At 38.6% G+C, this 69,781-nt stretch overlaps 5 protein-coding genes, 2 long non-coding RNA genes and 1 pseudogene across 7 annotated transcripts; 6 read left to right on the top strand and 2 right to left on the bottom strand.

Moving 5' to 3' along the window:
- Window positions 1-9,211: 9,211 nt before the first annotated feature.
- On the bottom strand, window positions 9,212-12,868 carry LOC119888893. The gene is made up of 6 exons (XM_038699678.1): window positions 12,727-12,868; window positions 12,230-12,565; window positions 11,771-12,112; window positions 11,192-11,308; window positions 10,780-10,844; window positions 9,212-10,030 (listed from the first exon to the last, which is right to left on the bottom strand). The coding sequence occupies exons 1-6, from the start codon at window positions 12,767-12,769 to the stop codon at window positions 9,887-9,889; spliced, it is 1,047 nt and encodes a 348-aa protein (XP_038555606.1). The 5' UTR covers window positions 12,770-12,868; the 3' UTR covers window positions 9,212-9,886.
- A 4,963-nt stretch (window positions 12,869-17,831) lies between these two features.
- On the top strand, window positions 17,832-20,122 carry LOC119888892. Its single transcript, XM_038699677.1, has 6 exons — window positions 17,832-17,897; window positions 18,025-18,351; window positions 18,563-18,922; window positions 19,049-19,180; window positions 19,347-19,405; window positions 19,496-20,122. The coding sequence occupies exons 1-6, from the start codon at window positions 17,855-17,857 to the stop codon at window positions 19,625-19,627; spliced, it is 1,053 nt and encodes a 350-aa protein (XP_038555605.1). The 5' UTR covers window positions 17,832-17,854; the 3' UTR covers window positions 19,628-20,122.
- Window positions 20,123-22,998: 2,876 nt separating this feature from the next.
- Window positions 22,999-27,633, bottom strand: LOC119888891 (carcinoembryonic antigen-related cell adhesion molecule 1-like). The gene is made up of 6 exons (XM_038699676.1): window positions 27,554-27,633; window positions 27,021-27,365; window positions 26,566-26,910; window positions 26,139-26,273; window positions 25,871-25,935; window positions 22,999-23,517 (listed from the first exon to the last, which is right to left on the bottom strand). Exons 1-6 carry the CDS (start codon window positions 27,627-27,629, stop codon window positions 23,368-23,370), a joined length of 1,116 nt encoding a protein of 371 aa, XP_038555604.1. The 5' UTR covers window positions 27,630-27,633; the 3' UTR covers window positions 22,999-23,367.
- A 6,949-nt stretch (window positions 27,634-34,582) lies between these two features.
- LOC119888436 lies at window positions 34,583-36,339 on the top strand. The gene is made up of 4 exons (XM_038698992.1): window positions 34,583-34,856; window positions 35,069-35,224; window positions 35,345-35,391; window positions 35,474-36,339. The coding sequence occupies exons 1-4, from the start codon at window positions 34,583-34,585 to the stop codon at window positions 35,603-35,605; spliced, it is 609 nt and encodes a 202-aa protein (XP_038554920.1). The 3' UTR covers window positions 35,606-36,339.
- An 8,055-nt stretch (window positions 36,340-44,394) lies between these two features.
- Window positions 44,395-50,206, top strand: LOC119888897 (signal-regulatory protein beta-2-like). Its single transcript, XM_038699681.1, has 5 exons — window positions 44,395-48,232; window positions 48,311-48,670; window positions 48,904-49,029; window positions 49,123-49,169; window positions 49,254-50,206. The coding sequence occupies exons 1-5, from the start codon at window positions 47,887-47,889 to the stop codon at window positions 49,383-49,385; spliced, it is 1,011 nt and encodes a 336-aa protein (XP_038555609.1). The 5' UTR covers window positions 44,395-47,886; the 3' UTR covers window positions 49,386-50,206.
- Window positions 50,207-54,645: 4,439 nt separating this feature from the next.
- Window positions 54,646-57,161, top strand: LOC119888899. Its single transcript, XR_005441971.1, has 3 exons — window positions 54,646-55,517; window positions 55,673-55,753; window positions 56,318-57,161. It is a non-coding gene; the product is annotated as an uncharacterized LOC119888899 (long non-coding RNA).
- Window positions 57,162-64,689: 7,528 nt separating this feature from the next.
- On the top strand, window positions 64,690-67,189 carry LOC119888898. Its single transcript, XR_005441970.1, has 3 exons — window positions 64,690-64,880; window positions 65,116-65,475; window positions 65,680-67,189. It is a non-coding gene; the product is annotated as an uncharacterized LOC119888898 (long non-coding RNA).
- Window positions 67,190-68,612: 1,423 nt separating this feature from the next.
- The window catches only part of LOC119888435, a 5,554-nt pseudogene continuing 4,385 nt past the window's right edge, over window positions 68,613-69,781 (top strand).

Below are 69,781 nucleotides of genomic sequence, written 5' to 3'. Positions count from 1 at the left end.
GCAGCGGCTGGGGGGAGCTCTCTTCCCAACTGATCGCAACCCCAGGCTGTTGAGTTGCAAAATCAACTGGGCTGTGCGGAGATCACGCAGGTCTTCAATCTCTTCATGACCATGAGGTTGTGAGTAGAAAAGAACCCTCATGCCCTTCTCCCGCAACAATTGCAATAAGATGCATCTGCTGAGCGTGTGGGGGCCTAGCGAGTAGTACGGGAGTAGTACGTGAACGCAAGGCCGCAGGGCGAACCCTTAAGCCTCACCCTTAAGCCTCAATCCAGTAGTTAGCTCTTTGATGAGAGAAGTTAACTTAGCTCTTTGAGGAATGTAATTAACAAGTTTTACTCAAAAAACGGTTTCCACATTCTCAAAAGCCTTACTGTAGTGTACACAAGCAGCATATGTAAAACAATGGCGTCTTGAACACCAGACGGGGGATTGTGGCAGCGTCAGCAGGCCTCTCTCCCTCCATAACGGTCACTTGGCCAGTCACTCACTTCCCCAGCCGCAGGTTGGCTGGCGGGAGGCTGGACTCGTCCGGGCAGGACATGGGTCACCTTTCCCAGGTGCAAAAATAATTTTCTAAAAGTGGCGACTCCATCCGCGGAGGTGGGGAATTCAGTGAGCAGTTTGCTAAAGAAAAAAAGATGCAATTTATATGGCACGCACTATTGGTCGCCTACGTGCACAATAAAATTTCAGTGGGCAAGTGCGCGCGTGTGATTGGAGGAGGTAGTACCCATAGATTCCAGTAGAGGGCTCTGCCTGTGTGAGATAGAACAGAGACTTCTGCAGTTGCCACCACACAAGAATATACATTACATGAACACAGTTTTTTTTAAGTTTACAGTACTTTTGTAACTTCTAACACAGATACCGTAAAGGTACAGAAGAAGGTCCTTTCCCTAAAAGGACAGCATCTGCACTGGTTAATCTGTTGGACAAGAAGTCAGAGTTGTCCCTAAATCTGCAGCACCAGAGTTGAGGAGAAGCTGAAAAAGTATCTGGAGGCTGCCCCACATTTCTCAGAAGACTCCTTTTAATGGTAGCAAATTAGCTAAATGTTACCCTGGTACTAGTGCTGCAGTGGAAAGAGTATCCTCTACTGCTGGGTATATAGTGACAGTGCAGCTGAGCAATCTTACTCGAGCACATGTAGCTCAGCTTCTTTCTCTACCAAAGAACCTATACAATTTAAAAAATAATAAAAAATGTATTTAACCTTTATTAGCCAGGCAGGACACTTAAGAACAACTTCTTTTTTACAAGGACAGCCTGGCAATAGTGGATTAGCTTTATGAGGGGATGGGATGCTAATTTAGACAGACAAAACATTCAGGACTGAGGGACAGGGCAATGACGTACAGGGGAGAGGTTAAAAAATTTACAGGTACAGTGGGGTGCAAACAATACACTGTAGACACATGAAAATGAATAACATTAGAAGAAAGAACGGTAGTAGCGTACTATAAATCCAGATTGCATGAGCACAGCCCTCTAAGGCTATCGCTACTGGGTTTACCCCTACACGCGCCTGTGTGGCACTGAGGAAAGTTGTCTAAACTTTAAGATCACCCTTGTCACCACCCTTAAATAGTGGTCATACAGATGCTACTTTTCTAAAGTGGAGGCATGTCAGCAGTAAGGAGAGAAAACCTCTGTTCTGGACAAAATGAGACTCAGGTTGGCCAAGAAACAAAATCAGAGACTGCTGTGCCCAAATGTTTACAGTATGTTGTTTCATGTTATTTTTAAATGTTACCATATTTGAATATATGTTTAATTATCTGTGATTATCTTTAATTATCCACTCAGCGACCTCCTGTCCTTCGCACTGACCACTCCAGCGCCGTGCTCCCTCTCTGGGAGACCTACTATAGGCTGTGTTTGCTAGTCTGGTGCGCTGCGATGGTCGATGATCGTTCCCTTTGGCTGGATGAAGCCAGAAGCACCCGAAACCAACTCTGATCATTGGCAGCTCCATTTTCAGTTAGCGAAGCCAGCGGCCATAGTTAAGTGCATCCCTGGGGCCAGAGCAGGCGACATTGAGTCTTATTTGAAACTGCTGGCTAAGGATAAACGTAAATACAGTAAGACTGTTATTCACGTCGGCGGTAATGACTCCCGGCTACACCAATCGGAGGTCACTAAGATTAATGTTGATTCGGTGTGTACATATGCAAAAACAATGTCGGACACCGTAGTTTTCTCTGGACCCCTGCCAAATCTGACCAGTGACGACATGTATAGCCGCATGTCGTCATTCCGCCGCTGGTTGTCGAGGTGGTGTCCAGCAAACGATGTGGGCTTTGTAGATCATTGGCAGACCTTCTGGGGAAGACTTGGTCTGATCCAGAGAGACGGCATCCATCCCACTTGGGAAGGAGCAGCTCTCATTTTTAGAAATCTGGCCAAGTTTATTAGTGGACCAAATCCATGACAACCCAGAGTTGAGACCAGGAGACAGAGTCGCAGTCTAACACAATTCTCTGCCCTTCTAATTCAGCAGTTATCCACCCAAAACCCTACGCAGAGTCGCAGTCTAACACACTTCTCTGCTCCTCCATTTCAGGAGTTACTTCGTGAAAATCCTATAGTGACGGTGTCTGCCCCCTGACCATTGAAGTTATTTAAAAAGGTAAACAGAAGAGGAGCTGTACATAAAAACCTCATAAAAATTAAAACCACAAGAGCAATAGTGCAAACTAATAGGAAAATTAAATGTGGACTCTTAAACATCAGATCTCTCTCTTCTAAAGGTGTACTAGTAAATGAACTAATATCAGATTATGATATTGATTTATTTTGTCTTACTGAAACTTGGCTGGGTGATGGAGAATATGTTAGCCTCACCAGCAACAAGAGAGTTTTAACCAGTTTTATCCCATCGACTTGTCTGAGCTTTTAAAAACAGATGAGTGTCCTCCAGCCCACTTGATGTAATACCTACAAAGTTTCTACTGAAGAGATATAGATAGATTCTGTTGGGCCCCATTTGATCTCTGTTTTCAACAGCTCCCTATCTACTGGTTGTGTCCCTGATTATTTTAAAACGGCTTGCGTGAACCCACTTTTAAAGTGGGAGGGAGGTTTAGATCCCTCCCCTTCCACATAATTTTAGACCAATTTCAAAATTGCCTTTTATTGCAAAGATTCTAAAAAGAATTGTGTCCAAACAGCTGCTCACTGTACTGGAAAATAACAAAATATTTGTAAAGTTTCAGTCTGGTTTTAGGAAGTACCACAGCACTGAGACTGCCCTGCTTAAAGTCACCAATGACCTTTTAATGTCTGCTGATGAAGGCATGTGCTCAGTCCTGGGGATCTCTGGTACTGCCCTAGAATGGTTTTCATCCTACCTGTCAAATATGAAGTTTTGCGTGGACCCATTTTGTTTTCCTTGTATCTGCTTCCCCTTGTACATATTATCCATAAACATGGCATTTGTCTTCATATTTATGCTGATGACACACAAATATACTTGTCCGTCAGATCCACAGACCCTGGAATGCTGAGTTCACTTAACAACTGCCTTTGTGAAGTAAAAAAATGGATGTCAAATAATTTCCTCCAGTAAATCACATTAAGCCTGTGGCAAAGAACCTTGGTGTTTGGTTTGATAGTAATTTAAATTTTGAGCAGCACACCACAAAGCTTGTTCAATCATGTTTTTATCAACTTACAAATATAGCAAAAATTCGATCTATGTTAACTTTTTAAGGACACACGTCGACACAGGTAAAGTTAATTACCTGTCCAGCAGAAAACAGACAACTTTAGCTCCGCTTTGAAAACATCTGTCCCACATTAACTTTATGGCCTTCCATGATTTCTGCCGTCAGCTGTCTGTTCCGACTCCGTCTGGGTGCCAGCTCTCGTGCTAAATAACACATGTGCTCCTTCAGTTGTCCAAATGTCACTTCTCTTCTTACTTCTAATAAACCAGAAGACAACTCGGAGACTGTATATTATTATTATTATTATTATTATTATTATTATTATTCATTATTATTCCCTCTTCTTCTTCTTTGTATGCATTCAATGTATTGATGGGTGTCTAGATTACCGGAATAATACAAGCAGAAGAAGAACGCCGTGATGACGAAACGCGCTCTGTAGCGTTGTTTGTTTTTTGACAGCTAAGGTAGAAACATGACAACAAAATACAGCGACCTCCACAGCAGGGGGTGCCCGCGGTTATGTAGATATAAATGTCTCATTCTAAGGTAATAAAAACATAATGGTTCATTATATAAGGTCTTTACACACCCCTGAAAACATAGTTATGGATCTTATATTGAATTTCTGTCAGTAGAGCATCAGAAATATTACACACTGGACCTTTAAAGTTATCAGACCGTTTAAGTTGTGCAACTTTGAATTCAGGGATAACTAAGTCTCTTATAAGCTTATTTCCATCAAATTAACGTTGACCTCACTCCTCCCAACGACAACGAGTTGGAGGCCAGCTGAGTTATGCCAGCTGTAATACAGAGGATATAAATCAACGAACTGAGCCAGGGTTTACTGCCTATCACTGCAAGAGTTTCTTCATCACCAGCTAAAGCAGGCGGACCCCCGGAATGATCCCTGGCAGAGCCGAGCCGTACGGCGTACCAGCAGCCAGCGTGGGGCCGTCTACTTACAGGGCGTCTGACAAACTCATCAAGCAGTAAGACAAAACAAACCCTGTCTTCTAGCTTTCAAACCTTTTAGCTTTAGCTTTAATCCTTTAGCCTAAACTCCTAGCCAAATTTAACTTAGTTATGATCAGAACTTGCGTCCATTTATCTCTTATTCCCTTAGAATCAGATTCTTTCCCACAATAGACCAACTAAATTCACATTGAACTCCATTATTCTCATTGATTGCATTTTGTTTGTTTAATCATTATTGTTGTATGTCTTCGATATACTTAACCTCACTTTGTATTCACTTTAGTTAGTTAATAAATTTCACCTTAATGTTCTGTATAGCTATTGCCTGTGGTATTGGCATTAGGTCTGAATTGAAATGGTTTTAAGTTAGTAGAAGAGATGTGCTGAGATTGAAAGACATGAAATGACCCACAGCTTGTTATTCATCCATCCATCCATCCATCCATCGTCAACCTCTTATCCTGCTTACAGGGTCGCGGGAGGCTGGAGCTAATCCCAGCTGACATCGGGCGAAAGGCAGGGTACACCCTGGACAGGTCGTCAGTCCATCGCAGGGCCACACATAGACAGACAACCACTCACACTCAAAACCACACCTAAGGACAATTTTGGAGACACCAATTAACCTAGCCTGCATGTCTTTGGAGGGTGGGAGGAAGCCGGAGCACCCGGAGAGAACCCACATGGACACGGGGAGAACATGCAAACTCCACACAGAAAAGCCGGGGCAACCAGGGTTTGAACCCACACCGCTGTGGTCTGTAGTCTGGTAACTTTAACGTTTGTGTGATCTGCGCAGGAGAGGACTGGTAATCTCAGAAATCAGGAATAGCTTTATTGCCAAATGTGTTACACATACAAGGAATTTGCTTTGGTGATGAGATGCTACACGTAGACAAACATACAGTTGACATAAATGAATGTAGAACTATAAATATGAATTTGACAATGCAAGTTATATAAGAATAATAAAAGAATAATGCAACTATTTGCAGAGAAAGAAAAATGTGGCAGATATCTACATGTGCATTATTCTGGGTTTGTGTTGTGCATACGTATTATTGTGTACATAAATATATATTTGACAATATAAAAATATACAACAACAAAGATTTACAATTAACAGCAAATATGTGCAATGTGCCAGGTTTGTGCATGATATGAAATGAAATATTTTCATTTGTATTATTTGAAAGGGGGGGAGGTGTCAGTGGGGGGCCCAGGCCTTGTTCATGAGGCTAGCCACAGGTAGTACATCCTCTGCTGGGCCTTCTTTTTGAGGGAGGTGATTTTCAGCTCCCACTTGAGATCCTGGGAGATGATGGTGCCCAGGAAGCAGAAGGAGTCCACAGTGGTGATGGGGGAGGGTGGGGCTGGGCTCTTCCAGAATGTTATGGCTGCACCAGGTCACCAGAGGGTCGATCTCCCGCCTGTAGGCAGACTCATCCCCACCTGAGATGAGCCCAGTGAGGGTGGTGTCGTCCGCAAACTTCAGTAGCTTGACGGACTGATGACTGTAGGTGTAGCTGTTGGTATAAAAGAACAAGAGCAGAGGGGAAAGAACGCAGCCTTGAGGGGAACCGGTGCTGAGGGTCCTGGAACCAGAGAAATGTTTTCCCAGCCTCACATGCTGCTGGAGTCAGGCACGTTCAGCTGGGAGAGCTTGTCCTGCAGCAGGGCCGGGGTGATCGTGTTGAAGGCAGAGCTGAAATCCACAAACAGGATCCTGGCGTAGGTTCCTGGGGAGTCCAGGTGCTGGAGGAGGATGTAGTGAAGGGCTATGTTTACAACCTCGTCTACAGACCTGTTGGGCTCTGTAGGGGAGTGGTGGACTGGGGCTGAAGCTGAGCGGAGGTGTCACGGGGGATGGCATCCGATTGACTCTCAAAGCGGCAGTAGAACTGGTTCAGCTCATTTGCTGGGCGAGAGTCTTTGATGGAGTGGGGGACTTTGGGTTTGTAGTTTGTGATCTGTCTGAAACCTCTCCAGTTAGAAGTGGCATCGTTTGCAGAGAACTGGTCCTTTAGCCTCTCTGAGTACAGTCATTTAGCTTCTCGCACATCCTTGCTAAACCTGTACTTTAGCGCCCTCCGTCCCCGCCCCTGAAAGCCTCCTCCTTTTCCAACTTTAGTTGTGTGAGTTTGGCTGTAAACCAGGGTTTGTCATTGTTATAACTCATCCTGGTGTGTGTTGGTCTACAGGCATCTTCACAGAAGCTGATGTAGTCACAGCCTCTGTAAACTTATCCAGATTGTTGGCAGCAGCCCTAAAAACATCTGTCAGTGCAGTCCAAACACGCCTGAAGATCCTCAACTGGACAAAATGCACCGGTCCCATACACTGGATTGATCAGCTATGATAGTGATAGGTGAATCAAATATTATTAGAAAATTCAAGGTTTCTTCAGTGTTATAATCATTTCATCACATGTTGATGTTACACCTCTAACATTAGTACTGTGTAGCAGAGAGTACATGTTTGTTGTCCTTTCTCACATGTGGCCGTGCGAAGCAGATATGTGGTACATATAACCTACTTATGGTAAGTTATATGTACCTCCCTTAACACAGGGAGGGGAATAACAGCAAATTCATCGGCTGTTTCCTGAAAATAAACATTGTTAGAAAGGGACCACTTTGTGTTGTGTTGGACGGCAGGTGTTCAGTGGGCGTGATATCAACTGCGCTAAAGGGCTATAGGAGGTCCTTTGCTATACAGAAATGACCCAAATTCAAACAGTGTATTGCACACACAAATACTGAAAGACTGAGCAGGAGAAAAAGAGGTGAGGGTTTATTTTTATAGTTTGGGGGTCTACAGACACACTGGGGACACATTATGTTGAAAAGACACGAAAAAGTGCATTTGGCACAATATGGGACCTGACCATGTTACATTTTATCGCACATGCATCTGGTTTAAGAAAAAACTGCACTTACACACAAGAGTGCTGATTTGGATCAGTACTCAGCTTTGGCCAGCATCCTGAGTGTGAGTACTAGTAAGTCCATACTGCGGTAGGCCTAAGTTAATGCCTTAAGAACTGACCATTCAATATATTTTCATTGTTATTATGTTAAAATTATTTGGAATCAAATTGTGTCAACAAACAAAATGTGGATTTGCTGTGATGCCGTTGGTTATTCTGCAGATTCCCAAACTTGCGAAGGCAGGTCCAACATTTAAATAATTCAAAACATTTCAGATCTGTTATGTGTAGTTAACTTATACCATATTTCATCAGTTTTATGTGAACATTAGGGATGGGACGCTTGATACTGATGTGTCGATGCTGTGTCAAGATCCCGAAGCACACATCTGCCTGCCTCTAACTCCCAGAAAGCTTAAATGTCAAGCAAACACATGCCAACTTCGAGGGTTTTACTGAGGGAAGAAAGATTTCGAGAGATAACAACATATAGAGTGATTGACAGTGCGATAGTTTGGCTAGATATTAGTACATTAATTGATAGGCCAATGAAAGCCAACTATTTGGAACAGATATAGTAGGCCTAACATATTAATATTAATAGCTTGGATAAATAGGCCGATAGCCTAGTGATAGAGATGGTGATCGAGACAGATAGCTCTAGACAGGCTAGGTGTGTATATAGATAGATAATAAAAAGTTTAGATTAGGATGGAGAATCCACGTAAGAGATCCCAATCTCTGGTGTGGGAACACATATCATGCACAGTGCAACTGCTGATGCCACTGTAGAGGTAAAAAATATTTGACAGATGCATTTGTTTTATATTTGCAAGGACACGTGATCCTTTGATTTATTGGCAGGAGTGACGTGCTGTGGATCCACACCTGTATATGATGGCAAAAAAATACTTAGGCCTATGTATGCCAGCAACAAGTGTTCCATGTGAACAAATTTTTTCCAAGGATGTCATTTATGAAAAGACAAAAATGTGTCAGCCCCAAAACCGCAGAATATTTCTGAATAAAATTCTCGACTAAAAAAGTGAGACATTGTTCCACACTTTACTCAGTTAAGTATTTTTAACATGAGTAATTGAATGAATAATAATGAATGCTGGTTATCATTCATTATTATTACAGTAGGGCCTATATTTTTCCTGCTATTTATCCTGACACCTCTGTTAATAAGCTACTTTATAATACTGTAGATATCCAAATTTATTATCATTTATTATTATATTCTCTGATTCACTTGTATACTTTATTATATTCTCTACTCACTTCAGCTTCAACTATTCTTTCCACTCCTTTTTTGCATTGCGCTAAATTGCTCTGTAACAACGAATTTCCCTTCGGGGATCAATAAAGTATTCTGTTTCTAAAATATGAATACGGTGTGGCAATGGTGTAGCGGATAAGACGCATTCCTTTGGTGAGAGAGACCCGGCTTCGATTCCCACTGTGACACATCCACCAATGTAAAAGCCCCTAGTTGCTCCAGAGGCGCCTCCTACAGCCTTTATATAGTACCTCCTACAGCCTTTATATAGTAATTGTAAGTTGCTTTGGATAAAAGCATCAACTAAATGACTGATTAGGCCTACTTATGAAACAACACACAAATGTGTTTTATTTAAACACACTTTTATTGCAATCCCCATCTGCCATCTCTGACAATCTGAATGCGTTTGTGTGTTTGTTGTGTGGTGATTTCTCCGAAATCCTGCTGGTCATGTATTGATAAGACGTTTAGAGTTGGCTGGTCAGTCATTGTTTCAATGTCAATATCAAAAGTGACCAGTAGATAGAGATCGAAGTGTTTCGAAGTGTTTCGAATCCTCGACACAATTCTGACATTATTGCTTTGAACGTTTCAATGTTTCACAAAGCCTTGCTTTGCCCATCAGCAATCATGTGAGAAGACAATATAAATGTACGTTTTGAAGCAAAATTATGCAATAATTGGTATTTGTTGCGTTATGGTGTCACAAGTTTAAAAGCACAATTCACTTACACGCCCGTTATGATTTCATTATGTGTGATCAAAAAGTAGCAGGTCAACAACTTTGATAACACAGCCAAACATCAAGCAAGTACTACAACACAAGACATAACAAGCCATCTAACATTATTTACTAGTCCAACAGCATAAAGGCTTGGCATCTGTCCTTTCAGTATTTTTTTTGCTCAAGCCAAAGTGTAAAAGCCAATCCTATATGTACTCTTTTCTTGCTCGGTCACTCTCTCTTTTTCTCACCAGTTACATCAAGATCCAGTGTGGAGCGCAAAGGCCGTGCTCTGCCTATAGGTAGGGGTGTTGTTGATTGTGGTAATCTGTTCTAACAACAGAGTACACACACTCTTGTGGCAAATCTCCCTTTTTTCTCCCTCTTTTCAGTTTCCTTGTGGAGAAATCCAGTGCTGCATAGTTCACTGCTTCACCATCCTGCATAATAATGCGAAATATTATGGAGATTAGGGCTATAACATCAAGACCATTTTACAGTGACTTTACAGTGAGCTTAATACACTTACTCTTATGTAATTTAAAACATAATTGTAATATTTTTTAATAAATGTATGATGTTTCAGTAAGTATTATAGTTATACCTCACAACTTTTTTCTGCATTTATCTGTTTAAATTTAGCAACAAATATTGTTTTTTAGCTACTCAACAGTTAGATTATTATAATTTTCCTGCACAATTTGATTATAATACTATCTGTGTGTCCTGTTGAGAGGATCTCATAAAGAAAAAATGTTACAACAAATTTACATAGCATAAGGCTGCGTTGTGTTCCGGCTGCAACCACAATTATAATTTAGTTGAGAGTTGTTTGCCAACATTTTACATGTTTTACAGCATAAATGCAATTTTGCAAGTGATTTATATGCGGAAACATATGCTTATTGGCTTTGAATATGACAACCTTTTACTACTTCAACACCTCTGTTGACACTTATTTTATGTCAGTATATAGCTGTTGTCATCAATGTGTACTTTTGTTTGTTTTGTCTGTCGATATTGTGATTGTGAACTGTTATCTGCAGCTCAGTATCTATACTATCGTGAATTCAGCTACATTAAATTACAGTACAGGTGATCACAGAGAACTGGAGGAGAGGATGCTGTGTACATTGGCAGTATGATTAAGTCGAATTTAATGAACATAATTTATTTAAAGCATATTTACCAAATCAGTTGTTTGGTCCACAGTTGACTTGTCATGTCCAAGAAGATGGGTGCCATTCATTGCTCCTGTTAATGAAAGCAAAGCAATCAGATTGTTAGTTTTGTCATCATCTCATTAAAATACAGGGGTGGAGAGACATGAAATTTATTTATTTATGACCTGAATCATGTCACCATGTAATCTTGACATTAATATAAATATTATTTGCAGTTGATTTGGTTGAAACAGGATATTGTTCTCTGTGGGAAATATTGTATTTTCTTTAACAAAATTCTTATTAGATTATGAAAATGAGTAGTTAGTTTATAAAATATGATTTTATATGATGGCGTAACATGTCGGTAGCAGTAATCAATGTTGGATCCTATTAGCATAAATTATGAATACAAAAACCCATGGATGATCAACCTACCTTTGCAATGTTCGCAAACTCTCCTTCGATTTATGTAGAAAATAAGAACGACAATTACAGTCACACAGCAGGCCAACAGCACTCCAAGTACAAGGCTGATCTGGTCTAATTCTGGTGCTGGAATTAGAAAAATGTTCAGAGACTCTCAATACCTTATTTGTATTTTAATGTTACATTTAAGTCAAAAGTATTGATGTTCTTTTATTGTGTTTTTGGGCAAACATTTGACAAATAACTTTCTTTGTTAATAGCATGCTGTTTCTATTGATTTCCTTCCTACAACCTCTGATGCATTTTTTTAACAATTTCACACTTTTAAATTTCAGCGTTTAACCTTTTATATAACCTTGAATAACATATATAAACAGCATATGTCAAAAAAAACATTTAAGGTCTCAAAGGCAAACTTAGTCAATGGAATACATTTGACAAGATGATGTTGATGTTTTCATCACAAAAGGAACTCTAAACTTCAGAGAAATCAACAGACTAATAATCAAATCACCCTTAACCTATTATATTCTGCTACATAATGAACATATATGAATTTATAATTTAAATACTACTGTAAATACATACTTGTGTCCACTTTGGTTCCTTCACCAAACAGCATCTCTCCACATGTGACTACAGCACAGTAGTAAGTCCCAGTATCAGAGGAATTCCTTATAGTTTTGGAGAGATTGTAGGCACAGCTCCTTTTCTGTTGTTCACCATTCCTGCTCTTATGACTGTAAATGATGCCTGGATGGGATTCTCCTGATCCAGCTCTGAACCAGTACACACTGTGTGAACCTGGACACTGATCTGTGTTCCCTTTGTTCTGAGAGAGAAGTGAACACTGGAGAGTCACTGAGCCTCCCAACTGGACCGATGCTGTCTTCGGACTTTGTTTCAAGTAAACAGTCTGCTGATTGTTATCTGTGTGATTAATTAAAAGGCGAGAAAATTAATTCAATCTGAATTTAAAAAATCTGAATGACTAACGAGATATGTGATTATTGACAGAGACAAAACATCTGGAAAGTAATATTTTACCATTTACTGCCAAGAAGAATCCACCCAAAAAATCTTGTGACAACTCTGTTCCACCTTGACAGAAGTATATTGCTTCATCCTCTTTGGTAACATTTCTGATGCTAAAAAAATACTGACCATCGACTTTGAAACGTGGGTTTTTAAATAGTCCAAGGCAGTTTATGTTGCCATAAACTCCTGTAGCAACAGTTTGGACCATATATCCAAGAGACTGCTTATACCAGTGAAAGAATTTAATTTCCGCAATAGAAACTGGACATTGCATAGTAACACTTCCACCAACTTCAACCACAGTCATATTGATGGGACGAGGAACATCTGCCGGTTGAATCAGAGCTGAAAAAAAAAGACAAACAAAAACAGAAAAACAATAAAAAAATATCTGCACTTTTAAATAATTATTTAGGGGGCTTTTCTATCTTTTTTTTCACATATAATTGATATAAACAATAATGTGCAGTAATATTTTTTTACACACTAGTTCAAATTGCACTTACACACTGTGCAAAGAAGAATCACAGGAGTCAGTCTTCCAATCATTGTGATATAGCACCCTTGTCTTGCACAACTGATGTCTGACCCAAATGGAAGGTTTCATGTTAAGTTGATCACGGTTTACGAAGTGGAAATCATAGTGATTGGCTGATAAGTAGAAAATGTACTTCCCCTAAATTTAGCAAACACATATTTCCATTTGCAATGCAACCGAGATATAAAGTATATACAGGTTTGAAAGCCTTCTTACAACTTGTAAAGTTGTTTTATTTAAACAAATGCAAATCCAATGCTTCAAACGAGGGCTATAGGAATTTAAAACAGTATCAATGAACCCACTGTTTACTAAATCAAAGGCTTCAGAGACAGTGGATATTTATGGGACAATTGCAGTGATAAACTGACTGATGTGTGACACACATTAAATTTAAAATATACTTTATTGAATAAAGACATAAATGTATGATCAGAATTGCATGTTGACATTAGTACGGTAGGGGCAGTGTCATTTTTTCTGATGTTACTTTTACGTCCAATGGTTTGTGTAGGCCTATTGTAAAAAGGTGTTGGTGTAGTTATCTGTGTAATTATTCAAATACCAAAATGTATCTATGTATTTAATTAACAGGTACTGTGTTTTACAGTGGTGAGCTGACTGAGCAGGTGGTTTATCCATTACAGCATCTCTGAAGTCCTGTCTGCACAGACAGTTAAGCACTTTGCTTTTTATGTAACCTCAGCTAATGAGATAGATTGAAAGTTTTATTCCTCCTCCTCTAGTGCAGCTGTTTCTGCTGCCTCCAGTCTTTGGGCTATGCTGCTAAACACATCCTCAGTCACTATCTATTGAATGCAATGATGAAATAGATACATTTCTGATCAACAATTGTTTTTTACCAAAATGTTGTAATTTTTCCATAAAAGCTGAAAACTAGACATAATTTATAAATAAATAAAAAGTAAAAAAATAAATAAAGTCCAGAACATAAAGGAACCGCTGGTGGTCATTACTAAAAATTTTATTTTAGATTTTATTGATCTTAGTATCTTTATTAAACAATGTATCACTTGACAATGTGACAGTATGAAAAGGGTCACTAATAGTGATAAACCTACAGAGAATAATAACCTGTATCCGCAGCTCCCCTCAGCCTCATAGTTCACTTTACTGTTTTGGTTTACTCTCACACCTCCCATAGCCTCATTTATGACCACAGCAGGCAGCTGATGTCAGCAAAAAAGATCTACAAACCCACTTTGCACAACATCAAACAGCAGACATAGTTAACGACTAGCTGAGGAACATCCTGGAGCATTTAGCAGCTAAATTGCCAGATTCTTCCCTCGGGAGTTGGTACAACCAATACCCAGAGCTAAAGAGAGTGAAACATGACTCCAAATAAATGATTATGCTTCTATTTTGTTATCACAGTTAAAATCTTCATAAGATTTATGGAAATTGAACTATTCACAGTCAATTTAACTGGTCTAAACACATATGCTGTTATGATGTAGGCCTAATTGTACCCAAATGTGTTGGCTTACAGCTTGTTAAGTAGAGACAATGCATTTTATGCTTATACTATAAGTTGATTTTAAATACTGAACCTAGGGGAAGCCTGAGTACAACATGATGTCTCCTCTCTTTTCCCCACTCCCCATAAATCATCAAAGGGCTACGGGATATTCTGACGGTTAATGTTAGATTTATTCACAAATGGTATAGAAAACCAAGACATCAGGGAGAGCTAGGCCAAAACAACAAACAAAACCACCTTTTCCCATCCCAATAATTAATCCTACAACAAAATAAAATACAAAAGGAAAGAACAAATACTTAACCTGACTCCCTGGAGAAAGCAATATTCAAAATAACTGGCAGCTCTCCCCCCTACTGTTTTCCAACATCACACCGCTAACTTCCAGCACATAGGTGAAATACAACAAAGGGTAAGCTATAATACACCAGGAGGTTTTCCCCCAGAACGCCCCGTCTGGCTGGGGAGGTAGGGAAGGGGAGGAGAGAGCGTGTGGCCTCCACACAGGTCCCTTCATACAGCAAATCCTCCAGCCCAATCCGCTGTCCACCATCTGTAACACAGACAAACAAAACAGCTCCTCCCTAAGGTAGGGAGGGTAACAGCAGGCAGAAATACACATCATTGAGACTCACATCCAAACCAATATGACGCAGGTCATAACACACAGGGAGAAACTATTCCAATTGGAACAGGGCTTGAGGCTTTTCAAAGTATTTGGAAATAAGAGTATAAATAGTTAACACTATGTTTTTGAGAGTCACATGTGGAAATTAAGAGAGGTGCCAGCAGACAGCCAGCCAGTGGTTTTGAAAGTGAGCTGTTGACTATTTATTGGTCCACCACAACTTAGTTTTCAACAACAAGCTAAATGAAGCACATAAGGAGCTTTGTATGCTTCAGGTACATTCAATCTGGCTTTTGACAATATATAGTAATATGCTTTATAAGAAGATTGTTTGGCAAAAACTACTTAAATCAATCAAAACACTTCCTTTATCTTTGTAAAGTGTCACATCAATTTGTAAAGGCATTCTACATGTCTCTCTTGAAAATAACATTGAAAGCCACATGCAACAGTGGCATGGGCCATTTCTCCGCCCTTTGACCACCCAACAAGGTTGTTTATTCAGAACAATGCTGACTATAGGTTTCAACAGGATGTATAATGAGGTTAAAGCTGCAAGGAAGGAAGAGGTACAAGAGGCCTCAGAAAGCTTGTTTTAGTTTAAACAGACAACTTGATTATTTTATAGGTGCTTTTTATTTTTAAACATCTCTTTTCTTCAGCTCTGATTCAAACTGCACATGAATTATTCACTGTAGTTTTTTCAATTCCTGACTTGATGAGCCTATCATAAACATTTTGAATGACAGATGCACTCAAGGTCACATGACACCTCAGGTCATTTAGGGTTTCAAATTGGCTTAACTTGCATGGGACTGGAGCCTGGATTCAAAGCTACAACCTCTGCTTTTTTGCTTTTTCTCAAGTGAAGGGCAAAATTGTGTATTTGTTATCTTACTCACCATATTTCAATATAGTATTGGCGTCATGAAAATGATGAAAGGACAAGTAGTCACATTCATATTTTCTCTATAGGCCTACTGTGTATACTATTCAGTGAATGAATTTAATTCAAAACATTTGGCCTGTGTTCAAACTTTATCATTCTTCAGTTTAACATTTGTGCTTTGCTCATGTGCCAATATTAAGAGATGTGAAAAGGCATCTAAGAGAAACATGCATTGCTCCACATAGTCTATTTACATAAAGTTGTAAAACATGTTCCCTTGTATCAAGATACAATTGGTCTGCACACAGGACAGTTGCACAAGGCTACCAGTGCTTTTTGCAGATAATCAGGTAAAGATCAGATGACCTCAAACATCTACTTTTGCCACAAAGATCAGCGTGAGACCAGTTAAAGTAAATCACTCCCCCAATTCTCAGTCACTAGTGTACAGATGAAAAACACCAAACCACAGAGAAGTACAATGAAAACCCATCATGACATAGAGTGACTAAGCTGGTGTGGCCCAACCTCTCTATGCAGACTTTAGCTACTCCTATAAGTTGTTGTGATATTTGAAATAACTCCACTGGCGGTGATCAGGCCCTGGTTCTTGAGACTAAAATGTAACAGGAATTCACACCTTATTTTGAAAGCCCAGCCACATCAATGCTTAACTTTCCATGCATCAGTTGCTTCTCAGTGAAGAGAGTAAACAAGTAGAGAGGACACAAAGTACACAAAAGCTTTCACAGCAGAGCTTTTATATCAAATTTTACAGCTGTTACTTCTTCTGTGTTCTTCTGTATATTTAACTCTGTGTTATGTATAAAGGAAACAGAGACAAGATTTTAACTTCAAAGTTGTTATTGCCACGTTCTCTGGTTTTGTAATGCACAACATTAGATTGCCAGGGTTCACCACTGTACATATCTGGACCCAGGATTATTTTAGGTTAATTGCCTCAGTATTTATACTTATTGCAAGTAAAGGCTTTTTTTAGAATATTCCCATATGTGCATGACCTTTTGTTATAGCCCTACAATGTGGTGCTTTGCCTTTCAGATAATGCATGTTGGTATAGGCTTCTGTCCAGCTGAATAGCAATGAAGCAGTTACTGTACTGTGAATGTAACTCTGTCTGCTGTGCTCTTCCTGCTCGTGTGTTTTGTGGGCACCAAAACTAGGACTGGGCATTTGAGTTTATTATGTTTGTTTTTTATACTTAAAAAGTTAAGAGAGCTTGTGTAATGTACCAACCCTGAGCTATACTATACTATTGCCTCTTGAGGTAGAAAGTGGTATTACAACCCAGGACATACTTGGGCTTGCTGGTTAGCATGCTATCTTCAGTAGAAATCTCTGCAACAAAAACCATAGACATCTTGCCATAGACACTTGTTCACAACCCCATTAAGTTATTTTATGAGCAATGACTGACTGAGCACATACCAAGAGAATCAGACAGGATCTGTCTGAAACACCTGATTGGATGATCAACAAATGTCAATTTCCCTCTATAACTTGTTGTATTGTAACAATAAACCTACCTACCTACTTAAATGTATATTGTGACAATAAACCTACCTACCTATCTACCTATCTAAATGTATTTTTGTGTCCAAGTGTTTTAGTTGCCTAATCTTAATACTGATGACTCCCATGCACTGATTGTGTTTTAATTAATCATTGCTTTGGTATTTTGCATCTTGCAACAAAAAGCTTTAGTGCACACCTTAGTATAGTAATTGTAAACGCAACAGATCTTTTATTTACAATATCTCCTCCATAAGACCTTCTGTCTGTACTGTAAGTATCAGTTTTAGAAACCCACCATGAAGACCAAACACCACCATGAGATTACAAAAATATGCTGGAGGTGTTGTGTCATGCGCCTAAGTTGGAAAGTTTTGGTTGACATATTTCCACTGTGGTAGTACAGTAAAACGCCAACATAAAGAGAGGCCAATCAGTTGCTATGAAATTTTTCCCGCCCCTTTCATATGATCACATTAGGGTGAATCATCGTATAATACGAATTAAATTAACTGCAGTCTCTCATATGAAAAGAACAGAAAATGGCAATCATATTTTACGTACTTCTGATGCTCAGAGTGGGGCGTAAGTATATGTAAAGACATCCGATGTTCTATATATATTTTAAGTGTAATGTCAAATTCTTAAAGTAATATAGAAGAGCTATACACATGCATCTCTGTTGTTAATCCCTGTTTTGTTTATTTTTCAGGATGCACAGATGATCAGAACTTTGACACAACGACTGTTGGTGTTGGACAAAATGTGACTCTAATATGTACACTGCAGACATCTAGGGACATTGAAACCTTTTTTTGGGTCAAGGTTGTTGCTGGTATCTTGCCTGAAGTCTTGGGAAGAGCATTTAGCTTTAAAGATGATGTGACTGGGATTTCTGGCATTACTTTAAAAAAAGAACCTGGAAGATTTTTTCTACATATTACAAAAACAAAGCTGAGAGATATGGCATTTTACTACTGTCTAAAATCACATCGTTTCAATATTACTTTTTTGAAAGGAACGTTTCTGAGAATTAAAGGTAAAAATAACAAAAAAACGCAAAAAAGACCTGTAAATTCTGTTAAACTATTATGATATTGTTTAATTATATATGTATAAGTTGTTACATTTTGTTTCATGTGAACAGAAATGTGTCTTAATTATGGATTTGAATTAATTTTATTTACTTAAGCATCCTGCCTGTAATGTATTTTCATTATTAGTAAATATATGTGTTTTCTGATTGCCAGGACCAGAACATGATATCACTACCATCACTCAAGACTTTTTGTCTGATCCAGTCCGCCCAGGAGACTCAGTGACTCTGCAGTGTTCAGTCCTCTCTGACTCTGAGAATAAAACGTGTCCTGAAGAAGATAGTGTGTATTGGTTCAGAGTCGGATCAGATGAATCTCATCCCCGTTTAATTTATGTCCAGAGAAAAAGTGGTGATGAATGTGAGACGAGTCCTGAAGCTCGATCTCCACAGAGTTGTGTCTACAGCCTCTTCGGGGCCAACATCAGCTCTACTGAATCTGGAACCTATTACTGTGCTGTCACTGCATGTGGGGAGATTATTTTTGGAAATGGATCAAAACTTGACATTGAAGGTAACTGCAAAACATTCCTATATAATGGAGGAATTGTCATTTGCTTAAAATAATTTTATCAAGCAGCATACATTATTAATTACCATCTCTTAACTTTAATATTTGTTTATTTTCATTACGTTTCAGATGTCAGCTCGTGTGATTCACAGAAAGACAATACAATTGTCCTTTTGTTGTGTGCTGCTTTGGCTATAAGTCTGATTGTTATAGCCTTCCTTGTTTATGCCATCTGGAAAAAATCCTGTGATTGTTGTAATGGTAAGAGACATTACTCATGTTAATCTATTAAGCTGTGTTTCCCAAACATGAGATCATTTGATTCACGTTTGTGCTGTGTAATTCAACCCAAAATTTTATTCATCTTCAATAAAGTGAAATCCATAATTTTTAACTATGTTTTATTAATATTTTTTAAATAATACAGCTGTTGTCACTTCACAAACAAATGCTGCAACAGCTAGTAGTGATCAACAAAGTCAGAGGGTAAGGTGTTGATAGTAAAGTTATCAGCAATTTTTTGTCTGTTTACATATAAATGTATTTAAATTTGCATTTTCAATTTTATTTCCCCAGAGAAATGAGGACTCTTTGATTTATTCTACAGCAATCTTTACCAAGAGGAAAGCTGGCAAAGTAGGAAGAAGGCATGCAACAGCAAATGAAGAGACAATCTACACGGATGTCAGAGCTTTTGTGATAGATTAACAATCCAAACACTGAACTTACTTATTGATGTTATGGTGTGGCACATTGCTTGGGAAATATACTATGTTAGCAGCACTGGTATTTGCATTTCACATAAAAAGTTGTTAACATAATGTTTTGTTGATTAACTAATTAAGCTTTATGCAAAACATTTACATGTTTTGTCCTAACTGTTTGCAGACTATTGTTTGAGTGCAGTTACGTCAGCACAGGATATCATTCAAAACACATAAAAATAACTGCATTTTTGTTATGTTTTTGGTAATAACCTACAGAATTCTGTATTTTTTGTGCATTTTATTATTAAAATTTTCCCCAAGTTTGTGATGCATGTAAACACGCTGTTTTTTGGTCATGAGAATAGTTACATTTCTGTTTCTTTCATCTGTTGCAGTTTTATGGCTGTTAACCTTATCCCAAGACCCTAATCTATGCAAAAAGATTTTACTAAAAGAAATGTATTTTTGTGCACATGTGAGGTTTCCTTTCTTAATAAACAATGAAATTTTAAATAAAACTGAACACTGTCACTGTCTGATTCACAAAAAATAGAAAACAAATTAATTGTGCTAATCAAAACTGTAATTGGATTTAATTTTGTGCAAATGTGAGTCCTATAAAACATCTTGTGATTGTTACATATAAGTTTACTTGACATGTCACAATGTTGAGGGTCAATGTTAATGTTGAGAGTTGTAGAGAATGATAAAGAACTGATGGTGAGGGCAAGAGAGTTTCAGCAAGTATTTGTATGCAGTTAGTTTCTGAGTGAAGTTTGTATTTATTTGGTTGGCCCGACTGTTAGTAAGTTAGATCAACAAAATATTTTTTATACCTTTTATTAACCTCTTACCATTCCTATAAAATTAATTCAAAACACCTATTCAAGGCATATCCAAAGTCAGCCTACTATCACCTGAAGAATATATCAAGGATTAAAGGACTTATGTCTCAGCAAGACGTGGAAAAGCTTATCCATGCATTTATCTTCAGTCAACTTGACTACTGTAACTGTAAATCCATCAGACAGCTGCAGCTGATTCAGAACGCTGCTGGTCGAGTCCTCACTAAGACCAAAAAGGTGGATCACATCACTCCAGTTCTGAGGTCTTTACATTGGCTTCCTGTATGTCAAAGAATTGATTTCAAAATCCTGCTGTTAGTTTATAAAGCACTAAATGGTTTAGGGCAAAAATACATTTCTGATCTTCTGCTTCGTTATGAACCATCCAGACCTCTCAGGTCGTCTGGGGCAGGTCTGCTTTCTGTCCCCAGAGTCAAAACTAGGAGAAGCAGCGTTCAGTTATTATGCTCCGTATATCTGGAACAAACTCCCAGATAAGTGCAGGTCTGCTGAAACTGTCAGTTCTTTTAAATTAAGACTGAAGACTTTTCTTTTTAACAAAAATTTTAATTAAATATTTAAGATTTTTCTTGTTACCATTGTCTTTAACTAGTAGATTGATAACTTACACTGCACTGTAACTTTTACTGACCTTTTTTCTTTGTTTTTAGCTTTTTAACATTGCTTTTGATTTAATATTTACACGGTGAGAAATGAGTAGGTAATTGAGTGAAAAGATAATAAGAGTGAGATTGAACAGAGTGAAGGAAGTTGTCTTAAATCTCGCGCCTGAGTGATTTGTAGGAACCTCTGTCCACCTGTAAACACGCAAGTGGGTCCAGAGTATAACTGGATGAAAGTGGCCTGCAGACAGACATGTACTAGTTTCTCTGTAGTGTCCGATGGTTTTTGGAGTTTCAGTGGACCCAAAGATTGCTATGGACCCGAGTACAGACTAGCTAGAGAGAGTAGATTAAGTGTACTTTGTTTATCCTCTTTTCAAAATAATTGTAACTCAATTGTTTGTTCAATCCCTCAGCTTGTTTTTATTTTCCATTTAACTCTTTTAGCCCTGATTGTACACTGCACTGTAACTTTTATTATATTGTAATGTGTATTTTTTCAATTTCCCTATGTTCCTTTTAAACTTTTTTTTTATTTTTTATTTTATATTTCCCTGTTGCTTTTATGTTTTATGTAAAGCACTTTGAATTACCTTGTTGTTGAAATGTGCTATACAAATAAACTTGCCTTACCTAGTCCAAGTTTGCAATTGGCTCAGCCTACCCACGACATAATAGAGCTGGCCCTTCCTTACTGCGTGGGCTCTCGTTGGATATTGAAAGCTGTGAAAGGGACATGTGAGCTGCTATTGGGTCGAATTCGGTGTCACTTGAAAGGTCAGAGTTCAGCAGCTAATCTCAATACGAGATACCGTAGATGTTTACATTCAAATCAGAGTTATTTCAGTTATAATGACATACGAGCCACGAATATGAAACGATGCTGCAGCAGTCCCTGGTGATTTATTGATGGAATAATGTGTTTTTGACTAAATGTTTTGACTGGATTTTGAATTTTGATTGTACTTGCTGGTCTGACAGAGGCGCTGATTGTACCCGCTGTGGTGATGGTATCTTGATATGGTTTGCATTGGTCGAATCACAAGGCTTTTAGCTTTCAAACGGTGCATCATATGAGTATGAAGTTAACAGCAGTTGTGTGCACATACCGAAAGCTCCTGCCAGGACCTGACGCACATAGCCAACCAATAGGATGGCAACACGTGTGTGACATATAAATAGAAGTCTCCATACTGCCTCAGCATCCTTTTATTTTCAGCATATGACAAACTTCTCACTGAATTCACATCCACTGTAGAGCACACAGCCCCCATTCGACGTACTGGTCAGCTGTTTGTCTGTTACAGTGCGGTTGGTAAGAGCCCGGTCGGCTGGCTTTGTGAGTGAATCACCCAAGCCTGTACACGGGCAGGAACAGACCCACCCTCAGCGGCTCATGCTGTGTGCTGTCTTGGCTTCCTTACTTACACCATCAAGAAAAGCAAGTGTGAATGTGCCAACTGTAATAGAAGTAACTAATATATTTTTATTAAATTACAACACAATTAAAACTACTGCATCCTTTTTTAGTGTCATCTATATATCATTTTCTTTCTCAACATCCAGCTGCTGTTGCCCTGCAACAAAATAGTGGTGGTCAGAAAAGTCAACAGGTAAGGATTTTAAAGGTAGGATGAATCTTTGAATTTTTTGTCAAATTTGTCATCTCATATAATCACTCAGAGAGATGAGTACACATGGGTTTATTCTGCTGCTGTCTTCACAATGATGAACCCTAATAGTGGTGCAAAAAAGCAGCGGAGAAAATGAAAGGATCTACACCATAGCTGTCAACACTGGAATGTCAAAACAGGGGAAATTTTCTATTTAGTTCAGTACAATATCAGCCAGTAAGTACCCTGTAATGAAACTGGTATTAAGAGAGAGAAAGTCAGAACTGAGGATATTTAAAAATATGTTTATTGCATCATTATGAATAATCTTGTTTAGAGTCACATGTTCATAAATCTATTGTAAGTAAACGTCTTCAGAATCTAAATTATTTTCAACATGGATTTCATTCAATAGATACTTTTTAAAAATGTAATAATGGCTGATGTTCTAGTTACTGTATATTAACACCAGAAGCAAACACAGAACTACAGACATGTTAACAACATGTGTACTTACAGAAATACTGACACACATGCATTGAATTAATAAAGCACCTGATAAGCTGATGCTGAATCTATCTGATGTGAACACACCCTGACATGAGCTAAGCTGAGGCCGTCTGTAGAGATTTTAGGAGCAGTGCACCAACCGTGCTCTGCCTATAGAGAGGGGTGTTGCTGGTTGTGGTAACCTGCTCTAACAACAGAGTATGCACACTCTTGTGATAACTCTCCCTTCTTCATCCCTCTTTTCATTTTCCTTGTGGAGAAATCCAGTGCTGAATATTTTACTTCCTTTTCTTCAACATCCTGCAAAAAACAAAAATATATATTGCTGTGTTGATGAAAAAGGTTTCAGAGATTAGGGCTCTAACACCAAGACCTGTTAAGTCAAGATGAAGTAAAACAATATATACTTAGAACATAAGTGCTCAACATCTTATCTAGTTTTCTTTTATTTAATTTATTAGTCACCAGTATTATATTTTTATTTCTTGACATGCCAATTTCTTGGCCCTTTATCATATAGTAAAATACATTATGTTGCAGATACTCCACAGTGAGTTTATTATATTATTTATATGTTACGAGTATAATATTATATGTATCTTTATCAGAGGATCTGATAACATCAGAATGAACATGAATGAAACTACTCCAATCCTCCACTGCACGACTAAGAGGAGAGCGCACGGGTGCAGAAGGAAGGTCCAGACTGTAAAACCGGATGAAAGTGTGAGGATTGGCCCAGCCAGCTGCCTCACACAAATCCTGGAGCGAAGCCCCTATGAGGAGGGCCCTAGAGGCCGCCATGCCTCGAGTAGAGTGCGCCCTTACGGCCATAGGTGAAGGTAACCCGCGCACCTGACAGGCCAGGGAAATAGTCTGAACGATCCAGTTTCAGATCGTATGTTTAGAAGCGGGGAGCCCAGCCTTGGGGGACTGGGTCCTTATGTTCTTAGGGACATAGCCCGGACAAGGGTGCAGGATGGCTCTGACCCTCCCCGGGGCAAACTACAGGCATTGAGGAGAAACCGAAAGTGCCTGGAGATCCCCCACCCTCCTCAGAGAGGTATAGCGAGGAGAAGGCCATCTTAAGGGTCAGATGCTTGGCCTCAGCCGACTCCAGGGGTTCGAAGGGGGCCTCAGCCAGCACCTCGAGAACCACTGCCAGGTCCCAAGTGGGAACCCTGGAACGAGTCACTCCTCAGAGGGACCTGCCAGGGCGGGCCCTCTAGGAGCAATATTATGTCCGAGAACCACACTAGGGCTGGCCAAAAACGGGGACACCGTCCTGACGGACCCCTTCCAGAACACCCAGGGGCAGAGCAACTGGGGGAAGAGCATATAGACGCAGCCTCGGCCACGTATGCACCATGGCATCCAGCCCTAGCGGGCTGGGGGCGAGAGGGAGAACCAGAGCGGACATTGCGAATTCTCTCGAGACGCAAACAGGTCCACGGCTACTGGGCCGAACCTTCGCACAAACACTCCACCACCTCGGGGTGGAGTCTCCATTCCCCGGGCCTCAGCCCCTGTCGCGACAGCAGGTCTGCTCCCTGAATCTGGGTCCAGAGCTCTGAATACCGGCAACATTTCCAGGCAATTTATGTGCCAAGAGAAATGATGCTCCTCCTAGGAGCCTCTTACAAAGCGGATGTCGTCCGACACGGCTTGGTGGGGAGCGCCAGCGTCTGAAGGAATGAAGCGAGGGCCATAGCCATGCTGCTTAGTTTCTGTCACGCTGCTGTAGTCCAGCAAAGGGGACACAGTTAGCCGTTTTTTTTTTTTTTGGTCTGTTCCATGATTTACACAACTCATTGTGTAAATCAGGAAAGAATGGAAAGGGTCGACGCAAGGGTGGTGCTCGCGCTGCAGAAAAGCTCATTGAGGTTACTACCGGCCCGCGGCTCCTGCCCCGCCTCTCATAGCTGGGAGACTATAGACTGATGACATCGGCCCGGCTCCCGGAAGTCATCCTCCATGATGCTAAGCACGTCTATCTCCTCAGAATTAGGACTCCCAAACGGGGAAGAGAGGACGCAGAGTCAGCAGACGAGGAACGGGAAAAAGCCTCGGCAGTCCCGATGCCCTCGGAGATGTTGCGCTGGGAGCCCCATGACCAAAGCCGCCGCGCCGCCTCAGCGACCGCCGGGCCCGAGCCACGGGAAGAGCGCATCCGGCCGTCTTCGGAAAAGAGAGCCGCACGGGACCTCAGCACCCTCAGGGGCAGGGCCTCGCAATGGCTGCAAGCAGCCCCCTCGAGAGCTGCGGCATCCCCAGACAGGAAACACACAGGGCATGAGTGTCCCCAGCCGTGATGTAGCACGGGCATGGAAAAACACACTGCCTGAACCGCTCACCAGCCATCTCCTCTGCTTCTCCTTCCAGGTAAGAAAACTTACTCTTGCTTTTCGAGTAGTCTCGAACATGCCAGAGTGCCTACTGAATAGAAAAAAGCTAATGTCTCCGGTGTGCCGGTGTGCTTATATACCGTTCTAGCAATGCCAATAGGATTGGAGTAGTTTCATTCATGATTTCAGCCCTGCCACGCCCAGAGGCGTTCCCATATGTCGTCACCGACGCAGTTCGAGTTCCCTAGAAGGGATCAATATACCCACTTAGCCAGTGCAAATAGGACAAACCAATGCTGCATATTTACCAGATAATTTGATTGATCCACAGTCGACCTGTCATGTCCAAGATGATGGGAATCACTCATTGCTCCTTTTAAAATAAAAACAAAGCTTCCACAATGTGTGTACACCCTGGTATGAAGGCTACATCTGTCATAGCAGTGTGATCTCAGTGTGATTTGTCATTTTGTTTTGAACAAACAACATACTTTAATCATTTTGGGCTTTACAGTTAAACACATTACTCCTTTGATGTGCCCAAAACAAGGGTTCTTAGCTCAAAGGCAAACCTACCTTTGCAATGTTCACAAACTTTCCTTCGATTCATGTAGAAAATAAGGACGACAATCACCATCACACAGCAGGCCAACACCACTCCTAGCATCACGACAACTCGGGCTAATTCAGATCCTGAATCAGGAACATTTCCTAAGAGACATTTATCAGGAAAAAATAATGTACGCGTAAAATAATTATTATGAATGAATAAATTCCTCCTCAATAGTTAGCATAATAATAGCATAGCATAATAAATGTTTAGGTCTTGAATATATCAGTTATATAATTATTAAATTTAGTTGTTAACTGCGTGTATTGGCTTCATGCTTTTTTCAACTCCTAGTCTCCCTTAACCTTAAAAGAAACCAACAGACTAATCTTCCAAAATCTAGTACATTTTGGAAGTTACAGATATGATTCTAATAAAATTTTGAAGACGTACTTGTGTCCACTTTTGTTCCTTCACCAAACAGGATCTCTCCACATGTGACCACAGCACAGTAGTACGTCCCAGCATCAGAGGGGCTCTGTATAGTTTTGGACAGACTGTAGACACAGCTCTTTTCCACCTGTTCATCACTGGTGTTGTTTTGACTGTAAATTATGTTTGGATGGGATTCTCCTGATCCAGCTCTGAACCAGTACACACTGTGTTCCTCTGGACATTGATCTGTGTTTCCTTTGTTCTTGGAGAGAAGTGAACACTGGATGGTAACTGAGCCTCTAGGTTGGACTGATGCTGTCTCCGGACTTTGTTTCACCATGACAGATTTCTGCTGATTAGGATCTGTGTGATTCAGTTAAAAAGAGGCGTCAAAAGCAATTTACAAGCTAAATACGTTTTAAGATGAAAACTTAGGGATCATTCACATAGCACAGACAATAAATATGTTTTACCATTCACAGCCAAGAAGATGCCATTAATGAAAGTCTGTGAATACGACTGTCCATTTTGACAGAAGTATGTTGCTTCATCGTTTTTACTGACATTTCTGATAGTAAGACAATACTGAGTATCCGCTTTTGTTACTGTGAAACCAGAGTCTTTAAATTGATCGCTAACTGTTATTTTGCCAAGTATTACTCCAGCGATCATTTGGACCATATATCCAAGGGACTGCTTGTACCAATAAAAGTATTTGCCATCCGTCTCAGAGACCAGACAGCGAAAAGTAAAATTGTCACCAAGTTCAACCACAGTCAAAGAGATCTGGCGAGGAACCTCTGCAGTTTGAATCAGGTCTGTAGAAAGTGACAATAACAGAGACAACACAAGTGGACAAAGTCAATGAAAAGTGTAAAGCATTTTCGATATTAAATATTATTACATGGCATTTCCTAATATGTATTAATATTTTTTCACACACCGTTTAGTAAAAACAATAGTTTGCATGAGTATTTTTCTCACACTAGTTAAGAATTGTACTTACAAATTGTACTTAGAAGAATCAAAGCAGCCAGTCTTCTTGTCATTGTGGTACAGCGCCTTCGTCTTGCACTACTCATGTCTCCCCACGTAAATGGAAGGTTTAGTCACAAGGTGATCAAGGTTTACAAAGAAGAAATCATGGTGATTGGCTGAAATGTAGAAAATGAACTTCCCCCTACATTTAGCAAACCTGTGATCCATTTTCATTTCATAAGAGATTTGCATGATTAGTTGGTTTTGTATTCTTCTTTTATTATTCTTAATTATACTTGTTTCTTGTTTCTGTGATAACCAGCTTTCGTGTTTTGTGAAGCACATGCACTGGAAGTCCAACATAAAAACTGTCCTTTTGACGCACTGTATGTGGGTATTTAGATACAGCAAAATGAAGCAATATTTTGATTTTGATCATTTTGGATGTAGGCTATATCATGTTCTACTAGCACACACACAGGTTTCATGCAGTTCTACTGGCCAGCAGTTGGTGTTGTTAACATGCTGAGAAACCGGAAAGTGGGAAGAAGTAGACCTTCAGTTAGCAAATGTGAATGTAGATAATGAAGTTACAAATGTTTTCAAAGATATTGGTGTGATGAAATCACACCTCAAGTAAACACAATGCATTTTGGTACAAAAATAACTGAGATTTTTATATAAATATTAAACATAAAGGGTTACTCAAAAAGAAATAGAAAAGAAACTATGTGGTGTAATGAGCAGCTGGAAGTATTTACCGACAACAACAACTGGGCCCAGTGGCTGCAGAAATTCCATTCTTACAGTAATGTTGCTGGCTAAAAGAAAAGTAGCCAGCAACATTACAAAAAAAAAAAAAAAGTGTTGTTTTCGATATACTGGTGGCTAGCTTGCTAGCAAATGACACACAAGACAGACACTGCCTTCACCACCATCACTAGTGTCTAGACTCCTGGGGCCTGTACCACGAAGCAGGATTTGAGCTTATCGAAGTAACTTCGGGGTTAGCCCTGGGTTTTCAGTACCACGAAGGTGGTTCACTTCTTACCGGGGTCGATCGCTGCCTGTTCATTTAGACATTCACACTGCGATTTCTGTCTCCCTGCATGTGTCAGATGCAGGTGTACTACTTAGACCATGTCATATTTCTGTAGTATTACAATTTAATCCTCGTTCATAAAATATGACTCTGACTCTGCAGACAGTCCAAGAGGGGGTCTGTAATGGATTTTAGATGGGACAACACAAGGCGTTCAAAGGACTTCATAACAACAGAGGTCAGGGCGACGGGTTTGTAGTCGTTTAGTCCAGTGGTCCTGGGTTTCTTGGGGATAGGGATGATAGTGGAGGCTTTGAAGCAGGCTGGCACATGGCATGCCTCCAGTGAGGCGTTAAAATGTCTGTGAACACCGGAGACAGCTGATCAGCCCAGTGCTTCAGGGTGGATGGGGAGACAGAGTCTGGCCCAGCTGCTTTGCGGGGTTTCTGCCTCCTGAAAAGCCCATTGACTTCCCTCTCTGTGATGGAGAGAGGAGGGGAGGGGGTGGAGCTGAGCGGAGGAGTCACAGGGGATGGTGTCCGATTGACTCTCAAAGCGGCAGTAGAACTGGTTCAGAGCACCGGGAATCACAGCCAAAAGCTGAATTAACACACAAAACCAAAACAAAGCGCACCTAACATTGAGGCAGCTATACTCAGTGCCATCTTGGAAGACACAAACGACATAAGTTATCTGAAAAGATTCTCAGTCATCCAAGTCATTCAATGTGGGTTAAAATCAAAGGCAACTGGACTTGGTTGAAGATGCTTTAAGACTTTTCGCCTCTCATCCAAGAGGCTTCTTTAGTTCTGACTTGGCCTGATTTCACTCCTGACTTGGACCTTTGTGAAAGCAGATCCAGGAGGTACATCAAAAGTACAGGTGATGAGGAAAAGAAGAGTCAATTCAATGTCTGGAGGATTTTCAACAACACATTCCTGTGTTTTTAAAAAATATATAAATTTTTAAGTTTATTTTTTGTTTTGAGAGACAGGACAGTGGATGGCAGTAGAAAACAGGGAGAGAGTTAGGGGGCAACGCACACCAAATGGCCACAGGCTAGACTCAAACCGGGCCACTGCAGTAAGGACTCAGCATTCTAAATGAGGCGGGCACTCAACCAAGTGAGCTAACCATGCTCCATCGCTGTATTTTTTAAACCCAAGAACATGTTAAGACAAATATTTGTCCACCAGAAAGAAAAGCAACCTGGTGTATGCTTTTCAATGCAGTGAGGAGTGCATAGATCTTTGTATTGGGGAAACTGAACAAACACTACACAAACGCATGGCTCAACACAGAAAGGCCAATGACTCAGGTCAAGACTCAGTTTACTTAAATTTGAAGGGTAAAGGAAACACTTACTAAGCACAACAATGTACGTATTCTGGACAAGGAGGACAGATTGTTTGAAAGAGGAGTGAGGACACCACTTATCCCCCACTTAAAATCCTGTCCTATCATCCTTTCCCAGGAGATTGAACAAACGTTCACATTTGGCCTCATGCGACAATGCAAACAATGTTTTTTCAGACTTGGCCTCAGGTAATTCCAGCAACATTGTTAGAAAAGTCAGTAGTCAGTTACAAACCAATTATATCCATCACCTCTATAACAACCCCACACAGGTTAAATATCTGGGATCTCCCACCAGTCAGTCAGAATGGAAGAAGGCTCTTGGATGAGAAGCAAAACATCTTCAAGCATCTTCAAGCTTCTTTTTCCACAAAAGACATTTTTATTTGTCATACAAGGAAAAGCACAGGAGGAACACAATGCAGCAATTAATAATGTCATTAGTTATAACTGTGTTTAAGATCTCTAAATGTCTAAATGCTGTGAAAAAGGTCACATTTGGTTTGAATCCACATATTTTCCTTGTGCGCATTGAGACACAAAGTGTGTGTGTGTGAGAGAGAGAGAAAGAGAGAGACTGTTATAGACAGTCACTGGTTTTCACAGTGAACTGCTGTATATTTGTCAACCACAACTTCCCACAAGAAGCATGACTAACAACAATACACATGGAGAATTTATGTTCCATTTTATGTTATGTTGGAGCATAACTACTCAAAGTAATAAACCCCTTCCTCTTTCTGGTCTCACAGCACTTTATAAAAGCCTTCAAGCAAAGCCGCATGCAGCAGTTACATTGACAGATAATGGGGTACTTTGTTTTATTTATTTAATGAACTGTATGAATTGAATTGTTATCTTGTGTTATACTTGAAGCTTTGGCAATATTGTTCTTTTGGAATTCTTGCCAATAAAGCAAACTGAAATTAGTGGGGTGGAACAAGTGAATAACTAGCACCTCCCCCCTCAGCAACTACCAATGAAAAGCGCCAACCCACAGTACATAACAGTCATGACTTTGCTTTACTGGGTAAGTGTGTATGTATCAAACCTCGTGACCCCTTTAACTACTCCTGTAAGTAGTAAGTATTTATAACAATTAATAATATATTGTTATTCCACTTGCCTTTAAAACTGGTAAAACATTAGTCAAACCCAGCTTCCTCAGGACAAAACAGTGTGAGGAAGGAAAAAAGACCCTCTTTGTTTTATATATAAATAAAATTTAATTGAATTGTGTTTCAACTTGCCTTTTTAAAACAGGTGAAACAGCAGTTAAACCCAGCTTCCTGAGGCTAAAACGGAGAAGAAAGAAAAGCCCCTCTATCTTGACACCTTAGTTTGAAGCCCAACCACAACAGTACTTTAGTTTCCATCCATCATTTGCCACTGTGAGAGTGTATTCATTCTTTGACTGTTTGTGTGTGAAAGCGCAAAGCAGGAAACAAAGTACATGAAACAATTTACTGCGGGGCTTTCGTTTTGTGTAGTATGTATACAGGGGCTGGACACAGCAACTGTATGGTAATGTTTTATGTGTCAAAACTCCAGCAACAGTTGTAGTTATCAGAACAGCTGAATATGTGATTATCTGTTTCCTGTTGTTGGAAAGTACAAAGCAGGACACAACTTATTTGTAAGTATTTACTGCAGGGCTTTTGTTTTAATTTATATATCTCAGATTAAAATATGCAGGTTAGAAACTCTTAATTGCCTCCTGTTGACTGTGTTCCTGTGATATTGGGAGAGTACTGCTACACTGTCAGAAGAAGTCGTGGGAGTACCAAGGATGAATGGTTTAGCAGCCCTCCCCAACTCTTTCTGCTGTGCTCTTCCTGCTGATGTGACTAACAGGCAGAGTGGGCGGGTCTTCATTGATGATGTGTAGCATCTGAATGGGCTGGCTCGCACAGTATTTAATATGGCTCCTCTGCTTTGAGTCACTGCAAATGGCTGCATACATCTTTTTCATAGACTTTTCTGGCACGTAATGAGTGTCGACGTATTTACGTAATCGATTACGTCGACAACCAGCCCTAAGTACTGCTAAGCATGATAAAAGTTAATGCTGTCCTGCGCTAACAGGTGAGGCAGAACAAACAGAAAGGTAAGGATATTTTAGTCAAGTGCAGTTTGTACCCACCCCGCACACGTTACATTTCACATTGGTGGTTATGGGAATGATACACGATAGATACATAGTAAGTGGTCAAACAATTCACAATAAATACATGGTATGAAATAAAAAACACAGATAGATACATAAAATGCAGACCTGGTGCATATACTGTAGGTAACCCAAAGACATGTCTTAACAGGTGTGTCTTTAGCAGCTTTTTGAAGGAAGCTACAAAATCAGCAGGCCGAGCTAAGTGCTACGTTCACAAAAGCATGTTTCCATAAGTCTTAATGTCCCCATGAAATCAAAATCGATGTTAATTTGTTTTTATTGCATACGCCTTGCACTAATACACCAGCATTTGGCCCAACAATGTAGATATTTTTGATGGTATTTTAGAGTTTGACAGTTCCTGGAAAACAATTTTAAAATGTTGATGACTCATTGTGCGCTCTGGGGGTGCGTATTAATTCAGTGTCGAATGAAAAGCTTTTTCATTTTTATGACGCAACCGAGTATGGCGTTTCTGGGGGCCGACCACCGGACCTCACTGATAACTGTACAAAAACAAAAACATCATCATTAACTGATTTTGGTGAAACTTGATCAAATTTGATGGATAACAATATTTTCTGCTTCTCCCTCCGATGTCCCCTGGCTGCCCTGCCTCAACTATCTGTGATTTACGGAGTTCGCTGATGAACAGATTCACTTGTTGCTAGTTTAAAGCTTTGTGTGTCAACAGAATACACAAAAATATCAGGAAGCAAATAGCACTCCGGTTTCTGTTTCATGGGAACTTTAAGGTCAGGTCTTAGGACAGACAGCAGGTTTTTCTGGTTAGACCTATGAGAGCGAGCAGATGAACTATAATTGTGTCTGACCCCTTTCTCTCCCACTTGCGTCAGTGCTCACAACCATTAGTTTTGGATTAGACATTACTTGAGTTGTAGTAAATAGTTCTTGATTACCTTACCATGGATTATAAACTGGTTCTCAGCTCCTCAGACTGCGATCAATCCATGATCAGTGTTGGGCAAGTTACTCAGAAATTGTGATAAGTTACTTTTTACTTATTACTCCTTAAACAATAATAAGATTACATTACTTATTACAGGGTATTAAAAGTACGGTAACTAATTATGTTACTCGTTATGTTAGACTGTAATTGTATCCCTATGTCAGCTGTTTCAGAGTGGCCTCCTCATGATAAAGTCAGAAATATTTGATTTCTGTAATTGAACAGACAATCCAAAACGCATTTTAGCTCTGGTCTTTGTGAGGCTAAACCATCTCATTTGGGGACGAAGCATTTGTTCAGCCTGGCTTTCGTCTCCTCTGAAACACACACTTCATGCGCCCTGGCATTTGAAACAGCCTGAGAATCTTTCCTTGCTGCTTAAAGTCCAAGCAATATTCAAATTCACTCAGTAAAAGACAAGCATGTTTAAAATAAAAGTCAAAAGTTAAATGTCAACAATATCAACATGGCTATGAAGGATGAAAAAGACTTAATATGCACAAAGACAAGGATGAGACCAATGTGACAGGAAGTGCATTTTGCATATTCTGTGATAACCAATGAGATGCATTTTATGTTTGATGTGTCATGACCATCTCACCTCCTTCACCCACTGAAATACCAACAAGTTTCTTAACAAGAGACAATGTCAAGATGATCCTGTTATGGGTTACACTACTTGTTCTTCATCAAGGATGTAAGTGCTATCCAATCATGTTTTCTCATTTAAGTGTCTGCATGCTAATTAGATGTTTGGTGGTTTGTGTAATTACCCTGTTGTGTCCCCATTTTTTACATTATAAACTGATTGTTATTTACTGTTTCATGTGTTAAATGTTTTTATTTCATTCAGATACGTTGGTTCCAGTGACCACAGTTCAACTTGGTGAACCTGCAACCTTCACATGTGTTTTGCCTGACGAGGGGTTGAACCGTGAACAACTTTGGTGGTACAAGCAGAGTGCTGGGAATACTCTAAAATTAATATTGAAACTGCTGAAAAATACAAACCCTGAGTATGGACCAGACTTTTCTGCCTCAAGATTGGAAGTAAAAGAATATAAGAATATTAGCAATATGACCATTTTGAGGACAATTGAAAAAGATGAGGGAATGTATCACTGTGCAGTCGTGGAGTGGTTTAAGGTTACTTGGAGTGGCACCTATTTGTCATTACAAGGTAATTACGTGATGTATTCCTTGTAATATTTTAGAATCACTTTAACCACTTAACACTTCACTTTGTTAATGCTTATTACCAATTTTTCTGAAAAATCCGATTTCCAAATTTCCTAAATTGTGTTGTATTACTCCCAGGATCTAAATTAAGATATAATTTTACTTCAGATTCTATACACTTATTTCTGCAGAGTATCATGCAAAATTCTTTTCTGTTCTTCTAAACTATTCTTAAATCTGTTATAAGATTTCATTCGTGTAGAGATCTCAAACTTTCAGCACAGTTTTGTATCTTGCAGGCAAAACTCAGAGGACATCAAACTATACTGTCATTCGGGAGATGAAAGTATCTGATAAAGACCGTCCAGGAGACTCTGTGACTCTCCAGTGTTCAGTCCTCTCTGAATCTGACAATGAGACGTGTCCAGGAGATCACAGTGTGTACTGGTTCAGAGCCGGATCAGATAAATCTCATCCAGACATCATCTACACTGATGGAAATGGACATGATGAATGTGACAAGAGATCTGACTCTCAGAAAAGCTGTGTTTATCACTTCTCTAAGAACGTCAGCTCCTCTGATGCTGGGACTTACTACTGTGCTGTGGCTACATGTGGGAGATATTAGTGGGAGATGGAACAAAACTGGACATTCAAGATAACTGTATTATTATTCTGTTCATTATAAAATCTATATATTTAAGCGTTATATATATGTTCAGTGTTAAGATTGTAAGTCAAATAACATCGAAATTTAATTTTTATTACATGAAAAATCATTTAACAAGAAGGGGACATTAAAAATTATTTACTTTTTTGCTAACTTTAATAGTTTTTCCTTTTGACTATGTTCCAGGAGCCATTTGGTCACAGAAGGCCAATGCTATTATTGTCCTGCTGTGTGCTGTCTTGGCGATAAGTCTGACTGTTATAGCCTTCCTCATTTACGCCATCAAGACAATCAAGTGTGATTGTTCAAATGGTAATATAATATAAATAATAATAATAAATAATAAAGTTACTAACAGATCTCTCTATTAAATTTAAACTAAAACTGCTGCATCCTTTTTTATCATTATCTATTTTATTTCACACAATCCAGGTGCTGTCATCCTGCAACAAAACAGTGGTTATCAGAAAAGTCAACAGGTAAGGATTTTAAAGGTAGGATTCATCTTAATAAACCAGTTTTGAATCTTTTTTACCATTGTCATCTCATGTATTTTCTCAGAGAGATGAGGACACATGGATTTATTCGGCTCTTGTCTATGGCATGATGGAAGCTGACAGTGCAATAAAGGATGCTAAAGCAGTGGAGAGAGAGAGGATCTACGCTGCTGTCAAGGCTTTTGGGTTGGATTAGTGAGTTAATTGGTTCAGTATGATCCAGTTAATGTTAGTCTGTAAGGAGCTAAAGGGTTTGTTATACTGTCTGTGGCTATTAGGTAGTACTGTCCATGTTTTACTGTATATCATTTTAATGTTATTAACACGTTTTTTTAATGTATAAAAATTGTGTCTTTTTCATGCAAATGTGAACACATAGCAGGGTCACCCCCATGGATTAGCAGTTAAGGTGTCGAACATGAACTGCAATGTCCCTAGTTCAACTCTGGCTGGAGACCTTTATTACATCTGTCTCTGCCATATTTTTTATCATGTTTCTACTTTCTGTAATAAAGGTTAAAAAATGCACAGAAATATGCAGAAATATAAAGTAAGATTTTTCAAGTAGAAATCTGTTCTGTTAACATGGACATTGTTGTTTCATTACCCCTAAAAGTTACGGCAAATGTATGGTAATGGACAAAATATCAGAGAGGTTTACAGGTTTTAAGTTAGAGAATAAAAATGTGGTATACTGGATTATTATTATTTTGATCCAAATTTATTATTTGGATCAGTACTCAGTTAGTACCCTACTACTACAAAACTGGTATTGGTAGAGAAAAAGTCAGATCAGAGGATATTTGAAAGGTTTCTTGCATCATGAATGACTTGTTTGGAGAAAGACACTGTATGGCCATAATATTTATGCATGTTTCTCTGTATTGTTTTTGTTGTGTGACCCCGCAAAATATTTGTGAACAAACAAAACTGAGTCATAGTGTTGCTACTGCTGTCATTGTGCAGAACAAGTGTTGGTTATTCTGGAGATTTCCGAAGACTTGCCAGAATTACACAATCCATCCATCCATTAACTTTAACTGCTTATCTGTACAGGGGAGGGACTGGAACTGGATTTCAGAGTCCAATACTTAATTGACAACAATAGATTTTTTTAAATAATTACTGAAGATACAGTTACTTCTATATCCATTTTCAGCACCAGAAGCAATCACACATCCACAAACATGTTAACGACATGTCCTTTTACAGAAATACGAGCACACTTGCGTTGGCAATGAATTAACAAAGCAACTCAAAAGCTATTGCTCGCTCAAAAGATCAGCTGGTAGAAAAGCATTTTGACTTATTCTGTCCAAGATGATGGGAATCACTAATTGTTCCTGCTAAAATAAAAAGCCTTCAGAATGTGTGTACACACGCGGGATATGGTTACTTCTTTCATAGCAGTGTGATTATTGTCATTCTCTTATTAAAGGACACAGAAGAATGGACAACAGACATTAATAGCATTTTAAGGTTTTTTTCACTTCAGTGATGTGCCTGATACAGTTTCAGTGCTCAACTGAGCTTTGAGAAGTCAAGGGTGCTTTGATCAAGGGCAACTATGCTAATTTGTATTCACATGTAATGGCACATTTCATCTGAAGTTAGATGTTATATTTCTTGCTTATTAAACAGAGTACGGTCTAAACCTGCTCTATATGAAAAGTGCAACAAGATAACTGTTGTTATGAATTGGCGCTATATAAATAAAAATTTAATTATATTGAATAGGACATTATGGTGGGACATTACTCGGGCTGAAAGGTTGAATTTCCTTTCCAACATTCTACCAAACCAAATCAACATCTAACTAGCAAAAGAGGTTGAGCAGATTCTTCCAGTATGTTAGTATTGCCAAGTTTTCTTCCAACTAAAGTAACTCTTTTTTTAGTCCGCTGCAGTGATACTTTAAGTTAGGGATGGATTTTCCAAATAATCCATCATTTGGATGTAAAAAAAACATTTGTGGAAGATATTCCTGTACAGCTCATGGCATCACTACCCCCTTAACATACAACATCACAATGGGGTCTAATGGCGAAACACTGCTAAGACTGTGTTTGTGCTAAAGTAGGCTAAACTCATCCTGGAGCTAGTAATATGTCTTGTTTGTGAATAACCACAAAACTGGATAAATATCCTAAGGACAACTACAATTGGTGGCAGCTGAATCCGCGCTCGTCCTTGAAAGTATGGATTTGGTAGGGGTTTTGAAAAACTCTGAAATTCTCGTTGACATGCTGAAATTCATTAGTGGCTACATGAGTGTGTGTGTGTAACAGAACTTACGTCCGTTACTCCAACAATTTGTGATTGGTTAAGCCAAAGGATTTTAACTTTCCATCCAGCCTTTTTGGGACAGAAAGCTTGTCAAGATCATTCAATTCCGGTTGGTTTGTAGCGGTAGAAATGCCTTAAAAAAAAAAAGCATTATGCTTCACATGTTGCTTTGCTGTTGCAAAGAAGCAAATTATTGAGGACCGCAAAGAGCTGACGGCACATTTGTGAAAGGAGGCTTCTCAAATTGGCAAAAGGCGGTGTAAATATTTAGAGAGCATGAAAATCGTGTTTCCATCTTGAAGCTCTGAACAAGATTGCTGCATTAAGTAGCACACCAATCAATCCTCTGATGTCTGATATTGTGGAAAAAGAACAAAAGACTGTTTAGATGGTTCTGGAGATGACTTTCTGGTTGATCAAACTTGGCAGCTTATGCTGGAGCGCACATATTCAATACCTGCAGCCTGCTCAGAAGGGAGTCCTGGATGTCAGATCCAGTGCAAAATGAAATACTGGAGCGCTTTGCACATGCGGTTCATCGCAAGATAGTAGCTGCGGCATCTGACTCTCATTACTATGGACTGACCGGTGACGGAACAACGGACACTGGGTCATCTGAGTAGTTCTCTTGTCTCTTATTTTACGTGGATCCTACCCTTTCCCAGCAGAGTGTATATTTGGGGTTTTATAATGCACCTGACACAACATCAGAAACCCTCTTTCTCTGCATCAAGGACATCTTCTTGCGACTGAACCTTGCTTTGGAAAAACTACAAGGCTACTGTTTTGATGGTGCCAGTAACATGTCCAGTCGCTTCATGTCCAGTCTCGATCAGAAATCGAGCGCAAGTTTGACCAAATTATCGTGGATGCTGCAGAGGGGACAGTGCGCCCTGAGTTCCCTTCAGCTTCCCATTAACATTGACAGAGCCAGTCTTTCTCCGCACTTTGATGCCTGAAAACTTGGCTCTGTAACACTGACACCCAGAAGAGATTGATGTCAAATGGCATTACTACATGTCCACAGAGACATTTTGGATCATATTAATATTCAGGACCTCATGAGAGACTTTATCAGCATCACTCCAGTGCACAAGTCCACGTTTGGAGTGCCAAAATCTTCATAAGGTAAGATGCTGTTTTTATAGTGTGCACTTGTTGTTTACTCCCATTGATGGTTGTGATTTGTGGCATAATCTTAAATCACTGCAGAGGGTTTTGCAGAATGTGGCCCATTGCTTTAAGTCGTTTTAAGTTGGTAGCTTTGATGTTTACAATATTTAGTTTAAGTTGGCAGGTTTTCTTTCTATCTGCTCTTCAAAATATTTACCATTGCCCATTAATTCAGCAGTTGTAAGAATAAAAGTTATTGAACTGATGCATGCTGTTTCTGATAACTGGGTTACAGATGATTTTGTTTGATTTGTGCATTGCATAAGCCTATTGGCCTATTGTGGATTTGTCAAGATAGGTTTCACAATTCAGTGTCTTTCTGTGTGCATTGTACAGATATTGTTTTATGTGAGAAAAGCAAAAATGGGTTGAGAGTTCATGGTGATGAGTGTGATTGTAACATTGTATAATTATGTGGTTTATCATGGAGTGTAGTTGTTATAATCCTAGAGTCTCCGGACCTCTAGGTAGCTTTTAATAATTATACAATTATTACTAGTGATCAGTTAGTTAATAATCGCTCAATTATCTTAAATCAATCAGTCAGTCTCATATCTAAAGGGTCAATTCTCTTGGCAGGAATGTAGAAATAGGCAACACACACAGTTCTTGATTATATTACAGTGACTTTATTCTCGAAATAATGCGATATAAAAGGGTGGTTAAATACCGGGAAAATAAACAATTGCTGAACAATGATAAATGGAGGTTCGATTGTGGGAAGCATTTGACTCATACGGCATAGGAGAACTAATGAAAGTAAGCTAACGTTATGAGTTTAGGAGTTAAAAGGAAATCTCTGACCACAGAATGTTGGTTAGGTCTTACGGCTTGTCGACGGCCTGCTTTGGCCTGTTGCACGGGTCCCACGCTAGCTGCTCGATCCTGGCACGGACTGATAACTTTAACAAAACAAAAGAAAGAAAGAAAATAAAACAAACTGAGGGGCAGATCGATGTCGCGGCACTTCGCGTGTGTAGCTTCAAGCGAACAAAGGGCTGGGCGAACTCTTAGGGCGTTGCCTGGCGGGGCACGCCAGACGCGTGCCGAAGTGTTCAGAGGGCAGAGCGAGCCGAGAGAGAGGAGAGAAGAGCAGAAGAGAAGCGAGAACGAACGCTCTTTTGTTGTCTGGGGCGTGGTTCCCCAGAGGGTGTTTCAGGTTTCCCGAGAGACTGCCTTTCTAAACTTAATGTCTAAAAGAAAAGAAATCTATTTGCGCGTATTATAATCAAATATTTTCCACAATCGAACCTCAATGGTCAAACGGTTGTACCATTCTAAGTTAAGCATTTGGTAACAGGAAACAATTGTCACATTACTGGTCAGGATATTTATACATTTAACGGCATTTCCAACGAGGGTATGTAATACTTATTTCGTCCACTTGGGGGAGCTCAGGTTACATGAGGAAAGCTTAGATTAATCCAAGATCATCTCTCCTTAGGAACCGGGAAATTTAGTTATTCATCCTTAAATTCAAGCTGGCGACTAAGACTATATTTATCATCATTTCTAAAGGAATTTTGTAGGAAAGTATTATGAACAAGCATTGATTACATTAGATGAGGGAGTGTCTTGCTGAAAATAAAAACACTGCAAAAGTAACTTATTTAGATTCTTTTCAGCACTAATATCAACAACAGATAGCAACAACATGTTAACATAACTACTCAAATAGAGGCAAACATAATCAAGTAACTAAGATTTAATTAAACTTAATTAAATGCTCTGAGTCTTTGGAGACTGCAGTCTTTGCTTAATTAAAGTTCGGCTTCCTGGATTATGTCAGACTTGGGTGAGACAAGGGGTATCCCTTTGATGGGGTAATGAAACACAGAGCAAGGTCAATTGCCACGGTTACATGTGTGTATGTCCAGTTTTTTTTTGGCTGTTCAGGGAAATTCTAATCGCTGGTTCGTGTCCCTTTTGTCAGTTTAACAGTCAGGCCCCATGTTATCAGCTTCAGAATCAAAAAGGTGCCAGTTTTATGGTCAGGAATAGCACTTAGAGAAAGCAACCCCCCCCCCCCCCCCCCCTTCCGTTGGGGTCTCCCCAGCAGTCCGTTGAAAGTTGATCTGTAACACCCCCTGCTCCTCTGTGGGAGAAAAAAGGAATTTGGAGTAGCTCCAACTTTATTCCATATAAAATGCACAAATCCACACCGTTGTTTCACTACAAAGTTACTTCTGCATGGCATCACTTTTCAGATCCATGAAAGAAACAGACACTCATGTATGTGCAATTTGCCAAAGAGTGCCAAGACCCGTTGGCGTCAGTTTGAAACGCACTGGGGATCTCCATAGCGGCATAGTTCACTGCTCTGGGGAAGCCCTGTTCTGTCACTTCTGAATGGTTAAGGTAGGTATATGATATTTAACAGAAAAGACCAAGTAAGGAGGTGGCTGGTGCAGACAGAAAGGCCAGAAACAAAAAGTCAACATTAAACATTATTATTATTTTATTGAAGTTGTGTAGGTAACGTAAGATGTGTAAGTTAAGCAAGTAACGTTACTTATCTTGCATAAGTTAACTGATGTATGTAACATAGTTATTCTGACACAAAGCATAATATTTTCCTAAACCTAACCAAGTACTTTTTGTGATGTTTCACAACGTTAATGTACCGTTACAAAATGGTGATATTTTGCAACAAAATAATAATAATAAAAGTACTTTTGTTTTGAAAATCTAAGTGGACATTGCATCTTGTTTGTTGCTAACTTGACCTCTGAGCCCTAGACGTTGAAAAACTACACTAAAGAGGTACCCAGGGCGTTACAAAGCAATGCCAAAGGGTCTTCACCAAGCGTCTATATGTGACGAGTTGGGAGTGTGCCTGAGGAATGTGTTGGAAGAATGTGTTAACATTAAGCATAGACCATTTCTTGCAATTATTGCAATGCAATACAGCAAATAATAATGTTACTAGTTACACCTGTGTGTAACATGTCTAAATGTATGTCTTTTCAATGTTGGTTTCACTCCACATTTTTCCATGTGTGCATTGAGACAAGAGAAAGAGAGAAATTAGTAGACAGGCAGTCAGTGGTTTTCACTGTGAACTGCTGTGTATTTGTCGACCACAACTTCCCACTAGAAGTATCCAAAAATACACAAAAATACACATACGATGTAAACAACGTTAGGGAATATCCACTCACATTAAAAATCCTCTGTATTTCTGGTCTCACAGCACTTTGTAAAGGCCTTCTACATGCCTGTCCAACAAGCAAAACCACATGCAACAGCTACACTAACAGCTGTGGTGGGCTGTTTCTCTGCCCTTTGACCAACCATCAAGGCTGTTTACTCAAAACAGACCTGTGCTTCAACAAGATATGTAGTGAGGAAAGAGCTGCACAAAGCTTCATCAGGTTAATTTTAGTTGAGCAAACTGAAATGATTGATTTTGTTTTTGATTATTAACATTCTCATTTAAAGTACAAATATTGTAGATTGTGTTTTTAAATATGCAACCAAAGGCATCTACAACCATATGCATTTTTAATCTTAGAATATACAATAGTTATATTAGTTCATGTTTTATTTTAATGTTAATGTATTCATTTATTGACCATTATTTTTTACAGCCTGCCACTTCATCACTGCACCAAGTGACTTTACCAAGGCTGTCAGATCGTTTTGCAGATAATCAGGAAATTTAAATTTAGATCAAGATGCTCTTCACAAAAATAGTGGGGTGGGACAAATGAATGATTAGCACCTCCCCCCCTGACAGCAACTACCAATGAAAAGCAACAACCTACAGAAAGGTTCAATAAACACAGTCATGACTTCGCGTGACTGGGTAAGTGTGTGTAACAATATAGTATTAATATTACAAAGAGGATGCTCTATATACAAAATTGCAGTGAGATGACTTTTGGTACGAATTGGTGCTACATAAATAAAATTGAATTGAATTGTGATTCGACTTGCCTTTTTAAAACAGGTAAAACAGCAGTTAAACCCAGCTTCCTGAGGCTAAAATAGAGATGAAAGTAAAGCCCCTCTGTGTTAAGACCTTAGTTTGAAGCAAAACCACAACAGTGCTTAAGTTTCCATCCACCATTCTTTTTGTCACAGTGAGTGCGTGTTCATTCTTTGACTGTTTGTGTGTGAAAGTACAAAGCAGGAAACAATATACATCAAAGTATTTACTGCAGGGCTTTTGTTTTGAGTAGTATGTGTATAGGGGCTGGACATAGAATTGTGTCAGGAACTTGTTAACTTAAATATATGGTAAATTTTTATGTGTCAGCTGAATGTCTGTATATCTGTCTCTGTGTGTGAAAGTACAAAGCAGGACATGAAATGCTTTACTGCAGGGCTTTTGTTTTAAGTGATATCCCTCAGACAAAAAAAAATATGCATGTTAGAAACTCTTAATCGCTTCACGTTGACTGCGTTCCTGTTATAGCGGGAGAGTACTGCTACCTTTGACCAGCCTCCTGAAAAGAAGCCAAGCAACTCCAGAGAATAAGAACTAGAATCCATACACATATGAGGAATTTCACTCAGGATTGTACGTGGCTCATGATGTGCTTACTCATACAATAATACAATGACATAATAATAAAAACACAGGCTACAGTATAGAGAACACCAATATACACACTATAAACAAAAACAATATAGACAGTGCAGTGAGCAGAGTGCAAAGGATGCAGGAGTAAATTATTATTAGCCTTATTATTATTATTATTATTATTATTATTATTATTATTATTATTATTATTATGTACATGTCAGAGGTGGATGTGATAAACAAGTACACATACACATAGACATGTACACAGTGTGATGGAGCATAGTGCAAAGGATGCTGGAATAAATAAGTATTATGTGCAGGTGTTATTTACTTGAGGTAGGTGGATTTGGTATACAGTATATACAATATGAAAATGTAACAGTATGAATAGCTCTGAAATAGTGAATGATGAATAAATAATAAAGTGGTAACCAGTAAACAGGTAGTTGATTAGAGACAGAGTTAGATGTTTCCATCTAATTGTCATGCGAATTTTAAGCGTACTTTTGAAATGTCCTAAAAAAAAAATTGCAAAATATTTGCATTTCCATCAGCTGGTTTGAAGCGAATAAACCAAGCTATTAGTTATGTCAGTAGTTGACATTACACATGGCTGTAATAAACAAGATGTATCAAACCAGAAACAAATCGCATGAACCTGATGGCCATTGATCTTGAATGCAAAATGGAGAGAGGTCCTCAGAAATGTGTTTCAAGCGGGCAAGTTGCCAGCCATGTCTCTGCACATTATGGGAATATCCAGTGTTATAACGAGTTTTGCATGCTTGCCAACAATTGCATGCACCTCCAAATAATGTTTTTAAACACTATAATATCCTTTGTGGGGTTCATCAATGGTGATAAATGATTTGAATTATATATTTTATGAATATTTAGTGTCGTTAATATTTTATTACACTCTGTAGAAGTAGCATTCATTGAGATTCAACAAAAATATGCGGTGATAAACCCGTTTGATCAGTGTGCAGAGCAAAGGATCTGAAAAGGACCTTTAAGAGGTGAATGCATGATTCGTCAGAACAGATGATGAAGGCTACCTGCCGAGATTTGCATCCACCTCTTTTCTCAGCACAAATGAGCGGTACCAGCCGCGAGGTGCATGAAATGCTCGGCAGCGATGCAGAACTCTGCACAAGTGTGCAAGACGCCAACAGCAGAAACAGCTAACTTTGCTATGTCAGAACCTTTTCGGAAAAAGTGTTTCCATCTCGCATTTAGCGCATTTACTCTTTTTCGACAAAGGCAAAAACACCTCAAGTGAGAGTAAAAGCTTTTTTGCGAAATTAAATTTTTTTTATTGAATATTGCCGTTTCCATCAAACTTTCAAATGCGATACTTCAAAATGTGCATTAAAAAACATTGATGGAAACACAGAAACAACGGCTGATTTCTGACTCACAGTAGTCAGAAATCAGCCATTCATTAGAGTGATGGCTTGTGGGAAGAAACTGTTCCTGAGTCTGTTGGTTTTGGCGTACAGGATGAATAGTTTAACAGCCCTCCCCAGCTCTCGTAATGCTGCGCTCTTCCTGCTGATGTGACTGACAGGGGGGCGGATCATCATTGATGATGTAGAGCATCTGAAGAGGCTGGCTCACACAGTAGTTAAGATGGCTTCTCTGTTTTATGAATCACTGCAAATGGCGGCATACCTGTTTTGTGCACACAAATCAAACAGGTTAATTTGATCTCTGTTAAACTAAGTGGTAGCAGGGTTGTACATTACATTACATTAATTCATTTAGCTGACACTTTTATCCAAAGCCACTTACAATTGCTATATATGTCAGACGTTGCACACCTCTGGAGCAACTAGGGGTTAAGTGTCTTGCTCAGGAACATATTGGTGGATGCGTCACAGTAGGCAATAAACCCGGGTCTCTCACACCGAAGGAATGTATGTGTCTAATCCACTGCTCCATCACCACCAATTAAAACTTTTGATTTGGGGACATAAGGTCCATACTCTGTATTACACGTGAAACATTTTTAATCAAAGGTTATTATATCTCTCTAAAATGACCACTTATGTAGTGAAAAACATTGTCAAACTTGGGGTCTAAAATTAACCTTTTTCACTGCGTGCCACTGTGGCAGGCTGTTCATTTTATGTCTACCACAAATTGTATGTACCATATAATGTATACGCTAAATAAAACAATAATATACAGCTCATTTAGGCATACTTTAATGTAAATAATGCCTTTCAATGTCCAGTAATACAAAGAAAATATTACAAGCATGTTTGCATGCACAAAGGACCCCTGTCTTTTAGTACAAGATCATTCCACCTTACTTTACAATAACAACCAGGTATAGTAAAGGTACCAACAGATAACAAGAAACACAAACCACACAAGAATTTGAGGTTCACCACAATATATTACAGAAAGTGCTAAATGCATAACCCACTGTTCAACCCCCACTGAATGAGCCTTATCTCAGTTCAAATCTCTACAATATCTTCTCTAAATCAAAATTTCAGTGATATAATTAAAAGAAGAAAATGTTGATCTGATATTGAGTTTGATCTAATTTAGTCTTACAGCAATTATGCAAGTATTGAAGCCACACTTTACTAACAAAGCTACAGGATAACCAGAAATTTTCGTTATGTTTAGAGCTAACAATGGCTGTTTAGATATATAAATCCTACAAGGATTTAATGTTAATTTATGTTCTAGACATCCAAAATGTCAAACACAGTGCAGGTTCATACAGAGAAATAGTTTGTAGTAAAGCAGCTGTCATCCTGATAAATCCTGAACTCCATCAGAGTTGTCTAAAGAAGTTATGTCAGGGGCTAAAAGTTCTGTTTCCTCTAGAGAGTTTCCTCAGTCTTTCCTGTTTATAACTAAAGTTTTTAGTTTTGCTGCTTAAATGTCCCATGATATTTGCTGTGACATCATTAAACACGTAAAAAAACAAACAAAAAAAACACTCATCAACACTCATCAATACAACACACAATAATAATGGATGATAGAAATGTGACCCCCAACCCCTTCATTATACTTTATAATGCAGTGCAGTGAGGACACAGACATTTCAACAGAACTGTAGAGTAGCAGAGTAGGCTTTATGATCAAAGAAAGTTTTTATATCACGTCAACACTTCTGTCTATATTCACGGTCCTTCTCTCTAGCTCTTCCACATGAGCTCCTTATCTTTCATTCTATCTCTCTCTCTCTAATAGGGAAAAAATCTGGGTATGTGTTAAATCAGCAACAATTTGAAATACTAAACAGAAGAACAGTGAAGAACATCAACTAGACATAAATTTACTATGTAAATAAACAAAAATAAATTTAAAAAACAGTTCTCTTAAGACCAGCCTAAGTAAGCAAAAATAAATAAAACAATAAAATCTTCTCTGAAGACCACTCACAAAATAAACAATAGTTGATAAATTCAGTTAACCACACATTTTTGTGGAAATGCATCAATTAAGTTTGAAGTACTTTATCAGGAACACCATCATGTCCACATTCTCAGGTGAGCGGCTTGCTCTCCGTGAAAATGTCCCCTGTAGAAGAGAAAACCCTCACAGTGGGGGCAGATGTTGCTGGACTCCAACTTAGCTAAATGGGAACTGCACCTCCTCTTCCACCACTCAAGTTCAGCAATTTCAGACACAAAGTTAATTTTTGATAAAATGACCCGCTACCCTGTACGCAGGATAAGCGGTTGACGATGGATGGATGGATGGATGGATGGAAGTTAAAATGACCACCTGAGCCACCTAAAGAAGTTAGCTCTAGATCTGTGTAATATTAATATATAATAATTGCACAGTCTGTAGTATGATACATGATAAATACACAGTATTTACCCAAACACCTATCGAAATAGGTGTGTCTTTCAGGCTGACCTCCTCATGAGATTGATTTCTGCATTTGACAAGGGCAACCCAAAACACACATAGGCTCTGGCCCATGTGAGGCAAAACCATCTCATTTGGAGAGGGAGCATATGTTCAGCCTGGCTTTCATCTACTCTGAAGGACACACTTCATAGGCCCTGGCCTTTGATACAGCCTATGAATCTTTCCTCTCAAATACAGATTTGCTGCCTAAAGTCCAGGCTCAAAAAAAAAATCCCTCATAGAAAGACATGTGTGTTCAAAAGAAAAGTGAAAAGTAAACAATTTTGACATTGGCTATGTAGGATGAAAAAGAGGTGCTATGTACAAAGACCAGTACGAGACCAGTGTGACAGGAAGTGCACTTTACATACTCTGTGATAACCAATGAGATGCATTGGATGGTCTGATGTATCACGGCCATCTCACCTCCTTCACTCAGTGAAATACCAACAAGTTTCTTAACTAGAGACAATGGCAAGATGATCCTGTTATGGGTTACACTGCTTGTTCTTCATCAAGGATGTAAGTGTTATTTATTTATTTTTATAATTTAGCTTCATAACTTTTCCACATCATACACTAACTATTTTATATATTGTATGTTTTCATTTCATTCAGATGCCTTAGTTCCAGTGACCACTGTTCAACTCGGTGACTCTGCGACCTTCACGTGTGTTTTGCCTAATGAAGAGCTGAGCAGTAGAAAGCTCCACTGGTACAAGCAGCGTGCCGGGGATACTCTGAAATTAATTATGACACTGTGGAAATCTGCAAAACCTGAGTATGCACCAGAGTTTTCTGAATTAAGATTAAAGGTAAATACTGCTAAGAATATTAGCAACCTGACCATTTTGAGGACAATTCAAGAGGATGAGGGAATGTATCACTGTGCAATAACAGCATGGATTAATCCCGAATGGAGTGGGACATATCTGTTAGTAAAAGGTAATTGTGTGATCTACTTTTACAAAGTTTTAAACTGTCATTAAGCATGTTACATTTGATCTGTTTTGTATCACACAGGAGACACTCAGAGGACATCAAACTATACTGTCATTCAGGGGACAACAGTATCTGATCCAGACCGTCCAGGAGACTCGATAACTGTTCAGTGTTCAGTCCTCTCTGACTCTGACAACAAGACGTGTCCAGGAGATCACAGTGTGTACTGGTTCAGAGCCGGATCAGATAAATCTCATCCAGACATCATTTACACTGATGGAAATGGACGTGATGAATGTGACAAGAGATCTGACTCTCAGAAAAGCTGTGTTTATCGCTTCTCTAAGAACGTCAGCTCCTCTGATGCTGGAACTTACTACTGTGCTGTGGCCACATGTGGAGAGATATTTTTTGGAGAAGGAACTAAAGTGGACATTCATGGTAACTGCATCATTAATATCCCTTTTGTAATTAGACTAACCCATAAAATCAAATAAAATTTTGATTAATTAAGTATTTATTATTCTCCCTGGTGTAGAGTAAGTAAGATGCTCAAATAAAATTAATTTAATGATGCAAAATGCTAAATCATTTAAAGATGAGGGGAAATTAAAAATAATTTACTTTTATTCATTACTAACATTCATTGTTTTTAACTTTTGATAATGTTCCAGGAGCCATTTGGTCACAAAAGGCCAGTGCAATTCTAATCCTGCTGTGTGCTGTCTTGGCTATAAGTCTGATTGTTATAGCCTTCCTCATTTACGGCATGAAAACAAGCAAGTTCGATTGTTCCAATGGTAATAGAAGTCACTCATAGTTAAATTAAAACTAAAGTTAAAGTGCTGCATACTTTTTTATGTCATTATCTATTTTGTTTTCTCAAAATTCAGCTGCTGTTGTCCTGCAAAAAAACTGCTTCAGTCTGAAAAGTCAACAGGTAATGAATTTAAAGTTGGGAATCATCTTATTAAACCATTTATGAAGCTTTATGAGAACTTTGTCATCTCATATATTTTCTCAGAGAGATGAGGACACATGGATTTATTCTGCTGTCGTCTTCGGCATGATGAAAGCTGACTGTGCAATAAAGGATGCTAAAGCAGCGGAGAGAGAGAGGATCTACGCTGCTGTCAAGGCTTTTGGGTTGGATTAGTGAGTTAACAGGTCTGTTTGTCATCAGTTAGTGCTCTATGATCCAGTTAATGTTAGTCTGTAGTAGAAATCTCTTCTGTTAACATGGACATTGTTGTCTTATTACCCCTAAAGTTATGGCAAATTTATGGTGATGGACCGAATATCAGAGAGGTTTACAGATTTTAAATTAGAGAATAAGAATGTGGTATACTGGATTATTATTATTTTGATCCTAACAATAATTTGGATCAGTAATCAGTATCAGCCAGTACCCTGTAACGAAACTGGTATTGGGAGAGAGAAAGTCTGATTAGATGATATTTGAAATTAAGTTTATTGCATCATGAATGACTTTTTTTTGGAGAAAGAGACTGTATGGCCATAATATTTATGCATGTTTCTCTGTATTGTTTTTGTTGTGTGACCCCGCAAAATATTTGTTAACAAACAAAACTGTGTCATAGCGTTGCTACTGCTGCCATTGTGCAAAAACAAGTATTGTTTTTTCTGGAGATTTCCAAAGACTTGCCAGAATTACAGAATCCATCTATCCATCCAACCATTATCTTCAACCGCTTATCCGTAATGGGGATGGACTGGATTTCAGAATCTAATACTTAAATAATTCGACAACAACAGCATTTCTTTACTAATTGCTGAAGATACAGTTACTTCATATCCATTTTCAGCACTAGAAGCAAATGATCATCCACAAACATGTTAACAACATGTCCTTTTACGCTAAAATATAAAGCCTTCAGAATGTGTGTACATATGGTGGATATGGTTACTTCTGTCATAGCAGTGTGATTTTTGTCATTCTCTTATTAAAGGATACAGAAGAACGAACAACAGACTTTAATCGCATTTTAAGTTGTTTTTTTGTCATTCCTGTGATGTGCCTGATACAGTTTCAGTGCTCAACTGAGCTTTGAGCAGTCAAGGGTGCTTTGATCAAGGGCAACTATGCTAATTTGTATTCACATGTCATGGCACATTTCATCTGAAGTTAGATGTTATATATTTCTTGCTTATTAAACAGAGTACGGTCTAAACCTGCTCTATATGAAAAGTGCAACAAGATAACTTTTCTTATGAATTGGCACTATATAATTAAAAATTTAATTAAATTGAACAGGACATTGTGGTGGGACATTACTCGGGCTGAAAGGATGAATTTTCTTTCCAACATTCTTCCAAACAAAATCAACATCTAACTAGCAAAAGAGGTTGAGCAGATTCTTCCAGTATGTTAGTAGTAGTAGTGTTGCCAAGTTTTCTTCCACCTAGAGTAACTCTTTTTTTAGTCCGCTGCAATGATAATTTTACTTGGGTAAAGTATTTGATTATTTCCACCAATATCATATTTTTTTGAATAGACACACAAATGTACAGCATGTTGTTCCAAAGAAGACATAGGGATAAATTTTCCAAATAATCCATCATTTGGATGTAATATAAACTGTTGTGGAAACACCAACCATCTAATTAGATGGATAAAGATATTATGGCATTACTACCCCCTTAACATAGTACCTCACAATGGGGTCTAATGGCAAAACACTGTTAAAACTGTGTTTGTGCTAAAGTAGGCTAAAGTTTGTGTGTGAATAACACATGCAAAACTGGATAAATATCTTACTGACAACCAGATAGATTTTTGAGAAGGTTTAATATTTACCAAAATCAACACTAACCTTTTGGCTAGCTAAAAACAGGCTTAAAACAAAACTTAGTTAACGAACCCCTAATAAACTTTTTAAAAGGTGCTGGTTAAATGTACACAGTGCAGTGGATGCAGTCACTCCATCCTGATTGACAGGTCACTATGATAGCATCTTGTCAATCACAAGGTAGTCCCACCCTAAAGCATATTTTGCTTTATGGACTGTTTTCTGTTAAATGTGACCATAATTTTCTAACTGAACATTATGCTGTATTAAAGAAGACTTGAAAGTAACGACCGAGACCATACACTCATTGGGAAAGTGTTTAATAAATGAATCAGTAATAAATCAGGTGAGAAGTAGGGTCATTTAAGCATTAATTCTTCCCGCTTTGCAGTAGCCTGTGGGTTGGAGGGACATTTGCAGAGGAAACGTGACAGGAAAGGTTTCCAAAACCACACAGAAGAGCAAGGGAAGTTGGGCATTCAAAGGTAAGAGTGTTTGTAAAAGAAAGAGACACACATGTATGTGCTATTTGTCATGGAGTGCTGCAATTTTATCAACCTAAACTGATGATGAATTACACCAAGTAGAAATTTATTGAGTTTTATACAAAAGGCAAAAGTCTACCCTGACAGTGAACCCAAAACCATGATACACTTTTAGGATTTCACAGACATGTTTACTAGGGTGGCATGGTGATGCAGTGGTTAGCACTGTCGCTTCACAACAAGAATGTCGCGGGTTCAAACTCTGGTTGCCCCGGTCTTTCTGTGTGGAGTTTGCATGTTGTCTGCGTAGGTTCTCTCTGGGTGCTCTGGCTTCCTCCCACCATCCAAAGACATCCAGACTAGGTTAATTGCTGACCCTAAATTGTCCTTAGGTGTGAGCATGAGTGGTTGTTTGTCTATGTGTGGCCCTGCAATAGACTGGCAACTAACATTACTTATCTTACATAAGTTAACTGATAGTGCAAAGTGTAAAGGCCTTCTACGTGTCTTACAACAAGCAAAACCAGCAGCTACACTACCAGCTGTGGTGGGCCGTTTCTATGCCCTCAGACCAACCATCAAGGCTGTTTACTCAAAACAGACCTGTGCTTCAACAAGATATGTAGTGAGGAAAGAGCTGCACAAAGCTTCAGCAGGTTAATTTTAGTTGAGCAAACTGAAATGATTGATTTAGTTTTTGATTAATAACATTCTCATTGTGTTTTTAATTTTGCAACCAAAGGCATCTACAACCATATGCATTTGCAATCTTAGAATATACAATAGTTATATTAGTTCATGTTTTGTTTTAATGTTAATGTATTAATTTATTGACCATTATTTTTTATAGCCTGCCACTTCATCACTGCACCAAGTGACTTTACCAAGGCTGTCAGATCGTTTTGCAGATAATCAGGAAATTTAAATTTAGATCAAATTCCTGCTCTTGACAAAAATAGTGGGGAGGCACAAAAGAATGATTAGCACCTCCCCCCGACAGCAACAACTCATAGAAAAGTTCAATAAACACAGTCATGACTTGGCGTGACTGGGTAAGGGTGTTTGTGTGTTGAACCTCTTGTTCCCTCTTGTAACCTGTTCTACATACAAAATTGCAAGACAACTTTTGGAATGAATTGGTGTTATATAAATACAATTGAATTGAAATGAATTGTGATTCCACTTAGCTTTTTAAAACAGGTAAAACAGCAGTTAAACCCAGCTTCCTGAGGCTAAAACAGAGAAGAAAGTAAAGCCCCTCTGTGTTAACACCTTAGTTTAAAGCCCAACCACAACAATGCTTAAGTTTCCACCCATCATTCTTTCTTAAGTTTCCACCCATCATTCTTTTTGTCACTGTGAGTGCGTGTTCATTCTTTGAGTGTTTGTGTGTGAAAGTACAAAGCAGGAAACAAAGTATATGAAAGTATTTACTTCAGGGTTTTTATTTTGTGTAGTATGTGTACAGGAGCAGGACACAGCATTGTGTCTGGGTCTCATTTATTTAACTAGAATGTTAAGTTTTTATGTCTCAACTGAATGTCTGTCTATTTGTGTGAAAGTACAAAACAGGACACAAAGTACATCAAAGGATTTACTGCATGGCTTTTGTTTTAAGTGACATCCCGTAGATAAAAAAAATATGCATGTCAGAAACTCTTAATCACCTCACGTTGACTGCGTTCCAGTGATACTGGGAGAGTACTGCTGCCTTTTACCAGCCATGTGAAAAGAAGTCGAGCGAGTACAGAAGATGGCTGGTTTAACAGCCCTCCCCAACTCTGCATGCTGTGTTTTTCCTGCTGATGTGACTGACAGGCAGAGTGGGCGGGTCATCATTGATGATGTGTAACATCTGAATTGGCTGGCTCGCACAGTATTTAAGATGGCTCCTCTGCTTTGTAAATCACTGCAAATGGCTGTGTACATCTTTTTTAAATGTACACAAATCAAACAGATCAATCAAATCCCTGTTAAACTTAAAGTGGTAGCATTATTGTAGGATTAAAATTTTTTATTTGGGGACATATACTGTATTTACAGATACTGTAATGTATTACATGTGAAGCATTTTTAATTAAAGGCTATTGGTATCAATACTCTCTCTAAAATGACTGCTTATGTAGTGAAGAAAATGGTTATACTTGGGGTCTAAAATTAACTTTTTTCACTGTGTGCAAATGTGGCAGACAATTGTTTATTGTCTTCCACTCAGAAATTTTATCTGCCACTGAAAGCGGGCTGGCTGGCTCAGGTGAGTCCTTAATCATCCCTTAGTTATACTGCTATGGGCCTAGACTGCCAGGGGACTTCCCATGATGCACTGAGCTCCTCCTCTTTCTCTCCCTCACTATGCAACCTCATTCCATTAATGCATGTTACTAACTTGACTTCTTCCCTTTTCCCTAGTCTTAGGCTTTCTCGTCCCTCTCCTCTCTCCTCTTGTCACTTTCTGCAGGTGTTTCTGGCTCTGGAGCTGTGGAGTCTGGATCTGTGGTTGCGGGTCACCTGCTACCTCCCTGTTCCTGCTCGACATCCTCTGCTACAACTGTTATTACTAGTCCTATTGTTATTATTATTGTTATTATTATTATTATTAACATTACTATAAAAATCTGTACATTTATTCATTCAGTCAACATTACCTTTACTGTCTGTACCTCTGTTTGTATATTGTGTTGGCTGTTCCCACCCTACCCTCCATCCCTATCACCCTCTCTCTCTCTCTCTCTCTCTCTCTCTCTCTCTCTCTCTCTCTCACCCCCAATAGGTCGAGGCAGATGGCCGCCTACCCTGAGCCATGGTTCTACTCGAGGTTTCTGCCTCTTAAAAGGAAGTTTTTCCTTGCCTCTGTCGCCTAGTGCTTGCTCATGGTGGGAATTGTTGGGTTTCTGTAAATAACATCACATAGTACAGTCTAGACCTGCCCTTTTATGAAAAGCGCTATGAGATAACTGTTGTTGTGATTTGGCGCTATATAAATAAAATTGAATTGAACTAAGGGTACTGGCGACCTGTCCAGGGTGTACCCTGCCTTTCGCCCAATGTCAGCTGGGATTGGCTCCAGCCCTCCTGCGACCCTGTACGCAGGATAAGGGGTTGACAATGGGTGGATGGATGAACTAAGGGTGATGATTTATCAAATGCAGTTTGTACACGCCCACACAGTTCTGAGAAGAGGTATAAACGTCATTTTTATAACTAGAAACATGATCATGCCTCTCTCTATTAGTCTCCATCCAGCAGCTCCAGCCAGACACCACCCAACCCACACAGAGGCCGTAGCCGAAATTGTTGACCTTCGGGAAAATCCCACTCTTCTATACGCCTAACTTCCAAACGGCTGGCCCCTCAATACCCAACCCGCAGGCCCCGGATAAGTCTCCTTGCTATGCTACAAACAAAGAAATTTTTAGATAAACATCAGTGAAAGACAAGTTTGTTCAAAAGAGAAGTTTAAAGGATAAAGTTAATAATCTCAGCATTGGCTATCAAGGATGAAAGAGAGGTAATATGCACAAAGACCAGTGCGAGACCAGTGTGGCAGGAAGTGCATTTTACATATTCTGTTATAACCAATGAGATGCATTTGATGGTGTGATGTATCACAGCTTACCTCCTTCACTCACTGAAATACCAACAAGTTTCTTGACAAGACGCAATGTCAAGATGATCCTGTTATGGGTTACAATGCTTGTCTTTATCAAGGATGTAAGTGCTATTTTATTATTTTTATTTAAGAATTTATATGCCAACTGGACAACTTTGCATCATATCCATTCCACATCATACAATTACTGTTTTATATATTGTATGTTTTCATTTCATTCAGATACATTGGTTCCATTGACCACCGTTGAACTTGGTGAACCTGCGACCTTAACATGTGTTTTGCCTAATCAAGAGTTGAGCAGTAGAATACTCCACTGGTACAAGCAACAAACAGATTGGACTGATTCTGGTGATGGAGTGGGACATATCTGTTAGTAAAAGGTAATAGTGTGATCTACTTTTACAAAGTTTTAAACTGTGTACTGGTTCAGAGCCGGAATAGATAAATCTCACCCAGACATTTACACTGATGGAAATGGACATGATGAATGTGAGAAGAGATCTGACTCTCAGAAAAGCTGTGTTTATCACGTCAGCTCCTCTGATGCTGGGACTTATAACTGTGCTGTGGCCACATGTGGGAAAATATTATTTGGAGACAAAACTGGACTTTCAAGGTAACTATTATTATCACTTCCGTAATAAGACTTTTAAATGCATAAAATCTGTTTTTTGATTAATAATTTATTCTTCTCCATGGTGTGTAAGATATTAAATAAAATTCATTAAGATGCAAAATCATTTAACAAGGAGGGGGACATTTAAAATAATTTACTTTTATTCATTGCTAACGTTCATTGTTTTTAACTTTTGATAATGGTCCAGGAGCCATTTGGTCACAGAAAGGAAATGCAATTATTTTCCAGCTGTGTGCTGTCTTGGCTTTAAGTCGGATTGTTATTGCCTTCCTCATTTACACAATGAAGACAAGCAAGTTTGATTGTTCCAACAGTAATAGAAGTTACTCAAAGTTCTCTATTAAATGAAAACTAAATTAAAAGTACTGCATCTTTTTGTATTGTTATCTATATATTATATTTCTTAATGTTCAGCTACAGTCGTTCTGCAACAAAACAGTGGTTATCAGAAAAGTCAACAGGTAAGGAATTTAAAATTGTGATTAATCTTATTAAACCAGTTATGAAGCTTTTTTAACTTTATCATCTCATGTATTTTCTCAGAGAGATGAGGACACATGGATTTATTCTGCTGTCGTCTTCAGCTTGATGAAAGCTGACGGTGTAAAAAAGGATGCAAAAGCAGCGGAGAGAGAGAGGATCTATGCTGCTGTCAAGGATTTTCGTTTGGATTAGTGAGTTAACAGGTCTGTTTGTCATCAGTTGGTACTGTATGATATAGTTAATGTTAGTCTGTTTGGAGCTAAAGGGTTTGTTATACTGTCTGTGGCTATTTGGTAGTACTGTCTATGTTTTACTGTATATAATTTTTTTCAACGTCTAAAAAAAGTAGATTTTGTCTTTTTCATGCAAATGTGAACCCCCGTGTATTAGAGGTAAAGGTGCCAAATGTGAACTACATTGTCCAGTTCAAGTCTGGCTCGGGACCTTTATTGCATCTTTCTCCCGCATTTCCAATCATGTCTCTAATGGCTTTAATAAAGATAAAAAAATACCCAGAAATACACACAGTAAGGCTATTCAAATGTGTTTCTGTTAACGTGGACATTATTGTTACACCCCTAAAAGTTACAGGCAAATTTATGTTGATGGACCAAATATCAGAGAGGTTTACTGTTTTTAAAGTAGAGAAAACGAACAAGGTATACTCGATTATTATTATTATTTGGATCCAAAAATAATATGAATCAGTACTCAGAATCAGACAATACCCTGTATTGAAATTAGGATGGGGAGAGAGAAAGTCAGATCAGAGGATTTTAGAAAATAAGTTTATTGCATCATCATGAATGTCTTTTGTTTGGAGAAAGAGATCATTTTTGTATTTTATTGCTGAAGATGCAGTTACTATGTATCCATATTTAATGCCAGAAGCAAACACACATCCACAGACATGTTACGACATCTCTTCTTACAGAAATACTGTCTTAAGCGATTAATCGCTGAATTTCAATAGTTAATCACGATTAATCGCCTGTTTTATCACATGATTAAAATTCTATTATTACGATTATTATTATTAATATATTATTATTGTTATATATCTTAACTGTTTCAAGTTCGTATTAACAATGATAACAATTCTTGACAGTGTATCTTGATTGGAAATCAAATTAATGCAAAGAAAGATTTATTTGATTATTTCAAATCAAAAGATGTGCTACGAGGCTGAGGTAAAATAATCAATGTAAATTAATATAGTCTTCCTTAAGCTTGCTTTCAAAAATTCTAAAGCAAAAGTGCATGTACAAAATGTACACACATTATTATAAAGTGCATAACTAACAAAATACTCCATAGCTACATTATTTTTAAATTCAGTTGAAACCAATGAGATGAAATGATCTTTCAGAGTTGAAACAAACTGTCTATAAGAAATAAAGGCAGTTTCAACAAGTTCTGAAGAAGGTTCCAAGCAGAAGGTGCAGCAAACATGAAGGCTTTTTTACCTAATTCTGTTCGGACATGGAGGACCAACAAGTGGAAAACGTCCTTTGAACGTAATCCATAATGGCCTTGAGTACTTGTTAAAAAGATACTCAAAGAGGTAGGAGCTAGTCCAAGAAGTGCGTGAAACATCCAATGAGTGTACCTTCTAGCATAGAGAGAGGGCCATTTAGCTTTGTAGTAAAGGGTACAATGATGTGTCCTATAATTACAGCCAGTGAAAAAATGCAATGCACGATGGCTACAGCAGGAGGTAGCAGGTAGTAAGGGTGCGCTGAACGGTCAAAATAGCTTTTAGGCAAAGATTCTTTGGTAACAGCACCAGTGACGGTGTAATAAGAATATTTGACACACGCGTATAACGTGATTAACTCAATTAAAACGTTATGATCTGTCTTTATTCTCGTTGCTATTAACGCGTTAATGCTGACAGCACTAGTTAAAACCTAAAACGTTCAAACATTATTCCAAATATAAAGACAGATAAGCGGTATGAAAACCTCACAGCTTGGTTTTCCTCTGCCGTTTTTGCTGGAGCGGTCTGTGTGACCGTGGGACCAGAGGGCTCTGTGAGCGGGCGGCCTCGTGGGCTCCTCCCGCGGGTTGGCGCAGGCATCCCCCACCACCACTTCAATCCTCAATTCCGAAAACTTTCAAGCACATTTTTGTTCCGCCATCAGTTTTCGCAATATACAAAATCTACACAGTTGATTTCTCACCTCCACACAGTTGATTTCTCACCTCTACACAGTTGATTTCTCAGAAGTGGATTTAGTGATGAAATAACGTATGAAAATTATAAAATGTAAAACTTTCTGTAGCTGGCATCTGTCTGGTGTGTGAAATGATGATGCAGTGAATGGTGATGATTCGCTCTGACCAATCAGTAATTGCCGTGTTTTCACATCACATTTTAGTATTGCCTCAGCTCGCTTGGAACCTCGATGGAGGAAAAAAAGTACCTGGTAGCAGGTACAGGTACAACTTTTCCACAGTGGAAAACCAAAAAAGGCGAGTAGAGTCAAGGCGAGTCGAGTCGAGCTGGTACCATGCAGTGGAAAAGACGTTATAGAGAGGGGTGTGGCTGACATCTGCTTTAACAACAGAGTACATACACTCTGTCAAGTATTCGCTGTTCTTCTGTCTTTTCACTTTCCTTGAAGAGATATCTTGTGCTGCATAGTTTGCTGCCTTTGCTTCACCATTCAGCTAAAAAAGAAAAAAAAAATTGCTTGTTAATGACAAATGTTTCAGTGATTAGGGCTGTAACATGACCTGTTAGGTCAAGATAAAGTCTAGACTATAGATTTAGAACAGAAGTGCTCAACATTTTATCTTATTTTTTCTTTTTCTTTCTTTTTTCTTTTATGTAATTTGTTAGTTATCAGTATTATATTTGCATGTCTTTCCTTGATGCTATTTATCATATCTACAGGATCTGGTAAATACAAACGGTAGGAATAGGTAGAATATATATTAGTATACCCATGTAGCCAGAGAAAACCACACACTCACTGTTGCACATTTACCAGGTTATTTCATTGATTTACAGTTGAACTGTTGTGTCCAAGATGATGGGAATCACTCACTGTTCCTGTTAAAATAAAAACAAAGCCTTTAGAATGTGTGTACACATGAGGGATATGGTTACTTCTGTCATATCAGTCTGATTTTTGTCATCTCTTATTAAAGAACACAGATGAATAGTAAGTTTTTGGCTTTACAGTCAAACACAATCACTCCTATAATGTGCCCAAAACAGCTTCAGTGTTCAACTGAGCTTTGAGCAGTCAAGGGTGCTTTCCTCAAGGACAACTGTGCTAGTTTCAATTCACATACATGTGAATAGAAACATATAACATCTAAAATTAGGTGTTCAGCATTTCCTGCAGCAATAGCACTTTGTGGTGGGACACACAGGGACAGACAGGGACGGGTTGTATTTCCTTAATTGGACAATAAAAGTTATTATCTAGTGTGCAAAATTATATTTTACATTCAAAACATGACATATAGTGACCTCCAGTTTACAATAATGTGACACTGTGACAAGAAAACCAAACTAACATTCTAACCAGCAAAAGAGGATGAGCAGATTCGTCCAGTAGGTTATGTGTTTTCTTTTAAATACAGTACCTCTGTGACTGCAACAGTATGCTGCAGTGATAGTTTTACTTTTATTTCCACCATCGCCATATTCTGTTGAATCGAAACACAAATGTATAAAATGTTGTCCCAAAGAAGACATATGGATGGATTTTGCAAATAATACATCATTTGGAGTTACTATAAACCATCTAATCTGAAGCCCACATTTTCTGTTTAACAGCAAAGTCATTTATTATATTCAGACATTCATGGTTGGGTTTCAAAAAGCTTAAATGAAATGATAAGTAAAATATGGTGAACTGACCTTTGCAATGTTCACAAACTTTCCTTCGATCCACATAGAAAAAAAGGACAGCAATCACAGTCACACTGCAGGCAAACTGCACTTCAAGCAGAAGGACAACTGGTATAATTCTCATCCTGAATCAGAAACATTTCCTTAAAGCCATTTATCTGGAAAACAAACAAACAATGTACGTAAAAGTAATTATTACGAATTAATAAGTTCCTGAAAATAATTTTGTATAATAAATGTTTATGGTCTTAAATGTCTTAATTATACAATGATTAAATTTTATTGATAAGTGCGTGTATTGGCTTCATGTTTTTATAAACTCTTAGCCTCCCTTAACCTTAAAAGAAACGAACAGACTTATCTGCCAGAATCTAGAACATTTTAACCAGGCTAAATTAATTTATGCAAGTTAAATACATGATTTTAATATAGTTGTGAAAAACATACTTGTATCCACTTTGGTCACCAAACAGGATCTCTCCACATGTGACCACAGCACAGTAATACATCCCAGCATCAGAGGAGCTCTGTATAGTTTTGGACAGACTGTAGACACAGCTCTTTTCCACCTGTTCAACACTGCTGTCTTTGTGACTGTAAATTATGCTTAGATAGGATTCTCTTGATACAGCTCTGAACCAGCGCACATTGTGTTCAACTGGACACTGATATGTGTTTCCTTTGTTCTTGGAGAGAAGTGAACACTGCAGAGTAACTGAGCCTACTGGACTGATGCTGTCTCCAGACTTAAAAACTTAGTGATCATTAACATACCACAGACAATAAATATGTTTTACCATTCACAACCAAGAAGATCCCATTCACTGCTGTCTGATCAGCATCTTGATATGCCGCATCTGTGAGGTGGATGGATTATCTCGGCAAAGGATGTGCTCACTAACACAGATTTTGACAGATTTGTGAGCAATATTTGAGAGAAATAGGCCTTTTGTGTACAAAGAGAAAGTCTTCGATCTTTGAATTCAGCTCATGATGAATGCAGGCAAAAACAAAAGTGCAGCGTTTATAATTTTATTTGGTGTAGAAAAGAAACTCTGTGGTTTAATGAGTAGCTGTTGTACAACCTGGAAATATTTACTGACAACAACAATCGGGCCCAGTGGCTGCAGAAATTCTGTCCTCAGTAATGTTGATGGCTTCATACTTTTGTGACTAAATAAGACCTCAGTGTTGTTTTAGATCTATTGGCGGCTAACTTGCTTTTTTTTTTTTTATTGTTCCCAGATTTGTTTTATTCAAGAGAAACTAATAACATTAAAGACATAGCAAATAGGTCTTGCTTTCTTCTCTGTTTGACGATCAATCTGTGATCTCTGTATCTCCTGCGTCCATTATCACATCCACTCCTATGCAGCTAACCACCTAGCCATAGCACCCGCAGTGCGTTATCCAAGTTCCTCAGCATTTCATCTTCCATTACTCATCATCCAGCAGCTCCAGCCAGACACCACCAAACCCACACAGTGGCCATAGCCATCACTGACCTTCAGGAGAAGCCCACTCTTCTAGACATTTGATTTCCAACAGGCCAGCCCCTCAATACCCAACTCGCAGCCCCTGGATTCAACTCTTTCTTATGCCACAACCAAACCCCACTGGACAGTCACCATCCTCCAGCATGCAATCAAGAAAAGGCAAATCTGCACAAGCAAAACTCAACTGAAAGACCTGTGCCAGTATTTATCATGTTTTTCAAAGTACCATTTTAGTCTTAAGTGTGGATAATTAATGAAATTTACTTCAAAGATAAATTTCTTAAAGCTGATGACATGCACGAATATTTCAGGAGAGGAAGAATGCTTCTGAATTATTTGACGACGTGCACTAAAATAGATGGGGTCGGACAGCGCAAGCATAATCTTTGTCAGCAAGCTGGTGAGGGACGTCATCTCACCACTGACTTTATGCAGCAATACGTTTTCAGCTAAACATAAGGTTGTGATAAAGCTTTTTTAATTTGCCACAGGAAAAATGCAGCAAAGCTGATGATTTTGGCCCGTCACAACCATCAATAAGCCGAAATTGTCATGGAAACAATTATGGCACTTACAGCTCCACATATTGTCATGTGTTTCACTGACTTCCCAACAACACCCCCGCAGCCCGACAGAAGCAAACACAATTCATGCAAATAGCCAGCTTCCCAGGAGTAGTAGGTGCAAACGATGGCACTAGTATAAAAATCAACATTTGTTTCTTTTATTTCCAATGTGTATGTACATATTCTCTTAAAAATTGTCAAATGTAAACTCCTCTTAGGAATTTCACCATTCAATGTGAATTTATCTGACAATATTCTTGAATAAGGAAATCTATTCAGTGATTAGTCCTTGCCTATGTCGTCATCCAAAACCCCGTTTGCAGCACAGCAACATTGCATGAATCAGCAATAAGACTGCCACTTAAGATTTAGTCCTACACTTCACTATAATTAGGACTGGGATGCTTGATAACTAACGTTTAAGCGCAGCTTTGAGCTAAGAATTTTCAAGTCAATTCTTAGCAGTGTTCTTAAGAGTAATTCTGAGAAGCTTGATAAATACGGGCCCAGATAGCTAGCAACTAATTAGATTGCTTTTTCTGATCTATATCTGTGTAAAAACTACACTAAATTTACATTTCTGTGAAACTGTTGCTACACACCATATCCAGGGTTGCCTACTTTCAGTGAGCAGTTGGTTGAGGCAGTAAACTTTGCCAGAAAATGCATCAACTATGCTTAAAGTTGTTTTATTTGTCTGTTTTTTAAGTAACAACCACAGTAGCTTATTTTCTATTATTACTATAGGCCTATGTTGCCAGATTTGGTTGGTATTTACTTAGGTTTTTGTAATGGCAGAAAATTCTTTCTCCCTACATTTAATCTTTTATGTCTATTATATATATATATATATATATTTTTGTTTGTTTTGCTTTTTTTTTTGTTTCTATCCTTAACCGTTTCTTATTGTCATTATATTAGTCTTTCCACATATGTAGGGTTTAGGTCAGAGCTGTAAGATTGTTTGCGTTTTCATTTCTTGCTGTTCCTCATCTCTCCTTGAATGTTCATTCAAGGCCGGGAGACGATCTCTCTTCCAAAACATAGAAGCCTAGACTGTATAAATAATTATGCATCCCTTTGCTCTGGGCCAGATGCCTGAAGCTGCCCTAGGTGGTTCTCTGTTATTCTCTTTTATTGATAACTTCTTTAAAGACAACAGTTTGTTGTAACTCAATTATTTGCTCAATCCGTCAACAGCATTATACATTTTCACAACAGCTGTGTTCAATATATGCTGTTATGACCGGGCTCAAAAGGCCACAACAAAAGGGAGATACACCATGGTAAACGGTTAACATGTTAATTAAAGTATGAGGTATGTAGTCTGTGGTTTCAGTAGTGTGCAGGATGATGGTCGCATGAATGTATGTGTGAAGGTGTTGTAATATGCAAAAACAAGATAAATACCACAAAGCAAAAGTCCAACCAAAGAAGACCAAACTAAAGGGGAAACCAGGGAGCCAGCCCGCAGGGAGGTCTGACCTGGCCTCGACAGCAGCCTCCTGCAAAAAGAGACAACAGGTTACAAATAGCCTACACTCAAAAACACTGGGCCCAGGTGCTTTCAGTTATCACAATCAGCTCTTGAGCCACAAGAGAGAAAGAGAGACCACACCCACTCATGACCCCACAGGGCATCACAATGCATATGCTTTCAAGTGTACAAAACTGGCACAAAATTTTATTTGTGGTTCCCAGAGGTTGAAATCTCATAACCTGACTTTTCTTGTGAAGATTGTCACAACAACTATTGGATGGATTGCAATGAAATTTGCTACACACATTCATGCCACCATTACGATAAACTGTAATCACAAGATGTAGCCCTTTGTCTACTGTTTAAGGGTGATCTCCTCATGAGAAACAAAAAATTAGATTTCTGGAATTGACAAGGACAAACCAGTCACACATAGCTCTGGTCTATGTGAAGCTAACCCATATCATTTGAAGAGGGAGCATTTGTTCAGCCTGGCTCCTCTGAAGGACACACTTCATGGACCCTGGCCTTAGATACAGCCTGTGAATATTTCCTCTGAAATACAGGATGTAATGCAATTGCTGCTTAAAGTCCAAAGTCACAAAGAAAAAAAATCACTCATAGAAAGACAAGTGTGTTCAAAAGAAAAGTAAAAGTAGAAAAGTCTCAACATTGGCTATGAAAGATGAAAGAGATGTAATATGCTCAAAGACTAGAATGAGACCAATGAGACAGGAAGAGCACTTTGCATATTCTGTGATAACCAATCAGATGCATTTGATGGTCTGATGTATCACAACCATCTCACCTCCTTCACTCACTGAAATACCAACAAATTTCTTAACATGACGAAATGTCAAGATGATCTTGTTATGGGTTACACTGCTTGTTCTTCATCAAGGAGTGCTAATTTATGATATCATTTCAGAATGCAAAATGGATAATTTAGCTTCATAACATTTCCACATCATACACCAACTGTTATTTTATATATTGTATGTTTTCATTTCATACAGATACAATGGTTCCAGTGACCCCCATTCAATTCAGTGACTCTGCGACCTTCACGTGTGTTTTGCCCGATGAAGAGCTGAGCAGTAGAAAACTCCACTGGTACAAGCAGCGTGCCGGGGATACTCTGAAATTAATCATGACACTGTGGAAATCTGCAAAACCTGAATATGCACCAGCATTTTCTGAATCAAGATTGAAGGTAAATACTGATAAGAATATTAGCAACCTGACCATTTTGAGGACAATTCAAGAGGATGAGGGAATGTATCACTGTGCAGTAACAGCATAATCCTGAATGGAGTGGGACATATCTGTTAGTAAAAGGAAATTATTTTCATTAAATTTATATCTGAGCTATACTGTACGTCACTGCTTCATAAGCTTTAAAATTTATTTTGGAGATTGCAAGTTTTTAACAGCTTTGTATCACACAGGAAACACTCAGAGGACATCAAACTATACTGTCATTCATGGGCCGACAGTATCTGATCCAGACCGTCCAGGAGACTCAATAACTGTTCAGTGTTCAGTCCTCTCTGACTCTGACAACAAGACTTGTCCAGGAGATCACAGTGTGTACTGGTTCAGAGCCGGATCAGATAAATCTCATCCAGACATCATTTACACTGATGGAAATGGACATGATGAATGTGACAAGAGATCTGACTCTCAGAAAAGCTGTGTTTATCGCTTCTTCAGGAACATCATCTCCTCTGATGCTGGGACTTACTACTGTGCTGTGGCCGCATGTGGAGAGATATTATTCGGAGATGGAACAAAACTGGACATTCAAGGTAACTGTATTTACATTTTTTTTATTGAAAATCTATATATTTAAGTGATAAATATATGTTCAGTGATAAGATTATAAGTCAAATCAAATTGATCAGGATCAACAATTTTTACATACAAATCATTTAATGAGGAGGGGACATTTTAAAAACTTATTTTTATTCCTTGCTAACAATTGTTGTTTTCTCTTTTTGATAATTTTCCAGGACCCAGTATTTGGTCAGAGAAGACCAATGCAATTATGTTTCTGCTGTCTGCTGTCTTGGCTATAAGTCTGATTGTTATAACCTTCCTCATTTACCCCATCAAGACAAGCAAGTGGTATTGTTCCAACGGTAATAGAGGTTACTTATGTTTCTTAAAAAATTAAAACAAAATTTAAATTACTGCATCCTTTTTTATTGTTACCTATATATTCTCTTTCTCATAATCCAGCCGCTGTCAACCTGCAACAAAACAGTGTTTTTTTATTCTTATTAAACCAGTTATGAAGCTTTTTTAACATTGTCATCTCATGTATTTTCTCAGAGAGATGAGGACACATGGATTTATTCTGCTGTCGTCTTTGGTGTGATGAAAGGTGTGAATTAGCGGTTAAGGTGGTGAACATGAACTGAAATGTCCCCTGTCCAAGTCTGGCTGGAGACGTTTGTTGCATTTCTCTCGCACATTTTCTGTTATGTCTCTACTGTCTGTAATAAAGGTTAAAAAATGCCCAGAAATACACAAAGTAACTTTTTCCAAGAAGAAGAACTCTATTTCTGTTAACATTGTTGTTTGGTAATGGGCCGAATATCAGAGCGGTTTAGAGGTATAAAATTAGTGAAAAAGAATGTGATAGACTGGATTATTGTTATTTTAATCCAAATAATAATTCGTATACATACTCAGTATCAGCTAGTACCCTGTAGTGAAACTGGTTTCAGAAGAGAGAAAGTCAGATCAGAGGTTATTTGAAAATGAGTTTATTAAATCATAAATGACTTTTGTTTGGAGAAAACGACCATATGGCCATAATATTTATGCATGTTGCTTTTTCTTTATTGTTTTTGTTGTGTTCTGTTTGTGAACAACAACAAAATCTGTGTCACATCAGAAGCAAACACAGATCTGTTGATGACACAGCTTCTCACAAAACGTGCTGACTTAACATAACAACTGAAAATCTAATGCTGTCGCATAAAATCAGCAAAATAAAAAAACTGTTAATTGAAAATATGTATATTTTGTTACACAGCATCATTATGGACACTCTTGTGTGAGTCTCTCCCTTCTTCTTCCCTCTTTTCTCTCTCCATGTGGATAAAATTGTGTGTCAAGACAAATGTTTCTGAGATTAGGGCATCATGAGAACTTAAGTCATAGACATCTCATCTTTTTTTGTAATTTCAGTAATGTCATCAATATATTTACATCTCTTGACTTTGATACATTATGTTGAGTTTATAATAGTTATTACATGAAACTGGTGATTAATTATACCAAGTAGAATTTTATTGAGTTTTTACACACAAAGGACACAAGTTCACTCTGACAGTTCACCCAAGAGCATGTTAAATTTTTTGGATTTCGCTGATGTGTTTACTTGATTAGCATCACCTTTCTGTCTGACAAGTCTGTCTTTTACATGTTGTCTGGATTAAATCAACAGTGAACAACAGCAATTTATTGACGTGATACAATGAATACGAGATTGTGTAAAGTCATTTGGTAATTAAACCCCAACGGGATGACATGATGCTACTTAGCAGAGTTTCAGGAGAAGGACCACACATCAATCATGTCACTTCTTCTTCCTCTCCACAAGGTTATGAGGGGGTCTGTCGTGCCCGGGTGCTACGGTAGATTTTCCTATCGTAGCTTCCCTATAACGCTTTCAAAATACGGATATCTAACAACTGCAAGCCTTGCACATCTTTCTGTTTTGTTCATAAATAAATCATTTAAACATATCTGTTGATGGTGTAGTCCTTGCTAGTTAAGTAGTATTTAATACAGGTGGTGACGCCATAGAGGTATAGAAATTCCCTGAATGGAGTCTAGACACGGGTGGTGGTGATGAAGGAATGAAAAAAATGAGGAGTACTTCTACTGTGCTTTCAGTGGGCCTGCATTTGATGAGCAGGAGGTGAATGGGGTGGAGGAAGGCCGCTTTGATACTGAAATGAATGATTGGCTGGGCTGATTGTGGTAAAGTCACACCCATAGTCAACTGTTAAAGGGCAGGAAGAGAAAGAGTGTATGAGAGAGACTTGTGAATAAATGAAGCATAAAGATAGTCTTCCTTGTTGAACTTACGCTGAGCTTCATAAATCTTAATATTCTTGTAGGCACTCTTGAAAACGCTTTTTTTTTATTGTTCCCAGATGCATTTGATTTATAGACCTTTTCTCACAACAGATAGTTTGATTTCTCATACCAGGAAAAGCACAGGAAAAACTAATAACATTAAGGACAGGCCCATTGTTGTAATTATTGCAATGTGGCAATCAGTGTTACTAGTTACGCCTGTGTTTAAGAAGTCTAAATGTCTGCTGTAAAAAAGGTCTTATCAATTTAGCACATTTTTGCCATGTGCGCATTGAGAAACAAAGTGAGAGAGAGTGACTAGTAGACAGACAGTCAGTGGTTTTCACAGTGAACTGCCGTGTATTTGCTGACCACAACTTCCCATAAGAAGGTAACAAAAATATATGCAGCATTTTGTTACAGACACAATTCATCTATTTGTTAGACATCATGTTAAATACAATGTACTTTGTAAACTATGTTGGGGGATAACTACTGAAATTAATAAATCCCCACCGTCTTTCTGTCTCGCAGTACTTTGTAAAGGCCTTCTACATGTCTGTGCAACAAGCAAAACCACATGCAGCAGCTACACTGACAGAGAGGCTGCGGTGGACTGTTTCTCCACCCTTTGACCAGCAATCAAGGCTGTTTACTCAGAACACACCTGACTATGTGCTTTAACAGGATATGTAGTGAGGGAAGTGCTACATGAGGCTTCAGCGGGCTAAAATTAGTTGAACAAATTGAAATTATTGATTTTGTTTGTCTTTTATTATTAACATGCTCATTTTAAAGCTGGAATTGGCTCCAGCCCCGACGACCCTGCACACAGTATAAGTAGTTGACGATGAGTGAGTTAGTATGCTCATTTAAAGTGCAAATATAGTCTTTAAATTGTGTTTTTAATTCTGCAACCAAAGGCACCTACAATTAGCAATTTTAGTATGTACAATCATCATATGAGCTTGTGTTTTGTTTTAATTTTAATGTACTGATTTATTCACCATTATTTTTTACAGGCTGCCACTGCGCCAAGTGATTTTATTAAGGCTGCCAGATTTTTGGCAGATAATCAGGAAAATTAATTTTAGATCAAAGTTCAAACTCCTCTTCACAAAAATAGTGGGATGAGACAAGTGAAAGATTAGCGCCTTCCCCCTCTGATAGCAACAACTAAGAAAAGCACCAACCCACAGAAAAGGTCAATAAATACAGATACTGGGTAAGTGTGTATGTGTTGAGCCTCCTGTAACCTTTAATTGCTGTACTTTTTTAAAATATTAATAATAATCAATAATACAGTGTTATTCCACCTGCCTTTTTAAAACTGGTAAAACAGCAGTCAAAAACATCTTCCTGAAGCTAAAACAGAGAAGAAAGAAAAGCCGCTCTCTGTTAACACCTTTGTTTGAAGCCCAACCACAGCAATGCTTAGGTTTCCTTGCACCATTTGTTTGTCATTGTGTATGCGTGTTTATTAATGTGTGAAAGTATACAGCAGGAAACGAAGTACATGAAAGTATTTACTCTAGGGGCTGGACACAGCATTGTTTCAGTGACTCATTTATTTAACAGTATGTTCATTGTTTGTGTGTCAAACCTCTAGCAACAGTATGAAGATTGACTGAATGTGTTTTTATGTGTCTTATGTCTTTTTGTGTGTGTAAGTACAAAACAGGACACAAAGTACATGACAGTATTTATTGCAGGGCTTTTGTTTTAAATGATATCTAAGATAAAAATTTATGGACTCAAAGGTATGAAGGTAACATTTTAGCAAAACAACTGAGTACCTGTCACACAAGTGTATCAGTAAATTTCAGTAACGTCACAGAGAAAAATACTTTAGGAGTTGCGAACTTTTGTCTCTCCCACAAACACAACAGTTGCATCTTTCAAATTCTTCACTGCAGGATATGAATTCTTGCAATAAGAGTTGCACACCTGGTTTTGGGGGTATTTTTTTTAACACGAACACAAGTCAATAACTATAACTGCTTGAATGTGCTGCTTCAG

Source organism: Micropterus salmoides, unplaced genomic scaffold (genome assembly GCF_014851395.1).
Source record: "Micropterus salmoides isolate LMB-PRFRI ecotype aquatic unplaced genomic scaffold, ASM1485139v1 Ms_hic_scaffold_5, whole genome shotgun sequence".
In the NCBI taxonomy this organism is placed as follows: Eukaryota; Metazoa; Chordata; class Actinopteri; order Centrarchiformes; family Centrarchidae; genus Micropterus; species Micropterus salmoides.
This window is presented reverse-complemented; position numbering and strand designations above follow the sequence as displayed.

Coding starts and splice junctions, on each gene's coding strand:
- LOC119888436 (XM_038698992.1), top strand. CDS start 34,583: ATGAAAGTATCTGATAAAGACCGTCCAGGAGACTCTGTGACTCTCCAG. Junction 35,225..35,344: donor CAAGTGTGATTGTTCAAATG/GTAATATAATAT, acceptor CACACAATCCAG/GTGCTGTCATCCTGCAACAA. Junction 35,392..35,473: donor GTTATCAGAAAAGTCAACAG/GTAAGGATTTTA, acceptor GTATTTTCTCAG/AGAGATGAGGACACATGGAT.
- LOC119888897 (XM_038699681.1), top strand. CDS start 47,887: ATGTTTTCATTTCATTCAGATGCCTTAGTTCCAGTGACCACTGTTCAA. Junction 48,671..48,903: donor AACTAAAGTGGACATTCATG/GTAACTGCATCA, acceptor ATAATGTTCCAG/GAGCCATTTGGTCACAAAAG. Junction 49,170..49,253: donor TCAGTCTGAAAAGTCAACAG/GTAATGAATTTA, acceptor ATATTTTCTCAG/AGAGATGAGGACACATGGAT.
- LOC119888893 (XM_038699678.1), bottom strand. CDS start 12,769: ATGATTGGAAGACTGACTCCTGTGATTCTTCTTTGCACAGTGT. Junction 12,566..12,726: donor GATTCTTCTTTGCACAGTGT/GTAAGTGCAATT, acceptor TTTTTTTTTCAG/CTCTGATTCAACCGGCAGAT. Junction 12,113..12,229: donor ATTCTTCTTGGCAGTAAATG/GTAAAATATTAC, acceptor TTAATCACACAG/ATAACAATCAGCAGACTGTT.
- LOC119888891 (XM_038699676.1), bottom strand. CDS start 27,629: ATGAGTAGTGCAAGACGAAGGCGCTGTACCACAATGACAAGAAGACTG. Junction 25,936..26,138: donor AGTTTGTGAACATTGCAAAG/GTAGGTTTGCCT, acceptor TTATTTTAAAAG/GAGCAATGAGTGATTCCCAT. Junction 23,518..25,870: donor TGGATCAATCAAATTATCTG/GTAAATATGCAG, acceptor TGTTTTTTGCAG/GATGTTGAAGAAAAGGAAGT.
- LOC119888892 (XM_038699677.1), top strand. CDS start 17,855: ATGGCAATCATATTTTACGTACTTCTGATGCTCAGAGTGGGGC. Junction 17,898..18,024: donor TCTGATGCTCAGAGTGGGGC/GTAAGTATATGT, acceptor TTTATTTTTCAG/GATGCACAGATGATCAGAAC. Junction 19,406..19,495: donor GTGATCAACAAAGTCAGAGG/GTAAGGTGTTGA, acceptor TTATTTCCCCAG/AGAAATGAGGACTCTTTGAT.